This window comes from Tursiops truncatus, chromosome 1 (assembly GCF_011762595.2).
Source record: "Tursiops truncatus isolate mTurTru1 chromosome 1, mTurTru1.mat.Y, whole genome shotgun sequence".
In the NCBI taxonomy this organism is placed as follows: domain Eukaryota; kingdom Metazoa; phylum Chordata; class Mammalia; order Artiodactyla; family Delphinidae; genus Tursiops; species Tursiops truncatus.
Window position 1 is genome coordinate 99,190,207 of NC_047034.1, and position 72,089 is coordinate 99,262,295.

The window sequence follows — 72,089 nt, forward strand, 5'->3', positions numbered from 1 at the left end:
TTCTGTTTTTGTGCCCGTACCATATTGTCTTGATTACTGTAGCTTTGTAGTATAGTCTGAAGTCATGGAGTCTGATTCCTCTAGCTCTGTTTTTTCCCTCAAGACTGCTTTGGCTATTCGGGGTCTTTTGTGTCCTCATACAAATTTTAAGATATTTTGTTCTAGTTCTGTAAAAAATGTCATTGGTAATTTGATAGGGATTGCATTGAATCTGTAGATTGCTTTGGGTAGTATAGTCATTTTCACAATATGATTCTTCCAATCCAAGAACATGGTATATCTCTCCATCTGTTGGTATCATCTTTAATTTCTTTATCAGTGTCTTATAGTTTTCTGCATACAGGTCTTTTGTCTCCCTAGGTAAGTTTATTCCTAGGTATTTTATTCTTTTTGTTGCAGTGGTAAATGAGTGTTTCCTTAATTTCTCTTTCAGATTTTTCATCATTAGTGTAAAGGAATGCAAGAGATTTCTGTGCATTAATTTTGTATCCTGCAACTTCATCAGATTCATTGCTCAGTTCTAGTACTTTTCTGGTGGCATCTTTAGGATTCTCTATGTATAGTATCATGTCATCTGCAAACAGTGACAGTTTTACATCTTCTTTTCCAATTGGTATTCCTTTTATTTCTTTTTCTTCTCTGATTGCTGTGGCTAGGACTTCCAAAACTATGGTGAATAATAGTGCCAAGAGTGGACACCCTTGTCTTGTTCCTGATCTTAGAGGAAATGCTTTCAGTTTTTCACCATTGAGAATGATGTTTGCTGTGGGTTTGTCATATATGGCCTTCATTATGTTGAGGTAGGTTCCCTCTGTGCCCACTTTCTGAAGAGTTTTTGTGTTGAATTTTGTCAAAAGCTTTTTCTGCATCTATTGAGATGATCATATGGGTTTTATTCTTCAATTTGTTAATATGGTTTATCACATGGATTGATTTGCATATATTGAAGGATCCTTGCATCCCTGGGATAAATCCCACTTGATCATGTTGTATGATCCTTTTAATGTGTTGTTGGATTCTGTTTGCTAGTATTTTGTTGAGGATTTTTGCATCTATATTCATGAGGGATATTGGTCTGGAATTTTCTTTTTTTGTAGTATCTTTGTCTGGTTTTGGTTTCAGGGTGATGGTGGTCTCATAGAATGAGTTTTGGAGTTTTTCTTCCTCTGCAATTTTTTGGAAGAGTTTGAGAAGGATGGGTGTTAGCTCTTCTGTAAATGTTTGAAAGAATTCACCTGTGAAGTCACCTGGTCCTGGACTTTTGTTTGTTGGAATATTTTTAATCAATCACAGTTTCAATTTCAGTGCTTGTGATTGGTCTGTTCATATTTTCTATTTCTTCCTGGTTCAGTTTTGGAAGGTTATACCTTTCTAAGAATTTGTCCATTTCTTCCAGATTGTCCATTTTATTGGCATAGAAGTTGCTTGTAGTAGTCTCTTAAGATGCTATGTATTTCTTCAGTGTCTGTTGTAACTTCTCCTTTTTCATTCCTAATTTTATTGATTTGAGTCCTCTCCCTCTTTTTCTTGATCAGTCTGGCTAATGGCTTATCAATTTTGTTTATCTTCTCAAAGAACCAGCTTTTAGTTTTATTGATCTTTGCTATTGTTTTCTTTATTTCTATCTCATTTATTTCTCCTCTGTTCTTTATGATTTCTTTCCTTCTGCTAACTTTGGGTTTGGTTTGTTCTTTCTCTAGTTCCTTTAGGTGTAACGTTAGTTTGTTTATTTGAGATTTTTCTTGTTTCTTGAGGTAGGATTGTGTAGCTATAAACTTCCCTCTTAGAACTGCTTCTGCTGCATCCCATAGGTCTTGGATCATCGTGTTTTCTTTGTCATTTGTCTCTAGGTATTTTTTGATTTCTTCAGTGATCTCTTGGTTATTTAGTAACATATTTTCTAACCTCCATGTGTTTGTGATTTTATGTTTTTTTTCCCCTGTAATTGATTTCTAATCTCATAGCATTGTGGTCAGAAAAGATGCTTGATATGATTTCAATTTTCTTAAATTTACTGAGGCTTGATTTGTGACCCAAGATATGGTCTATCCTTGAGAATGTTCCATGCATACTTGAGAAGAAAGTATAATCTTCTGTTTTTGGATGGAATGTCCTATAAATATCAATTAAATCTATCTGGTCTTTTGTGGCATTTAAAGCTTGTATTTCTTTATTAAATTTCTGTTTGGATGATCTGTCCACTGGTGTAAGTGAGGTGTTAAAATCCCCCACTATTATTGTGTTACTGTCAATTTCCTCTTTTAGAGCTGTTAGCCTTATGTATTGAGGTGCTCCTATGTTGGGTGCATATATATTTATAATTGTTATATCTTCTTCTTGGATTGATTCCTTGATCATTATGTAGTGTCTGTCCTTGTCTCTTGTAACATTCTTTATTTTAAAGTCTATTTTATCTGATATGAGTATTGCTATTCCAACTTTCTTTTTTTTTTTTTTTTTTTGCGGTATGCGGGCCTCTCACTGTTGTGGCCTCTCCCGTTGCAGGGCACAGGCTCAGCGGCCATGGCTCATGGGCCCAGCCACTCCACCCCATGTGGGATCTTCCTGGACAGGGGCATGAACCTGTGTCTCCTGCAGTGACAGGCGGACTCTCAACCACTGCACCACCAGGGAAGCCCTCCAGCTTTCTTTTGATTTCCATTTGCATGGAATATCTTTTTCCATCCCCTTACTTTCAGTCTGTATGTGTCCCTAGGTCTGAAGTGGGTCTCTTGTAGGCAGCATATATATGGGTCTTGTTTTTGTATCCATTCAGCGAGCCTGTGCCTTTTGGTTGGAGCATTTAATCTTTTCACATTTAAGGTAATTATCAATATATATGTTCCTATTACCATTTTCTAATTGTTTTGGGTTTGTTTTTGTAGGTCCTTTTCTTCTATTGTGTTTCCCACTTAGAGAAGTTCATTTAGCCGATGTTGTAGAGCTGGTTTGGTGGTGCTGAATTCTCTTAGCTTTTGCTTGTCTGTAAAGTTTTTGATTTCTCCATTGAATCTGAATGAGATCATTGCCAGGTAGAGTAATCTTGGTTGTAGGTTCTTCCCTTTCATCACTTTAAGTATGTCATGCCACTCCCTTCTGGCTTGTAGAGTTTCTGCTGAGAAATCAGCTGTTAACCTTATGGGAGTTCCCTTGTATGTTATCTGTCATTTTTTCCTTGCTGTTTTCAGCAATTTTTCTTTGCCTTTAATTTTTGCCAATTTGATTACTATGTGTCTCAGTGTGGTTCTCCTTGGGTTTATACTGTATGGGCCTCTCTGTGCTTCCTGGACTTGGGTGGCTATTTCCTTTCCATGTTAGGGAAATTTTCAGCTATAGTCTCTTCAAATATTTTCTTGGGTCCTTTCTCTCTCTCTTCTCCTTCTGGGACCTCTATAATGTGAATGTTAGTGCATTTAATGTTGTCCCAGAGGTCTCTTAGGCTGTGTTAATTTCTTTTCATTCTTTTTCCTTTATTCTGTTCCATGGCAGTGAATTTCACCATTCTGTCTTCCAGGTCACCTATCTATTCTTCTGCCTCAGTTATTCTGCTATTGATTCCTTCTAGTGTATTTTTCATTTCAGTTATTGTATTGTTCATCTCTGTTTGTTTGTTCTTTAATTCTTGTAGATCTTTGTTAAACATTTCTTGCATCTTCTCAATCTTTGCCTCCATTTTTCTTCTGAGGACCTGGATCATCTTCACTATCATTATTCTGAATTCTCTTTCTGGAAGATTGCCTATCTCCATTTCATTTAGTTGTTTTTCTGGGGTTTTATCTTGTTCCTTCATCTGGTACATAGCCCTCTGCCTTTTCATCTTGTCTACCTTTCTGTGAATGTGGTTTTCGTTCCACAGGCGGCAGGATTGTAGTTCTTCTTGCTTCTGCTGTCTGCCCTCTCTGAAAAGCTTTCTTGATGACAAGTGTAAGGTGAGAACTCAAAGGTTGCTAAACATCTAGATGTATTCTTAACTCATACCACACAATAGTTAATGGAAAATACATAAATTTTAGGGAAATTAAGGAAATTCTGATAGATGTATTTTAACAGTTTGTAAGTCTGATCCAATTATTTTTAGACAAGGTATAAGTTGACTCAAGATTACTTGTAAAACTGAAATCTATATGAAAATAATCAGATAATATTAACCTAGAAAACTGACATGACTAAAAAAATGTTTCCATGTTGACCAAAGGATAAAGTAATAGTAATAATTATGAAAAAAATATATTTTGATAGACCATCAGAAAGTGACCTCTCCCAGGTTCAATAGAAATATTAATAACAATTGAGTCATTAAAACTGCTCAGCCAGAAATATGCATGTTAATGATAAAAGGACGTGAAAACAATCCAGATTTTAATCATAAAAATAAACTTCAGTTTTTATGCTCAATCAATTGAATCTTGTTTGCTGTCTTCAGCTTTAAATTTACTGTTTAAGTTGGAATAATTCAGTTTCCTTTTAAGTAGCCCCTTTGTGTTTTACAAATATGGAGCAGGTTTGTCTCATTTGAGGTCTGCATTTATTTTTAGTAGAAAATGTTGTGGTTCAATGTGAAAAGCAAATTTTGTATTCCAGGCTAAATTAATCATCATGAACTTTATGTTTCATAATATAGAATGAGGGCAATAACCTTTATTTTGTTCACAGATGTACTCCAAATGCCTAAAGTAGTTCCTGAAACATGATAGGCATATTTACTGTATAAGTGAAACTTCATCATTCCCATGACAACATAGTAGGTTTTCCCAAAACGAGAAAACAATTCATCCATTGAAAGGATTGTTTTTAATTTTATAATTGCCATTGCCTGAATGTTTGCATCCCCCCCAAATTCATACGTTGAAATCTTAATCCCAAAGGTCACGTTTTTGTAGGTGGGACCTTTGGGAGGCAGTTAGGTTATGAGGGTGGAGCCCTCATGATTGGGATTAGTGCCCTTATAAAAGATCCCCCACAAAACACCCTAGTCTCCTTCCACCAAGTGAGGATGCAAAGAGAAGTCTGCAGCCTGGAATAGGATCCTCATCTGACCATGTTGGCATGCTGATCTCAGACTTCCAGCCTCCAGAGCTTTGAGAAATAAAGTTCTGCTGTTTCTAGCAACCCAGTCTGTGGTATTTTGCTACAGCAGTCCAAATGGCCTAAGACATAAATTATGTACTTCTTCTAATTAAATTTGGTAATAGACTATGGTAGGATTTAGTTGTCTGTTAGTTTAATGATTTTATTTGGAAAGTAAAAATTGGCCATCATGTAAAATTGGGGAGGGGAATTCCATTGGTTTATTAAATCACAAAGTCTGACCATGTCAAAGAATGCAGTATGAGGTACTATGTTATCAGACAACATTGTTCTTGACATGTTTTGTTCTTTGCACAACACTTACTATTAGCTGTAAAATTTTTTGCTCACCTATAACTTCATGTGGTTTTAGGGTTTACTTTGTTGTTTGAAATGTCGTCTTGAATGAAACACCTTTCATTTCTACTGAAGGATTTATGATTTTTCCCTTAGCTTATATACTGTGTGAAAAAGAATGACTTGGCATGTTTGAGAGTTCCTGAGTTCTTAACAGTTTTCTTCACATTGTAGGTGTAGAATGAATATTTGTTTATTGAATGAATGAATGACTGAATCAATGGGATGGACTGAACAAAGTCAGGAAATAATGAGAAGATGGAGATTGGCTTGTTTGGTGCTTTTACAACAAATTTCCTTTTAAAAATAGTTTTAATGCCCCAGCAACCCTGTTAGAAATGGCATCATTTCCACATTATGCTTGTCAAAACTGAGGCACCTAAACATAACCCAAGAATATGAATAACTAAGTAAATAATCCACAAAGTGGTAAACTCTAAGGCTGGAATCCACATTTTCTTACTGGTCATCTAGTCAAACCTTGAGCCTTGGTATCCACCCAATACTGATGGACTTGAAGTAATGCAGGAAGCTGTGATAGGGATGTAAAGAAAATATAATCACTGTTGGTTCAGTAAAAAAACAATGAATTTAGAGGCAGAAATTTGCAACAACTAAAACAAACACAAAAAGAGGTCCTTGGTTCTGGAGGGAAGAGAGCTCTGAAGAGGAGAAAATTACTGCTGTTCAACTATGAGAAGGACAGAAATGGCCTTATCTGTCTGGACCTATGGCTTGATTTGTAAAATTCCCAAAGAAAGTATTATTTTCTGTATTTACCTCTATTTGCTAAAATTTGCCTTGGCAATTCAAAATAGACCAACACATGAATGCTGAGGAAAAATTTTATACCTTAAAAATTATTTGGAAAATAAAATAAAAATAAAATGTTTTAAATATTAGAAAGATATGGAGAATATTTGAATAATCACGTGTACCCACTACCCAGACTCAGCATGTGTTAACGTTTTACCACATTTGCTTCACTTCTCTTTTTAAAATAAAAAAAAAAATACCTATTTTAGTTGAAGACCCTTTAAGCCCTAACCTAATTTCATTTTTCCCTTCTTTCCCCAGTAAATTAAATGTTTATTATTTCCCTACTTGTAATGCATACAATGCATAGAGTTGTGTGTGTTAAAAATATTTCTATATATATATATATATATATATCTCTTCTGCAAGTGCCTTTTAAATTTAACATAATATTTTTGAGGTCAAAGTGTATTGACACGTGGATCTAGCCCATTTAATGAGCTGTGTAGTATTCCACTGTATGGAAATATCACAATTTATTCTCCTACTCCAAGGAATATTTTGGCTACTACAAAAAAATAGTGTTGCTAGAAATATTTTAGCATATCTCTTTGTGCATATGTGTGAGAGTTTTTTAGAGGTAGAATTGCTTGGTCAGAAGACAAGTGTAGCTTCAATCTTTGTCAATATAGTTAAATTGTTCCCTAATGTGGTTTTACTCTAAACAGGGGTTCCTGCTATTCTATATTCTTTCCAAAATTCAATGCTTTGAGAATTTAAAAATTCTGACAGTATTTCCAATGTGAAATGATTACTCATTGTGTTTAATTTGAATTTCCCTGAACACTGATCAATTGTCTCATGGTACGTTTATTAGCCATTTTATGTAAAGTTCCCTTCTTTATAGCTTAACATTTTTTTCCAGTTGGGTTTTCTTTGTCTTATTGATTTGGAGGAGTCCTTTTTATGATCTGGATCCTATCCTAAAAAATATTTTTATATGTTAATACTTGAAAGAAAAAACTTTACAAAAAAGTCAATATGCCAAAAAATTGACATCCATACTGTTTGGAGTTTTTTTTTTTTTTTTAAATCCACACTTGACAGTAAGACCACATGAGACCACCACTTTGATGATGGGATTTTTAAAATGACATTTACTAAAGGATGTCTTTGGATACAGAGAATAGCCTGTAAAATTTCAGATAATATTGATGTTACATTTGTAAGTTTAAATTTTGTGCACTCTTTGGTATGGATCTCCCTCACCTAACAGAAAGAAAACTTTGGTAAATAAAAAATGCCAGAGGGGAGGACATATCACCAAATCACCCACTGTGGCTGTGCAGGTGCTTTACTACTGAGTGATTTCAGATTTTGCAGATTATAAATTAGAAATAAGCATAAGTGGCTGTGATGGTTAATTTTATGTGTCAAATTGACTGGGCCATGGTTCCCAGATATTTGGTCAGATATTCTAGATGTGTTCTGTGAGGGTGGTTTCTGACAAGATTAACATTTAAATCAGTGGACTTTGAGTAAAGCAGTTTCCCCTCCATAATGTGGGTGGTGCTCATCTGACAGTTAAAAACCTTAATAGAACAATGACTGACTTCCCTTGAGCAAGAAGGAATTCTGCCAGCAGGTGACCTTAGGACTTGAACTACAGCACTGACTTTTCCCTGGGTCTGCGGACTGCCAGCCCACCCTGCAGTTATTGGACTTGCTGGCCTCCAAAATCACAGGCGTCAACTTCGTAAAATAAATCTCTCTCTCTCGCTCTATATACATCCTATTTTTTTCCTTTTCTCTAGAGAACCCTGATACAGTGCCCTTTAATACATCATTACTTGAGTAAACAGCTTTCCCATCATCAGAGTACATCATGTATTTCTTGTCTCAGCTGGCACATTGGTCTGAGACTATACTCATGTCTTCCACTTCTATTTGGAAATGAAGATCTTCCATAATTAAGTGTCTGTAATTATTACTGATTTGAGCTCATTAGAGTCATAAAGATGGAAGGCATCCTAAGAATTTATTAGGACATGATGGAGGCTTTACCCTGTATCCAGGCTGTGATATGAGTTAACACATGCTGGGACCTGAGGTAAGGCTGACAAACAGGTATCAGTTTTCAATGCTGATTTCTGATTGGTGGTGATGGCCACTAGGAGGACTGAACTGAGAAAAATTCACTGAGAAAAAGGCTGTGATCTAGTATTTATTTTAGGAGGCAGAGGAATACACATGCTCAGCATTTGTCATCTCTGGCTTGGGCCTTAGGCTAACGATGTAAAAGAAATTCTTCTGGTTCACATGTGAGATAGCCTTAACTGTCCAGGGCTAGGCATGCAAAAGTTCTAGTTAATATTAATCAGTCTGTCTTTGTCTGAATGTCCCTTCAGAATGTGTAATAACGATAAGATCCTGGTCAAATATTTTACCACTGTACCCCAACTATTAGAAGAGATAATCACCTAATTTATTTTATTATATCCCATTTATTGAATAATTATACATTACCATTACTATAACCTAGCAATATATTTGCTTTAAAATAATAGTACTGAGATTTTTTTGAATTTCTATATTTGCAATCTAATCTATGATAATTAGCAATATATTGCATTGTTTATTATTTAAGGTATTCATCAATTTATGTCTTCAGGAAGATTGTAGCTACTTGAGGATAAAACTGAGCCTTTTCCTTCTTTTGTTTCCTCTCTAATAAGAGTTCAATAAATAGTGGTTGGATTGAATTGCTTCTAAGGGACCATGGAGTCTCAGGTCTTGAAGACTCTGTATGTAGCTGCAGAAAAAAAAGGCCAGAGTGTTCTTGGCATCACCAAGAAGTGTATTAGAATGAAAATAGAAAGTATAATGTTACCCTTGAGGAAAAACATGTTCTGGTCACTACACTTCCAAAGCTATAACTGACCGGGAAAAGAGCCAGAGAGGGGCAGTTTGTGGTTGATAAAGGTGCTGGAATAGCTTCAACGAGAACAAACAAAAATGATCAGTATCATGGCTCCTTAGAAGCCTTTGCTACCAAAGAAACATCTATAACAGGGTATAAAGAAAGAAGATTCTGTTAAATAGAATATGAGGGATCCAAGGGGGTAGCCTCTATTAAACTGGATTCCTGAAAGATCCTCGGGTCTGGCTGGCAAAGGATTCCTGGGTCTAGTTGGCTCATGTAGCTTTATCCACAGATATAGTCACCAGTGATCCTGAATGAATGAGGAGATCACTTCTGCCTTTAAAGACTCAGGCTTACAGTAACAGACTCTGGTTTCGTAAGATGGAAAAGACTTAGGTTGTCTTCAAATAATCAAGTCTATTTTGCTTTCCATCTTTGTTAGAGAAACCAGATGACTTTAAAGTTTTCAGCCCAGATTCTTTTAATCTACCCAGCTTGCTAAACCAGGCTGAATTCTGAAATGTACTTGCGCCTAGACTCAATGTCTCCTTGTCTGTTATTCCTACCGTAAGCATTTCCTGGGTCGTCACACCCATGTCAATGTTGATGTCATTTTTGATCCCAGGAAGTCATCCATGTCTTTCCTACGACATTGCTTTGCTTTGATCTGCTTTGTTCCATCGGTATCTTTGGTCACTCAATGCTGTCTTTACATTCAAGATAGAGGAATTAGCACTCTTTTCCTTGCAATGAGAAAGGGAGAGTACATTATGGATAAGTCTATAAAATTGGGATTCATTCAGCAAGTTTCTAAAGTTTGAGAACTAGGGCAGTAAAAATTATGCCCCTTTCATAGCAGGTGGCAGGCCCAAGGAATATTATTATCCCAGAGTTTATAGAGCAGAAATATGGAGATCCCCCCAAAGAGTGAAGAAAGGATTAAGTTAAGAAAGTTAAGAAAGGATTGCTCCATTAATTCACTGAAAGAAATTTATCAATACATAGTGTTTATAACATTAGAAAATGATACTGAGGGACAACCATGCTTGTTCACTAAATGCAACTGTTAACATTAGGCTGAATAAACAATTGCTTTAAATGAGACATTTTTGTTGTTGTTTTTATGTTCATTACATTGTTGAAGCAGTGTGTTTTTTAGGTCCTTTTAATGTTTTCATCAGCCCATTCCAAAAGAAAAGTTATTAGCTCTGCATCTTCATAGCTTCCCCATAATAATAATGATTCATATTTATTGCATATGTATCGTGAGCTGAGTGCTTGATGCAGATTCTTCTCATTTAATCCTAATAATCCTATGTGGTTGATAATATTATATGCATTGTGCAGCCTGGAAACAGGCTTGCAGAGGCTAAGGAACCTGCAAAAAGTTCCCAGGGCAGAAAATGGCACTCCAGGATGTGAACTCTGCCCATCTGATTGCCTGTACATTTAGCCACTTAGTGATACTATCCCTATGGCCTGCAGGTCCCCCTTCCTGACATGTGCCTGTTGTGGATGTTGGCGTCCATCTACTCTCCAGGCCTTACTTCAGGCCTGGTGTTGTCAATATCTAAACCCATCTCCTGGTGGGATTATTCCTACTGGAACCGGAAGCCCAGAAATTAAAGTTAATAAATCTCTTCCTCATGCCCAGGAACTTAGTAGATGGAATGAGAAAGAGGCCGAAGCAGATTTCAAGTGATTGAAATGACAAAAGGTGAAATGTGAACGAAGTGAATGAATTACAAAAGCATGTATGAATAGTATTACACAAGTGAAGCAAATTCGATATCAATTCAATTTCTGACCACGTGCAGAGGGAAAACAAGGGCAAGGGAGCAGAAGAGTCAAGGGTAATGAACAGCTTTATTACTTTTTTTCATTGTGCGACTACATATGGGTTTCTGCTGCTATTTATTCACGTGCAGAGGTTAAAGTTTGTCTAAAGTGCCAATCATAACGTCATGGAAGGCTAAGTGCCACCCTGCAGTGGAGAATGCAGTTTGATGTCAGATTATTAAAAACAATCCCAGCTTCTTTCCAGTATTGTCACATGCTGAGTTTACTTTAGAAATTAAGAATAAAGCCTTTTTAACAACTAGGCTGGGTCCTGGTGGGTGAGTCAATTGCTCCTGTCTATAGGGGAGTCTCTTCTGGGTTATGTAAGGGGAAATGGTGCTCAGATTCATACTAAGCTATCTCTTCTGTACAAGGTGTAAAATATTCATCTTTGAGCAATGTAGAGAGACTTAGCAATCTAAGCAAATAGTACACCAGTCTCCTGAAAGATAATGACATTTAAACTTAGACTGGCCTGGGTTTGAGGTTTGGTACACCATTTTCAAGGTGGGTCTATAGGCCACTTGTGTAGCTTCCTGAACTATAAGCTTCCTGACTCTAAGATGGAGATAATCACTGCCTTGGAGGATTAAAAATAATAGAATATCTGGAAATGGATTGGTGCTGTACACAGTAGGCCCTCTGTGAATGATAGTAAATATAATTACGTAAAGTGCACAGTTCTGTGCCAAGCACATAGAGTAGCTTAGTACATGTTGGTTGACTAAGTTCAAACATGCTAATAGCGGCCATTGCATCTGTGTCATTGGTGCTGAGGAAGTGAGGGTAAGTCATGACCCAGCTGTTCAGGAGATTCTTGCTGAATAAGGCCAACTTTCATCAGTTCTTAAGTCATAATGTATAGTAGTTATTTATTTGAAGTATTTCTAGAGCCAGACTTGGTGGCAAGTGCCCCATCAATCTTTCAGGTGAGGGGCTGAATCAAGAACACTGTGAATGGGTAACATGGACAGTGTATTAGAAATATCGACAATTATACATTTTACTTATTCAACATGTAAGACTATTCTTCCCTTACACATGTACCTATATACACACATAGCCACAGTAGTCTGTCTTGTATATTTCTTCAAATATATGAACTTCTCTATCTTTTTTTCATTTTCTTACTTTCGATAGTGACAGGGACATGGAGAAATTGTTCTCTACTACTAGAAAATCATCAGTGCCAGGGTAATATTAAATCATCTTTGTTTCACTGGGAACACTGAATACTGTCATGTACTGGGGAATGCGTGTCCTTGGGGCAGCCACTGCACAGCCCCTATTGATTGTCACCATGAGGAAATTTGAGCCAATACTGTGAGAGCTTCTCATTTCTCAGAAAAACTGGAAATTGGGGTTTTGTGTGAGACTTACGATATTTCAAGATTGGCACAAATATTATTAAGATGGATGAAAAAGTACCTGTTTGCCACGTGAGTGTGACCCAGTGGTTTGTGTGATCTCTCCTCTAGGTCTGGCTTCTCTGAGATACCCCAGGACTTCATCAGCTGAGATTGATTCTCCAGCCCCCAGGTTGGAATCTGAGGGACTCTGTTGGAATCTGTATTCTGAGCTCAGTGGGCAGAGGACAGACTAGATATTGGGGCTGAGAACTAGAAACTAGGCACCGTCCCAAGGGGGTGGCAATGGGTCTGTGCAAACTGAGCAGCAGGGGGGGGGGGCAAAAGTTCCAGAGGGAGTCATTCAGGGCCTGTCAGGAGTTTCTAGCATATGGGAGAGGAGGCGTGTGGGAGCAGACAGTGCGCAGAGAGCCTTGCAGTGGGAGAAGGGAGTAGACGTCTGTCTCTAAGACCGGTTCACATTTGCTAGTTCACTTGTGGACCAGAACCGCAAGGTGGGGACTTGTTTCACATGTGGAATACATGTGGTTATAGGATGGATATGGCATGATGTACAGCCTCTTGGGTACCTGAATGAAGGCTCTCTCCTCACTCAACAATAAGAGCAGGCTGAGCCCTAAAGCCTAAAACAGGGATGAACCTGCAAGTTTGGGAAGGCCCTAGAACTAACTCTGCCTAGAGTTCAGCTGTGAACAAGGGATCAGGAAGGCCAATATGTCAAGCATTCAGGATGACTCAGGAGGCCACTGGTCCATCTCTTCAGAGAGAAATGAATATATTCACGTTGAGAAGATCCAGATCTGTGTCCACAATCCACCTTAGTGATGGGGAGAGCCCAGGGGAAGGGCCTGAAGGAACCATCCCAGGGCTGCTCCTGAGGAAGAGTCCTCTCTGAAAATGACTCAAAAGTCCTTGGGCCTTTGACAAGCAATAGACGTTCCAACCTCTTTGTAGTCGACCCCTACCTAGCATCATACCAGCATGTAGTGTGTCTGGTGAACTGGTAGCATGGACCTGCCAGATACCTCTTTGTAAGAGGGACCAATGAGCTTTTTGAGAAAGAACTCATTCCAAATGGAGAGGCGCTGGACAAACCTAGGTTGTCTCAGTAAAAGAATCTGAATGTCAGCAGGGACAGGAGGATACAATATAGCTAACGCCACTGGGAATTTATCACATCGATTAGTACTGGCCCAGGTCTCACTGGAATCATGTAGGAGTCCCATGGAAAGCCAAGGTATTAAAAAAATAAAACAACCCTTAACAATGGTTTCACCAAATATTCTGGCCACAAATAACACTGTTGAGAATGTCCCAGAGGAGGAAAATGCTAGCAAGGAAACTAGCTCCCATCTTGTGATGGACACTGGCGAAGCTTTTCCACATTGAAGCCCTAACCCGTTGGCAGCAGTGCCTGGTGGCAGACCCAGTGTCTTGGGGTGAAGGTGGGCAGAGCACCAAAAGACACCATTGGCAGTATAGCTGAGTGGAGTTTTCCTGAGCACATGGCTGAGGCATACTCTGCAGACACCCAGAAATATTCAGGAGGCAAGAAGGACTTGGAGCAAAATCTGAGGTCTTGCTTGAGTAAGGAACATAAACTATGTCTATGAACACGACCCCCTCCCTGTGTGCTTACAATTTGCTCAGGCTTAGTACAAACGTGTGTTCCATTTTTAAGTCAGAACGTGAATCGCCTGTGCTTTTCCTCTATTAGTTAAGCATAGTCAGTAGATCCTGTTACCTGTGAAAAGACCTCAGCGGTTCTGACAGCGTTAGGCATCATCTCAAAATGTAGTGTCCTGAGGTTCTTTGACCATAGAATACTATTTCCAAGAAGCCACTCTGGATTCTGACAGTCTTTATTACCTGAGAAATAATCGATTTTATTTAAAGACATGGATAGATAGATGCATGTAGGTGCATGTACACAAGGGCACACACACACAAACAGATACAGTAAAACAGAGAAGTAGTACGTAGAAAGAGAAGTAAGTATATAGAACTGCTCATCATGAAAGTCATTGTTTGAAACACCAGTTCACATTTATCTCCCTAATGGTCTTTATTTGAAAAGGGACTTGGCAGACCAGAGGTGGAAAGGAAAAGGTGCAGAAAGTGAAACAATTGTTTCTGGTTCCACTTTTAAGACTCTGCCTGAAATTAAGTGGCTTGTTAAAAGGTTCATGTCAGGAAAATGTGCTAGCTTTATAAGAAAACACGAAAACACTGCATACGTAGTATATTATTTCTTTCTCTGCAAATCTTTTCTGGGATATAATTTAGATCAAGAAAACAGCCAAAGAAGTGATGGTAAGCATTGTTAGGTAATTATATTGTAAATCATTACGCCATATATAGGATCTCTTTGGCAGACACTTGCCATCCCATGGTTTTCATTGCAAGTGGCTTACATCGGTACTGACATCTTCCAGATGTTGGTAGCTTTGATTTTTTTCCCCCGTGTTGCAAACGAGTTGGCATGGAAACGACTCTTTGCTGGCAACGTGACATATGATTCAAGGCAAAATGCATTTTAACACAGATGAATAGTTCAGGAATCTGCCTTTAACAAAAGTAATTTTGAGAGCTGTTTTGAATTTGTTGGTGTTTTGTGACAACTTTTTCAACGAAGATGGGAGAAATCAAAGCTTTCTGTGTTATGCAACGTAGCCATTGCTAAAATGTGATTTGGCTCTCTCATTGAATAAAATCTTCAAGTTTAGAAATGGACTTTACGTGTAAGGAACCTAAACAAAAAACCTTGCTGACTGGAAATTACCCACTCATTTTAAAGAACGAACCCTCTAAAACAAACCAAATATGGGGCTCGTAGTCTGCTCATCTGGACCAAGAAGTAGTGCTGTGATTATTTCAGATGGTCTGGATTTTTTCCCTTAAGTAGATGTGGCAAGATGGAGAAGAAAAACAGATCCTCCTCACTTTGCCTTGCTAGCTACCACTGTTCACCCACTCTGTAATCTCTCCATCAGAAAGGCCAGGGGTACAGAATGTTCTTCCAGATACCCGGATGGAGCTGCTTCTGCTTTCCCCAGATATCGGAGACTGTAAGTGCTTGTTCTTTTCTCCTTCGGGCACAGGGAAACACTGCACCTTTCCCCTCCTTGCAGGAAAGTGGGCTGTGTGACTGATTAGGGGCAGGGGCTGAGAGAGGAAATGATGGATGCCACGTCTAAGCTCAGGTGATTAATTGTCTGTGCAAGACGCTTCTGCGTCCTCTTGCTCTGTTTTGGTGATGGAAGGCCACATGTTCCAGATGGTACAGCTGCAAACCACGGAGCCTCTGTTAGCCTGGGTTCCAGAGACTATGTTGAACAGAATCTTCAAAGACTACCCATAAGGGACATGTAGCTGAGTATGAGAAAGAAACTTTTTTGTGTGTTTGTTAAGGCACTAAGATTTTGAAATTGCTCATTACCGTAGCGTAAGTTGGAGGCTATTCAAGTTATGATATATTTTAGAGACACTAGATTGTAACTTCCAGGGGCAGGAGCCATGCCAAATGCATCTTTGCAGCCCCAGGGTCTTGGTCAGGGCTCAGTGCATAGTTGAAGAAAGGAATGACTAAAATACAAACACAATGGTTATGTTTATTTTTTTTTCTATTGCAATACAATTTGAGTCACTTTGTTGAGCCTTTTCTAAATGCCAAGTACTACTTTCTAGGCTAAGGAGATGCCTCAGACACTGCCTCTTCTCCCTCAAACTTACCATTTTATCTCATTTACATATTTTAAATAAAGACTTCTTCTAGGGAACTTGTTTCTTTAATAACACAGCAAATTTCTACTGAATATACCTGGCCTCATTTACAAAGTCAGTTGACCCTAAACAATTATAATAATGTAGTCATTATTTATGTCTGATATATTAGCATTTAATACTCTTTAAAATTTAATACTCTATGTGTGATATATTAGCATTTAATACTCTTTAAGATAGTCTCAATAAGCCATATTACATATGACCATGTAGTTCATATACTGTATATAATCTCTGATCCTTAAAAGAGCCATGGGAGGAAAGGATTTAGTTGTAATTTAGTTGTAACCCCAAGATCGGGAGTCAGAATATATGAATTAGAACATCCGTCGTGGCATTTCTTAGCCATATCACCCCAGACAAATAATTTCAGCTTTCTGAAACTCAGGTTTATCATTTGGAGTTATTAATACAATTGTTCTGAGGATTAAATGAATTTATGTATTAAAAGGGGTTTAGAAAACTATTTCATTCATAGTAAGTGCTCAATGAATTTTGGCTATTACTATATTACTTCACAAATGAAGAGATGATGATCAGAAAAGTTAACTATCTTCCCAAAGATCACACAGCCAGAGACAACCTCAGTTCAGAATGACACCAAAGTCCTTGTCACTACAATGCCTCTCTCTCTCTCTCTCTCTCTCTCTCTCTCTCTCTATCTCTCTCTCTCGGCAGACTGGCTCCAAACAGGTGGTGTATTCAAAGTGGGGCCTGATTAGACACAAACTAATGATGTGCACTTTTCTGCTTCCTCTATTTTCTCATATGCAGAAATAAAATGACCCAAATGTTTATTAGACTATTATCAGCATTTAAACATTTTCTGTAGGCAGGGATCAGTAAGCACAGAGGCAGTATATGTAGTAGAAAGACTTTGGTATCTGATGCTGAATCTCAGTTTCCCCATCTGTAAGATGGTAACAATACCTCAGGCAGGATTGTTGTAAGGATTAGGACTAATGCTTGCATACAGCAGGTGCTGTATAAGCGACAGCCAGCACCATCATTACTGTCATCAGCGCCAGTTAGTCTAGAACTGTCCTCAGTTCACTCATAGGGAAAAGTGGGGCTTTCCACGTGCCTGAGGCCACAGCTCAGTGAGCTACTGCTTAGCCTGTTTATTTATGAAAGTTCTTTATCCCACTTAGTGGCTGAATTGTGGCCTTAGGGCAACTACAGTGCTGCTTCTCAGAGTTAATTTCAGAGCAATGCAGCAAACTGATGGAGCAGGCGGCTCAGGCCACCAGCTGTACAGAGTGATTCCTTCTGCCATTTGACTGTGATCTCAGCACCCAGAATTCACATAAGGAGAGAGAGTGTGAGGGCGCTGGTCTTCTGCTCTGTGCTTGAGAGATGTGTTTTCTGCCACAGAAGGGGAAATTGTCATGAGCGATTGGAGTCCACATAGCTAAGGCAAAACAGAAAATGATTTCTTATTAGTAGTAGTTGTTCCATTAATAATAATAATAGCCACAAAGTAACAAAACAGTCTCTGTCTCTGAAATATAGGCGGGAAATAATTGGCCTAGAAAGACATTATCAGTTGGAATGTTCCATATTTGCTTGATTTACCATCTTCAAGCAGTTCAAACAGCTTTGCCCAATAAACTTAAATGCCTAAAATGTCCTGCTTGTGCACTGAAGCATTTTTATATACTTGTTTCCATAACTTGGAACACTCTTGCTATAGAAATAAGAAATCAGAATAGACCCAATTTATTTTACTGATATTTGAAAGTAATTTTTCCCTTAATGAATGCGTCTGTTTGGATGATAAATTATCCATTAGACAATGTTCAAGTGTTTTTATGCTCTCCGTTTTGATTACGGAGCTTTTAATGTAGTGTTGCATCCACTCTTTGAATTTTCTCTGCAATTCAGTCATCCACCAAAGAGAATAGACTGGAGAAAATGCCAGACTGACTTTTCTTCCTTAAGTATTTTAATCTATTAAATAAATGACCTAATAGATGGCATCAAGATGTATTTCTCTGCTTTGTGCTGACCTTAATGAGAGTTAATCAGTTTTGTAATGCTAATTAGGTGTCAGCATTAGTGTCTTGTGCAGAAATGGAGATAATGGCTCCAGCGTACAGCACACTCCACGTCCAAGACTGGACTCTGTTTCTTATGCCCAAAACAATCACAGGAATTTCTGAATTCGTTCCACTTTTCAAAGGGGTGGTGTGTTGTATACTTCCTTTTAGACTCATGAGGGAGTATGTTCAATGTAATGTGAGCAGGGGACACACACAATGTGGGGAATTAGTTACACAGTTGCTGTTTCTGTCATACTGTTAATGGGAATTATGCATCTAAATTTCTCTGTAGCAGTAGTTAACAGTGGGCTACACTAGGAGGATACACTAGGAGGATGTAAAAATGCATGAGAGAATTTAAATAATGAATAATTTGGTATTTTAGTTCGGTCGAATTTTAAACTACCTTTGGAAATGAACACATCTTTATCTTACATAAACACCCTATATATTTAGGCTCCCTGTCAAAATTGGTATATATATTTTATTTCAATGTGGACTTGGGTTTCGGTGCTAGGAAACAGTATTTGACAGTGATATCCAGTTTCGTTGGATCTTCTTGGAGAAAACTACTTAACGATATTAAGTTGTTTTGACAAGTAGCTTTGCATTTCCAGAATGTTTATTCCATGTTATCACTTAGCACTCTGACCTACTAGAGGATTAATCTTCATGACACTAACTTGCATAAAGACCCCCCCAAGAAAACCCCACAAAGAACTTTCCCTTGCATCCTGTACTGTACATTACTGAAATTCAACATGCTTCTTGAACAGAAATAAATACAGATCATGTGTGTATATTGCAGCTTTTTCTTTTTTCTTTTTTGTGGTACGCGGGCCTCTCACTATTGTGGCCTCTCCCGTTGCGGAGCACAGGCTCCGGATGCGCAGGCTCAGCGGCCATGGCTCACGGGCCCAGCCGCTCCGCGGCATGTGGGATCTTCCTGCACCGGGGCACGAACCCGTGTCCCCTGCATCGGCAGGCGGACTCTCAACCACTGCACCACCAGGGAAGCCCCAGCTTTTTCATTTTTAAGTCATTGATTTATATACTGTATAAAGCTACAGGATCCTCTGTCCCTCTTCCCTTCGATAAATCACATCCTGGTGAACTTTAAAATTAAAAAAAAAAAAAAAAGAAATAAAACATGAAATGGAGCTTCTCAAGTAGAAGTGGGAATGGAGAAACAGGAGAATCCCTTAGATATTTCCTTAAGGCCACCAGCTACCATATAGGGTCCCTGGGGGCAGATTCACGTAATCTTAGGGCTTCCAGGAGGAGAGTTCAAATATTACAATTTAAAACAATCATATGTTGGAATAACATTTTAACAATTTCCCCATAATAAAAGAGAGAACAACCAGTAAAACTGACATCTTGGATATACTAATGTTAACAATAAATAATTAATTCAATCCTTCCCTTATAGCCAAGAACACTCATTTCCCAATCAAGTTATTGGTGGGAATATACTCTACAATGTGATGGACAGTAAAAAACACTCTTTCCTCAATAGGTTGGCCAAGAAAAGTCTTGAGCGTTGAGGGTCAAGGGCACTTGTTCTGTTCCACTGCTGCCATTGCCCATGTGCACCAATTAGAGTAGCATAGCCCTAAGAGCAACTCACTAAACTTACTCCTAAAAGGGCAGAGATCTCATCTTGATCTTCCTTGCAGCCTGGTACCAAGCACAGCAACTTGCTGAACAAAAAAATGAATTTTCTGAGGTCTAATCTCTGGCTTATAACTTTCCTTTATCATGTTTCTACAGTTTTTCTATTGGACTATGAATATTCCTCATTTTCTATTTTCTTTTAGGTGATCTTCATTGGTACTGTGACATGTATAGCTTTTTTGTTTCCATTTAATGTTGACATGTGTTGAAATTCCAGGAGTGGGATTTAATAGGATGAAGTGGAAATAAGTTTCCGCGATTTTTATTTTTATGGTTCTTAAAAAATAATTCATTCAGTCAGTGGGAACTCCTTTTGATGTACTACAGCTGGAGCAGGTGTCTTCAGAGTGGTTCTTGAACAGAAGTCCAGAATAAAAAATCTGCAAGATAAGTAGCATTTTCCTCATGTGCAAGGCACGCTGCCTCTGTGACACAATGAGGTCTTACTCAAGGTGCCTGTCCTCCAGGTGTTTATAATCTCTTTAGGCAGACAAAACAGATGTATAAATTACAACAAACACTCCAGATAACATGTAAGATATTCCAAATTAATGATGCAGAAAGTAAGTTAGAGGAATTTAAGTATAATGATGCCATTTCACTTGGTACCCGAAGCCTCATGTTCACTGAGGAACTTAGGCAACTGTGCCTGCCAAAGTTTCTAAGCAAAGAGAAACTGAATTCTACTTTGGAGTAGAGCCCTCAGGAAGAAAATATACTTTTTTTTGCCCACTGCTAAATCTCTGGCACTTAGTACGTTGCCTGGTACACAGTAGATGCTCCTTAAATATTTGTTCAGTGAAAGAATAAATGAATAAAATGCTATGGTACGGAAATCTGTTATCTGTTCTTGCAACCCCTAGGTGGGACTTAGTAAATTTCAAACAATACCTGCTTTGACAGACAGCTAGGAAGTGTTAGGTCATATTCAATAAGGATCGACTAGCAACGATAATCCAATGATAAAGAATGAAGTGTCTTAATGTCAAATGGTGGGAAGAGTTTATTCAGGAATGTAAGTTACTACAAAAATTATAAACTACATTCAGTATTTGTGCTTTTGGAGTGCAGATTCTGATGCAATCTGGTTTTGAAGCAGAGGAAAGGTTACGGCAGTTCATAAAAGCCTCCTCCAATCTTAATTCAGTCTTTACAAAACTCTCTGGACTTGGCAGAAACATAGAGAGGAGAATTATTCTCATGTGTGCACCGTGTGGCTTGTGGGATTTTAGTTCCCCACCCAGGGATCGAACACGGGCCCTCCACGGTGAGAATGCGGAGTCCTAACCACTGGACTGCCAGGGAATTTCCTCTCACGTGTGTTTTAACTTAAGAGTAAATATATTTCATTTGGGAGGTGGCCTTAATGAGAAATAAAGAATCAGGAAGACAAGAAGAATGAAGGATGAGTGTTTGTGTGGGAGCCTGAGATGAGTACCTGGCTGTTTTCTGATCCGCTATTACATGTGGCAAATCCACAAATGTGTGCATTATGTTAAGAATTACTGTTTTCAGGCTTACAGTTTATCAACTGCCATTATGAGGAGCTCTTACCATTCCAAAAGTATATTCAAACCACAGTAGTTAGCCTTAGAGGCAAATGAGTAAACTGATGAATTAGTGTACGTGAACACCTATAATTAGTAAACAGCACACCATATATGTATTTAAGCACATTTCTGTTTCCATAACTGGATCATTTGTGCCTTGAAGTCAGTAAATTTTGCATTTATTTATTCAACAAATATTTACTGAGTGTCTACCATGGGACAAGTAAGCACTGGGGCTAAATGCTGCATAAGTCAGATGTGACCCCCAGCCTCATGGCGCATTCAGCCTAGAGTGAAGCTTAGCAAAGGGGCTCTTGCATAAAGTGGTTCACCATGTTAAGCGGTGTACTATGGGGAGCATGGGTTACTTTAGCGACACGCTGAAGGAGCATCTAATCTGTACTTAGAGCTGGGGAACCTACCAAGAAAAAGGTAGTGTATGTAAACGGAGGCTGGAAAGATGAGAAGGAGCTGGCCAGGCTGATACGTCCTTAACGAATCCTTATAGCACCCAGCATGGCATTATACATTGACTAGAGGCCAAGTGATTTTATTTTCTTTAAGTTTTTTTTATTTTTGAGAGCTTGCCGTAGATCCAGCTTTGCACTAGGCATTGGAAGAGATTCAAGGGAGTGTAAGACTTCATCTCTATAATCAAGGATTCTACAAATTAGTTGAGGAGAAAAAAGTACATACATTGTTCTCTAATTGTTTTATACACAAGAGAATATAATCAATAGCTGCTTGTATAGTAGGAATAGTGAGTACTGTGCCACATCAGGAAAATGAGAGATTGAAATACAGGTGAAGTGAAAAAGTGGATATGGGAGAAAACGTAGGGGAAAAGAGACTTGAGCTGAACTATGGGAGAGGTAGAATTGGTGGTGTAGGATTTGGTGTTGGCAGTGAATCTGGCCATGGAGGGAAATGGTCAGGGAGTAGACTGAAGGTTCAGTTTAGCAGAAGATATATATTGAGCTGGTTTGGACTGAATTTTATAGACCATGGAGCCTGGTTATAGGTTCCTGAGTTGGAGAATGGCAAAGATGTCTTAATAAGTTGCCAACAAGGCAAATCATCTTTTCTCCTCAACCTACAGCCTTATCTCAATACCTTCTTCCTCTTGATGGGCATTTTGATTGGTTGACATTTTACACAACAGTGGACTTTCAGGGGGCCTCTGATACAAAAGTAAGCTGTTAATTCCCCTCTAATAGCAAAAAGAGAGAGAGACCTTAAAATATGAAAGCTGGCTGTCCTTCCCATGCAGGGGAGAGAGGGAGCTAGAAGCTCTGCCCTGTTAAAGTTGCTCTGACGTCCTCTCCAAGTCCCCGCGTGCCCTGCCTCTACCACCTTTCTCGTCCTTCTAGTCTTCTTTAGCAGTGAGTCCAAGTCACATATTCATACCCCAACAGATTGTCCCATCTCATCATCACTGTCACTAAAAATGATATATACATTTTTGACGGAATGAGGATCAGGCCAGAGGAAGGAGCCCAAAGATTCTGGTTAATAAGTACTGAGAAGCCAAAGTAAGTGAGAGGGGCAAGATTTATAATAAATCCCTATTTATAATAAATTAGATGCTTTAGATTTTAAAATAAAGATGGTCTTCATTGAATTTGAATGACCGCAGTTGTCTAAGGAAACAGGTCACATCAACGTGCTATTCCCTTTAATCTGCCACAGGGTTTTACCATACGCAGCATCCTCTGCCTAGAATGTTTTCGGAACACTCACCCAGCCCTGTCTTTTGCCTGGCCTTCTCCTATTCAAGCTTCACATTTCAGCTTAAATATAGCTTCCCCAGAGAGACCTTCCATGACACCTTTAGATTCCTTTCATTATTCTCTTCTGTGCAATGGATCTTTCAGATCAAAATGTGTATTTTACATTCAATGTCTCTGTCTTCTGCTGGACTGTTAACTCCAGGCAGACAGAGAACATTTCTGTTTTGTCCACCACTGTATCTTTGGAGCCAATACCATGGCTGGCACAGCAGATGCCCCAACCAAGTGTTATTGAATGTGTACATCCAGGCAGCTGCCGCCCATAAGGGTGGTGAATTGGGGGAGAGAAATAATTGTACATTGCCATAGCTTGTGAGCCAGCCAGTCAACGGGCAATGATTAAAAGAATTTTCTGCAGTCATCAGAAAGCATGGGTTTGTATTGAATCAGCATTCTGAATCCTGAGAGCAGGGCTCAAGAAAGCTGGCTGGACCATATTTCAGGGTTGTTTTCTTCCCAGCATGAATCCCAAGATAGGATCCTCATTTCCTAGATTCTAACCATTTTAATGTTTCTACAAGGTCTTGTCTTTTTCTCTACTAATACCGTTAACATACGACAAGTTGGAAAATACTCTGAATTAAGCATTTCAAATTTGGAAAATTCCCAAATTACCAACCAATCAGTACATCAAGGAGGATTTTATTACCAATTAATGTGTCTTTGCTTTTATAGAGTGGGAAAAGTGATCCTGACAGGGGTTTCTGCCATAGATCAAGTCAAGATATCAGCGCTATTAACTTGCTTGTGTGGAGCCCTAGGATTTGTGTTTAGAGGATTCCTCCTCACATTGTTGTCATGGCTTCTCGTTTTCAGCAGACATTACACACCACTCATCACTCATTCTCCGTGTCAGAACCTTATCAGCATCCTGAGCTGTGGCTGCCTCTAGTGGATGGAGAGTTTCCCAGCTTACCTCAAAGAACATCAATCATTCTTCATTCTTAGTGTTCAAACTTGCTCGTCAGTTAGTAACAACACTTCCTGCAGCCTCGAAAATTATTTCTGAATAAACACAGGGCTGAGAACAGCTGAAATGATTGACAGCTCATAACTCCTCCAGTGCTTTATGTTTCAAAACCAGGGTGTATGCAGATGTCTCCTCATTACCAGCGTTTGGATGTCACTTAGTGTAGCTGCTACTGAGAGAGAAACTGCATGGGTTAGATTGTCAAGCATCTTAATGGGACTTTTGTGCCTGTAGCAGACATTTTAGAGAGCTCTGAACCAGCGTTGAGATTTGAGTAGGAGAAGAGCTATCACTTGCCGATCAGGAAGCTCATACAATTGTGATGTGGGGAAAATTTGTTTTCAGCAATTCTTTCCCTTTCTTTGCATTTTCTTTACAGATACCCATAACCAAAGCAAGAGTCCCCACTGAGACATGTATAAGCACTCTGAAATAAACAGATGTCCTTCTCCCACCAAGGATTAATCATGGCCACCAGACTCCAATCCCCAGTTTTGGACTTAGAGCTACTTGAGCAGATATGGAAGTGGGAATGTGTGGGGATGAGGGTAGGAAGTTAGGAAGAGAGAGGGTAATGGATTAATTAAGTAAGCTAATTCCTGATAATGGGTAAGATTGGTCATGGGTTTTCTTTCCAGGCATCTGATGACTTAATACGGTGAAACTGCCTTTCCTGGAGGGGCATTAAGAATTTTGTGGCTGGCAAGGGGGAGAATGGGTGGGAGAGGGATGGATTGGGAGTTTCAGATTAGTAGATGCAGACTATTATATATAGAATGGATAAACAACAAGGTCCTACTGTATAGCACAAGAAAATATATTCAATATCCTGTGATAAACCATAATGGAAAAGAATATGAAAAGGAATGTATATATATGTATAACTGAATCACTTTGCTGTACAGCAGAAATTATACAACATTGTAAATCAATTATACTTGAAAAAAATTTAAAACAGAATTTTGTGGCTGGTTTGAAGGGGATATGTATTTTTTAATTTTTTAAATTGAAGTATAGTTGCTGTACAGTATTATATAAGTTACAGATGTACAATAGAGTGATTCATAATTTTTAAAGCTTATACTCCATTTATAGCTCTTATAAAATATTGGCAATATTCTTCATGTTTTACAATATATCCTTGTAACTTATTTTCTACCCAGTAATTTGAAGGGGATATTTTTAGGACAGGATGGGCTTTGAGGGTCCTTCAGTCATTCGATGGAGGTGTCAGTCTTCTCTGCCTATGAAGGCCAACCACCGTATTTGCATAATTTGGAAAGAAAATGATGACTGCCAACTGCTTTTAACTGATCCTATGTTGGATTTCATCAGATTCTGCCACTGCCTAAGGAGTATATTCAGGATTCACTTGGGCAGTGACAGCAAGCCAATTGGCATGGAAGAATTATCATAGAGTTCAACAATGCATAACTAACAGTCAAGCTCATGGCTCAAGTTCTGGGAGATTTCATCCATTATCAGTTATCCTCCACACTAGGAGAAAGCTTGGGGCCTAATAACCACATGTATGGTATGATTTTCAGGGCAGTGGAATCAGTAAGCCTACCAGGCTCACATACAACAGCGCCCACTAGATTTTTAACTCTTGGAGAACAGGGACTATGCTCTACTTACCATTGCATTGCAAGAGAATAACACAGTACTGGGTCTAGAGTAAGGAAATGGTAAACAGTGATTGAACGAACAACAAGACTTTTTCACTGTCTTTGATTCTCATCATCTCACCTTCCTCCTTTTTATCATTTGCAACATTTTTGTTCTACCCCTACTCCCAGTGCATGCATTCACATTAACTGCCAGCAGAATTTGCTTGGCACAGAGTTTCAGATTTAGCAGATATGCATGAATGAATGAAATCCAAAGATTCTCTTTACTGACAGCACAGTGAATTGAGTAGGTGCCTTCTTATGGCTACTTGGGACAGGAGCAAGGATAACGACAAAATAGGAACAAGGAAGAGAGAACAGAGTGCTCATGGAAAATTCCAGGACCATCACTTATAGGGTCTTGCACTTTGAGTAGTGGGGTGCACCCCGAAGGTCAAAATGCTATGGGTGTTAAAGTTTTAGTGTTTGCATCTGAATAAGATGGTTCTACAGTTCTTACATCAAAAAAGGTGATTTGTTCATTTATTTCAAAGTATTAAAATCTTTATAAATGCTAGGCACCATCTTAGGCACTAATGATATGAAATGAATAAAACAAGATTCGCGCCCACGTGCTGCTCATCATCTTGGGGAGCCATATAGGCAGTGCATTCACAAAACAATGGCCCAGGGGAAAAAGGCGTTGCTGTAACATCATTTATTTTTTGACTTCATAATCTTGTGGGGCAAACACTGAGACAAGACCAAGCCTCCTTACTCAATCAGACCATCGTTTTGGGTGGTGTGGCTGTGGAATCTTCTCCTAGTTGTATGGTCAAGATCACGAGTCTTCGAAGGTTGTATGTGAATTGAGAAAGTGGACCCGTCCTATTAGTGAGTAGATAGCAATTGGAGCAAATCTGCTTTTCCAAAATCGAGAGTGAAAACTTCCCCAAACTTAATTTGGGTCAGTTTGGGTAAGTTCATGAGATTAGATAAATCACAGAATGGAAGACTCAGCAAGAAATCGTAGGGACAAACAACAAAAGAAGACATCCAGTAGGGACAAATACAAAGAATATATAAAATGAAATGAAAGGAAACAAACCCCTAGACATAAAAAGTGAGCCTCACCGCTAACACTTGACATATCTGACAGGACCATATCAACAAGCTGTGCTGTATTTTCTTTTGGCTGTTCCTGGTCTATTTTTCTCTCTAGACATGTTTCTTTAAAAAGAAAATCCAGATTTCCAGGGTTGGGCAGAGCATTGGGAAGAAATGACAGGAGGCAGGCCCTGTCAAGGAAAGACGTTCTCTCTGGAAGGGAGTGAGAGGCCAGAAGGGAAGGCTGGCTGCTGTAAGCAGGCTTCCTCGTCGCCCCTCCATGTGTCTTTTCCCTCCCACTCCTGTGGGCACTTTCTTTCTTGGCTCTGTGAGGATTTAGGAAAGTCACGACAAAAATCCTGTCATGTGCTGGAAAAGGAGAAAAAGTTTTAGATCTCTGCCTTTTCACAAATGGAGAGTTTCTTGGAAACCGATGTGCAATTTGAGAGCTGCTGTGTCTTGTTAAAGCTACTTTAACATTCTCTCCAAGTCCCGACACACCCTGCCTCCACCACCTTAACAAACAAAAATACCCGCCCCCCCCAAACACACACACACACACACACACACACACACACACACACACACGAAATCTGACTTAGTTGGCAGCCAGCATCATCTATCCCAGGGCTACCTCTAAGGACTGTTGATTTATCTTGGACTGACTTGAGACATTTCCCCTCTGATCTTCCACTGGCAACGTTTCTCTCCAATGTTTCCTCACTGCCTCCCTCGGCTCTCATTAATTAACCGCTCCTCCCTCTGTGACTAAACGTGAGCCCTTGTGTTTGGCTGTAGCGAGGATTATGACATTTTGCAAACACACACGCACCGCTAGGGAAAATATCTTGAGTAACACACGGGCAAAGGAAGTGAACTCAGAAAACCCATTTTTAAAAACCTGTTGAAGGAAGTAACCTAAAAAGAAAAGAGGGGGAAATAGACTGATGGCTTGGTGACATTTACTTATTCCCGACGCGATATTGGAAAAGGCAGATACAGAGACTGGCACTTGTTATTTAATTGAGGTTCAGGTATTTCAAAGCTCGCTTATCTCCTCAGCCCGTCTGGTGTTTCCATGGTGTTCCTTTTCCGCTTCTATTAGTCTGGAACGTGGGTAGCAAGTTGATGAACATTTTTAATGAGTAAATCCTTTTCTACACCAAATTTTATAGATAATTAAGTCTGATTTATAGGGCAGGTTTCAGCGACAGTGAAAGAAGGAGAGAAGAAATGCAAAGAGGAGGGGGCCCAATTATTGGAGCTCTGAGTGGGCTCTGCTTTGTTTGTGAACCTTCTCAGCGGGCACTTTGCAGGGCTTGCAGTGAGTTTTCTGATGCAGAATGAGACTCCATAAGACTCCATCATGGTTTTTGGTTTAGTTTGTTTGGTTTTGGTTTTTAGGCAAAGGACTTCTCTAGTCCAAGAAACAGAACCTGGGCTTTATTCACTGCTCGTCACTTTTACTCTGAGTTATGCTCAACGAAAAAACACACATAAAAAGCCTTAGAGTGCACCACTAAAGAATTTGCCCTTTCAACATATATTTGTTAAGCATCTTCTATGTAGCAAACACCATTCTAGATGCTGGAGATACAGCAATCAGCAGTGCCGGCAGTTCAGACTCATTGTGATGTGAAATGGACTCAGTGAAGAAAATGTACACAAAAGGCAGTGTAATGCTGATAAGGAAACTGAGACCAGAGAGGGAAAGCTGATTGGTCAGCATCACACAGCTGGAGCTGGGTCTAGAGTTCAGGTCTTCCGACTTCCAGGCCAGACTCTTCTTAATGCACTGTTCCTCTTGGTCGTTTGTGGAATATGTTAAATGCAACAAACCCAGCAATAGCTTATGTGTTGAACTGGCTCACATGCCACTAGGTAACTGTATCAACTGACCTTGAAACACTATGTCAAGTAGTTGTTTGATTAAGTCCAGTCTCATTTTGAATGGCCATATATATTTCTAACAGCTCTTCTATCCCTTTATCTGTCTGTGTTCATTAATGGATTGAAAAATTTGGGGTTGGTTTGAGTTATGGGTCCTGAAATATTTTTGGTACTGCTGAAGTTTAATCACATATAAGATTTTATCAATCACCGTTCCCTATCTTAACTCCCCTCTGAAGGAATGTGTTCAAATAGGTTTTTAAAACCCAAGATCATGCTCATCATCAATCATCATCATCATCATCAAGAGATTACTGAGTGATACATGTGTTAGATACCTTATATAAAAATTTTAAAAATAATTAGTCCTCTGAAATGAGGCTTAAATGGCACACTGCCAAACTCTGCTCTAGTGCCTAACTTAGATGTCAAGAAGCATATACGTCTATGGGTAGCCTGCTTGCATCTTATTTTTCCTTCGAATTTTTTTCTGATTAGAATAGTAATATAAAGTTGTATCTAATTTGCACATAACAAAATATATCGTATAGAAAATGAAAGCTCTATCCCCAGAGGGAACTATTAACAGCATGATACATACTGTTCTAAATTTTTTTTTTTTTTTTTTTTTTTTTTTGTGGTACGTGGGCCTCTCACTGTTGCAGTCTCTCCCGTTGCGGAGCACAGGCTCCGGACATGCAGGCTCAGCGGCCATGGCTCACGGGCCCAGCTGCTCCGCGGCATGTGGGATCTTCCCGGACTGGGGCACAAACCCGTGTCCCCTGCATTGGCAGGCAGACTTTCAACCACTGTGCCACCAGGGAAGCCCTGTTCTAAATTTTTTATATGTATACTGACATGGGAACACACGTATATGCTGCAATATTTCAGTCACTTAGTCTTGTATTTTGGTTGTCTGTGCAAGTCCAAACATATAAATCCACGTCTATATTTTTGAACAGCTATATAGTACTTGCTGTAAGGCTGAACAATATTTTATTTAACCAATCTATACTTAATTAATATTTAGGTTATTAACAGTTGCTCCCTATCAAAGTGAGTGCTACAAAGTTCATTTTTGTATATATTTATTTGTGAACTGTATTCATTAACCCAGAATTCCCTGTTTTGCTTTTAGATCTCAAAGTCAAAGCATATGGTCTGATAGACACACACACATAATGTATTATATTAACATAATTAATATATTATAGTATATATAATTTAGTAATAATATAATTATATATTTATATTTTAAAATAATATATTACTATATTTATTATTAATATATTAATACATATTCTATGTATGTATGCATATATTTTTCCCATAGTCAAAGAACTGTCCCATTTGAATTTGAAGGTAGTTAGCAAACCCAAAGAAATTCCCAAATTATCTACTCATCTTCCTCAACAAATTATGCAATTGTAAACTAAATAAATCCACATTCTGTATCATTGGCTGGGCTATGTTATTTAAAGCTGGGTAAGTGAGGTAGTGGTTCTTAGCAAAACTAATTTAAAATTTAAATTTTAAAACTAATTTAATTTAAAAGAAATTCTTCATAAATCAAGCTGCTATTACTCTCAGTCAATTAAACCAGTCTCCCTCAAAGAAAAACCTAAGGACCCAAATTCCGTTATTAGAAGGATGTTTATTAAAATGTCTGTGGTTTATTGATTTATTTAGTCTGCTCCTTTAAGAATATGGTGATTGCAGAGCTGAGACTGATACCAAATGCTTGGAAATCCCCATCATAATTGTATTTAGAGACAATAAAAGTAGTGTGTCAATATGAAAGAGTTAATTAAAAACCTTTCTTGGAGGATGTTTCTCATTCTAACCAGACATGTCCGTTACTTCCATCTGTCGTCCTGTTAGCCCTCATTAAGGATTCATTTTTTATACAATTTTTTACATACATTTATTTATTGATTTATATTTATTTTTGGCTGCATTGGGTCTCTGTTGCTGCACGCGGGCTTTCTCTAGTTGCCGCGAGCAGGGCTACTCTTCGTTGCGGTGCGCACGTTTCTCATTGCAATGGCTTCTCTTTGTTGCAGAGCATGCGTTTTAGCCGTGCGGCCTTCAGTAGTTGTGGCTCTCGGGCTCTAGAGCGCAGTCTCGGTAGTTGTGGCTCACGGGATTCGTTGCTGCGCGGCATGTGGGATCTTCCAGGACCAGGGCTCGAACCAGTGACCCCTGCATTGACAGGCAGATTCTTAACCACTGCGCCACCAGAGAAGTCCCAAGGATTAATTTTTAAGTTTCTTGGAGAAGAAAGCTGGGGATAAAACTTTAGCGGATTGTTCCTTATATCCTTCTTGCTGCTGGTATCTTATCACTGTTATGCTAGATTTTGCCTGGGTTTTGGCTTCCTCTTTTCTTTGATTCCTTGGCCTGGAACAATGGGGCTTTGATGTTTTCTCTTTGCTCTTTGCTGTGATGCAAGTCTGAACTTCAGCACAGCCTTCTCTGTGCCCCAACTCTGAACCCTTTCCTGGCTCCACTTTGTTGAACACAGACTTCAAAGCATAAAACAGTCTGCAGGAAACCTTACAGATAGTTGATATAAGACCCTTATTTAAGAGATGAGGAGGGCTTCCCTGGTGGCGCAGTGGTTGGGAGTCCACCTGCCGATGCAGGGGACGCGGGTTCGTGCCCTGGTCCAGGAGGATCCCACATGCCGCAGAGCGGCTGGGCCCATAAGCCATGGCCGCTGAGCCAGCATGTCCGGAGCCTGTGCTCCGCAACGAGAGAGGCCACGACAGTGAGAGGCCCACATAACGCAAAAAAAAAAAAAAAAAAAAAAAAAAAAAAAAAAAAGAGATGAGGAAACTAAGCCCAGAGAGGTTAAGTGACTTGTCTAGATAGAATCTTACACAAACAAGGATTAGAACCAGAATTCATACCACCTGATTCTCATTTTTGTGTCATTTCAACAGTACATCTGTCAACCTCTCAGGGTTTCATGCCCTCCTCATAGACTTGGCCCCAAATTTTGACCATCACACCGAGAATTATTGCTGCCTATATTATCTGACCAGAAATTAGTGATTACTCCTTATTGTGGGTTGAAGTGGACATACGCAATAGGTTTTCAAGGCATCTATTTTAGTGTCAGCACTGGTCCTGTGAGTAAAACACTTCTGATCTTCTGGCTGATGACCTCTATTTCTTTGGAGCTCTAATGCTCTCATGGGAAGATAAGCCCTGGGCATTATTTTCTGTTTTAATATCTGTGTAAATGCTCGGCACCCTTAATTTGGCTAATCAGGAAACATTGTATATTTTTATAGTAGTGGGTCTCAAATTAACATTTTTAATGGTAGAGTTACACGCTTTCTCTTTATGATCAAAGTGTGAATGCACATTAGCATGTATGGGGTGGTGATAGCATGGAGTTTATGGTCAAATGGGTAACAGTTCGAAACCAGCTCTCACCACTTGCTAGCTGCATGACCTCCAACTACTGAACATGAGTAAATAAAGCTCAGTTTTTTCATCAGTTATGATTCCTGCTCTGAAAGGTTGCTATGGGAGTTAAATGAGATATGTGTTAATTCAGGACCTAACATGGAGCCTTGCCCATTTGGAGTCCCCCATAAATTCCACTTTGCTTTCTTTCCCACCTTCCTCTTTCCACTTTTGCCACTCAAAAGCCCCTGCTCAAGAGAAGAAGTGGAAGAGAGTTGAAAAAGTCTAAAGATATCAATTTTAGTTTTTTTCTTTTTTTGAAAACGAGAAGTTTTGCTGAAGGTGCCGCATTATAAATGGACTTCTCAAAAGCCACTTGTATCAGTAGTCTGATCATTTATTCCTTGATGAGAAATATTTTGGTCTATTAGCAAGAAGGAAGATTAACTGCACATTAATCAAAACCTTCATAATGAGTAGAAGTGTGCGTACATCACAGAAACTGCCAGAGAGGTGCCACTGTCACGACTGGTAAAGTGTGTTTTGTGTCTTTTTTTTTTTTTTTTTTTGCGGTACGTGGGCCTCTCATTGTTGTGGCCTCTCCCGCTGCGGAGCACAGGCTCCGGACGCGCAGGCTCAGCGGCCATGGCTCACGGGCGCAGCCGCTCCGCGGCATGTGGGATCTTCCCGGACCGGGGCACGAACCCGTGTCGCCTGCATCGGCAGGCAGACTCTCAACCACTGTGCCACCAGGGAAGCCCTGTTTTGTGTCTTTGACTGCAGTCTCAGATGACTGAAGAGGAGCCTGACTACTCAGTTAACTGGGAAAGCTGAAAATGTTCTTAAAAATCCATATGTGATGATTTTTTGAAGAGAAGTTTGATTTTATTTTACTTATATTCTCCCTCCCCCAACCCAGGCAATTAATTTCTTACTGGTCCTCTGCCTGGAAACAGTAGGAGAAAATGAGTTTCTAGAAGTATATTTCTAAATTAGCAATCATCTCGGTGATGTGCCACACTTAGCCAATGTAGTTTATTTTGTAGTTATTGTCTGTTTTCTAAAAATATCTAGAGAAGGCTATGTGTATCTTGGTAATTCCCTGGAAGCTGAACCAGAGCATGATAAAGGCTGTCAGAGTGCCATTTGGGGTTCTTAACCATTGTTTCTGGCGTGAGGCAAGGGGTAGGTCTTATCAAAAGAAAATTATTCTGTCTCCAACTGGAAATTCTCCTCTGGATAACGTGAGTATTTAATCCAAAACTTCGGGTAAAAAGTCTAGTTAGATTCAGGGTATCAGCACCAAAAAAAATTACTATCTTTGAAAGCTGTGAAGGGAAGCCCCACTGAAAGCTCAGTAGTCACAAAAATAAAGAAGGCTTCACAGGGTGTAAATTCACTGTCAGAGGTGGAGAGCTGTTATTTAGCTATTTACTAGTATGCCATTATATCAGCATATAATGGGACAGAGTAATTCAGGAAACAGTGATGCAGAGCTGGAGAGTCTGTGTGTGTGTGTGTGTACGCACGTGTGTTTAATAAGGTCCACTAAGCTCTCAACCACCCATAGACAGAATTGTCTTCCTTATTTTTGCCTTTTCCCCAAGGCATGCACTGCTACACTGCATGTATAGCATGTAAAGCTACAGTAGCTTTAGAGATGCAGTAGTGTATCAGGAAAAGGGAAGTATAAGTTGTGAGTCTCCAAGGAGAGTTGTATTGGGTTTATGACCCATTTGGAAATGTAACCACAATTTCATTTCATCCTAGAGACCCCCATGGAGCAGTAACAGGGGAGAGTAGGATGATTCGCCTAATTTCTTTGATGTAAATTTAAAATTTCTCCTGACAGTTTATGTTGGAAGACTGGGGCTTGAATGCATCATCCTGAAGAATTTTTGCCATTGCCCAAAAATGTGGGGCTAGAGAGAGCAGATGCTTGAAAATGCCGTTGACATTTCCAAGTTTTTATAGCCCTGGTACATAGCCCAGTAACTCTAGCATGCTTCACACATGGAGAAGGATCATTTGTCATTTTGATGCCAAAATGATACTCACAAATCTAAATGAAATGGATTACTTCTTTCTGTCTCCTGCTTGGACAAAGTAGAGGCATTTCAGGCATTTATTGGTCACCTTGTGCACGCTTGAATGGTAGTATGGTATCAGTATTTGCTCTGTGGCAGTGGAAACGAGGGTCTCCAAAACTGATCATGATGGCAGAAAGTGCAAGTTTCTGCCGTGCTCAATTAGGGCATGATTTATTTGGCAGAAATGACTTTACAGAGAAACATACAAATAAGAGTCATTAGAAGTGCATTTAATTCTGAAAAAATTCACATTCAAATAGCTGGTACACACTTATACACACCATTCTTTGTATTTAAATAAAAGCATTTACCTGCGTAACTCAGCAACTTGCCAGCACTGAAAATCTGGACAATTTCCCAGACAGTAGATATTTGGCATTTTGAGTTGTAGACATTACAATGTCTACAACTCTATGACAGTCTCCCTGCTCTCAGGGAATTATTCCTTTATGTAAAACTCAACCCTTGAATATTACCAAAGAATATACTGAGGTCAAGATTACTATATTTTGCTACTGGATAAATGACAGTGGCCAGGGACCTGGTTAGAATCAAGTTTCTACTTCTCTGGAAACCTAAAGATAATGGCAAGATCAATCAGTCTCCAAACAATTATCGAGTGTCCACAGTGACCACAAGGCATTCTGGAAGTCCGTTGCTTTCTCTGGCCTGCATGCCTAAAGGGTTCCGTAAATTTAACTTACCTGTCAAATGCATGTGAGATGATCCTGCCAGGGCAAATTTTGTTTGCTTCCAATGCCTATACAGAAGTTGTTGTCCTATACCTTGGATTTATGGATTTGTAGAGCAGGTGGCCCTGGGACACATCCCATGGGCAGGTAGGCAGGTCTCCACTGGGAGGCTGGAGTCTGTGCCAGACAAACTCTTCTAAGTGCTGAGGATTTTCAGGTGATCCTGTGGTCCCAGAAGATGCCCGTGCTGCCACTATAACCCCTTTCATAACCGTCCACCCCCTGCTTCGCCAGGTAACCGTCCGATGGGCTCATTTGCCTTGAACTGGAGAGCTGAGCTGCTTGGCTCCCACCTGGAAGTTGGATTCCATTTTCAACCCTTGGGCAGGTGGAACTAAGGGGAAGGCAGTGATTCAGTTGTTCATCAGGCTTGTTGACTTTCCACCCTAGCTATCACCTTCCTTGTGAATAAAATCCTACCTTGAATCTCAATTCCAATAACTGAGATAAATCTTTTGGTACCCCTATGTTTACCGTCTGCCTCTGCCTAGAATCCTATATCCTCCACCGCTACGATCCTGTCCTGCCACGGGAGTCATTTTATGGACCTGTACTTTAGTGTTTGTGGTTGGCTCCTTTTACCTGTTGCCAGATTTCCCCAACATCAACTCTGCCTGCTGCCAACCTGGCTCCTGGTGCTGCATTTGCCTTCTTTGCCAGGACACCTGTTGCTCACCCTTGACGCTCCCTTGATGCACATTTGCCATCTGCCTGGACTTTCTCTTGTCTATATCCTGCCGTTGGGGATGTGTCCTGCCCTCTGTGTCTGTAACTATGCTTAGAACATAGTTTGATAACAATGAATATGCAAAACTTTCAAAAACCAAGATAGAAGTTTAATTTGTCCTATTCTCTAGCAAGCCCTGGCTATGGAATATATTGCTTATGAGACATTGTAACACCGAAAATATTTGTATAAAAAATTCAAGCTTGGGCTTCCCTGGTGACGCAGTGGTTGAGAGTCCGCCTGCAGATGCAGGAGACACGGGTTCGTGCCCCGGTCTGGGAAGATCCCACATGCCGCGGAGCGGCTGGGCCCGTGAGCCATGGCCGCTGAGCCTGCGCGTCCGGAGCCTGTGCTCTGCAACGGGAGAGGCCAAAACAGTGAGAGGCCCGCGTACCAAAAAAAAAAAAAAAAAAAAAAGTTCAAGCTTGAGAGATAATTGCCCCAAATAAATGAATCAGCATTGATTTCCAAATAGTGAGTGTGGATTAAAGTTCTGGAAACGGGAAGTAAATGTCATCAAATATAAATGATTTTAATATTTCTAAGGATGTGTGCTGATGGACTTTACCAGAGCCAGATGGTGGCTGTCTTTCAACATGCCAAGGGGTGTTTTTTAAGTGACAGGAAACCTTGAAAGGGAGATGTGATTGCTCCTAATGGGGGGACAGGGGAGAGGGATGGAATACCTATCTGGTCAGGTGTTGGGGGGGTGCGAGGCAGAGGCTTTCAGTGAACCTGTGTGTTGACAGAAAGAAGGGAGAAAGAGGCTTAAAGGAGTAGAGAGGAATTGAGGCGGGTTAAGGGCCTAAAAAACAACAGTTTGAAAAGGATTAGGAGGAAGGAAAGGAGAGACAAAATAGAAAGGAAATAAGATTAGGTGGTGACAGGGAGGACAGGAGGGTGGGGTGCAGGAAGGGGAGAGAGACAACAGAAACCAGGAAGAGCTGATTATATTGGAATTCAGTTTAGGGAGAGTGAATCACAGATGAGCCTTCACAGTTAAAAGAAATACTCAATGGGCTGAACCAGGAGGGTCTCCTGTTAAGTACATGAAGCAGCCATCACTGACAAAGGCTCTCCCAAAGTCAAAATGGTCTGGGCCCAGACAGGAAAAGATGTCTGTATTCCTAGATCTTGGGATCAGGAGAAGGGGCCTTGACAAGTGCCTGGCAGAGATACCAGGGAAGACTTAGAGGAAAGTCAAGGCTATGTCTTAGGAGGGGCTAATGGATGAGAGAGAGAAACAGTAAGAGCACACACCAGGGACAGATTGTTGGATTCAAACCCATGCCAAATGGAAGCCCTTGTTTGTAAGTGGCCCTCGATATTTATTGACTTGTGCCTTAAGAGTCCTTCCTGCAGTAGGATCCTTGCATCAGCTCTTTTTGAATTGTGTCAGATGGCAGCAGAGCTAAGCAGAGGGGTTACGAGGGTGAGCTTTAGTCTCAGGGCTTTTGTTTGAATCCTGGCTCTACCATTTATGGGCTACATAAGCTTGGACAAGTTATTTAATCCCTACATACTTTAGTTTCTTCATCTGTGGAATAGCAAAAATAATAGAATTTACTTCTCTGAATTTCTGTAAGGATTAAATGAGATAATGTTCATAGTAATATTAAAGGTCTCTGTTAACATAAGAAAGGCAGCCTGTCCAGAAAGGAGAATGTGTTTCCTTGCTTTTAGTCGCCTCTGGATGTATCAGCAGATAACTGAAGAGAGACCAATAATAACTAATGGGATTAATAACTAGGTAGGGTGACAGATGGTGACTAGACTTACTGTGGTGATCATTTTGCAGTGTACACAAATATGATTATGTTGTACACCTGAAACGAAATAATGCTATATGTCAATTAAACGTCAAAAAACACCAATCTAACAAAAAACAACACTAACAAGGAATGTAACTGGAGGAGCCTTATGTCTGCATTCTCCCCTTAGCTTGGGAGCGGGGTGTATGTGGCAGCCTGTTTCATGACAGGACGCAAAAGGATCACTCCCTTCCCTATGAGGGAGCCAACAGTTCAGCTAAGGCTTTGAGGTTGTATTATTTTGATTTTTTTGGACACCCAAGCAGCAGAATTGGTCAAGGTCTTCACATACTATTTCACCACTTATTAGACTTGTTGAATACAACAAATTATGAAAGTTTAAAGTACAATTCGCATTTAATACCACATCCAGAAAACACATTCCACTTGAAAATAAACTAGAATGTTCATGAGTTGAATTCTGCAAAGGTAATTTAACATCAGTGAGAAATGAAATAATAGATGATGCTGAAAGACATGTGAGGCTGCCATACACCTGAGGTGCTGAAGCAATTGACTAATGGGAGATGGGCCATTTGAGATATTCAGCCTTGGATATATTTTAGAGTTATGGATCTATTTATAAGATTGTCATATATCATTCAGCTTGTTCCCTTCACAATTCTAGAGCCTTTTGCAGAGGATGAAGCCAAAGAATTGTTGGGCACCAACAATTCAGCATTTTGACCAACTGCTATACCTGTCCAAAATAGTTAGGTCAGCTTCTGCCAGATGAGAAAATTGCTTCCTGCGTATGGACTAGGCACTATTGGGAAGGGTTGCTAATCTTTTTAAGTCTTGAATATGTGACCTCATTTCTTTGCCTAATGTAGTCAAAATATGTTTCTTTCAAAGGATCTGTTTGTAATTGTCTCAAGAACCTCTTTTTGGATTATATACTTAAACAATAAAAAAATTTCCTTAGAGCATAAAGAATCTTAAAGTGAATGGTTTTAGGATGGACCCATGGAGAGTACCTCAGAATATCTGTTCACAAATTCCTGTAGCCAGGCTGTTCTAATGGTTGTAAATGCCTTGGGTGCAGCTTTTTGTGGTAGAATCTAGTTTCTTAACAAAGAGGCTTCTAATGCCCCTTTCAAAGTTGATGGAAGATTTCTCTCTCAAGGAGCTATGCAGCATATTCAGCCTGTAGCTTCTGGGAATACCATCTGTGTGATGATTACAATCTTGAGAAGTGCATGGTGGCCTCCACATGCTGGCAAAAAGCCTCATGTTGATATCTTTACCGACTGACACAGCAGAGCTAGTATTGACTGCCATCTGGCCCTCTTGGGCCATTTTCTAATTCTGTGCAAAATGCTGCAGTACCCTCAGATATCTTCCCATGAACCCCCTGAAACTTCCCATGAATTCCCAGGCTTGTTTGTCATGATTGCAAGGTAAACTCTCCAATGCCAGATGAAGTGACTGCTATGCCCTTTTCTGAAATTTATTTTGAAGTTTTCTGAATATTTTTTAAAGATGGTGCCACCTTTTATATTCTGAACATCAGTGATAGTATGAATCTAAGTATAGGTTCAAGAGCATACATTCTGGTAATAGTAGGATTCACAGACTTTTGTAATATGGACAGAAATACATTGGCTTCTCTTACTTTCAGACTCTCTAACAACTTGAGGACACACATGGAACTTTCTCCTCTAACTGCCCTCACAGTTCCACCTAAGAAGTTGAAATGACCAAAAAATAAAATACAATAAACAAATTAAAAAACAGGGGAAATCTGCATCAAAATGGGAAATTTGGGAGTATTACCATTTCCCTGACTGCCACTTTGACTGAATTAACTCTAATATAGGTGGAAAAAAATCGAAAAAAGTCATTGCAGCTTGGTATACGTTCTCTTCCCTAACATAGCAGTAAAGTGTTAAAGTATCTGGAAAAGAGTAAAGTACCTGGTAGAGTCCAATTGACACCTATTAAATGCAGTGGGCCGTGGGACAGATGGAAGCATTCTCCTTAGAATTTCTTTTTCTTTGAAGGCTGATACATTGAGTTGTGTCTGCCCTGGGAGGTTGTGAGGTTTATGCAAATGGACACACTGTAGACAATACAGTAGTAAAGCAGAATTCTATCTGAATACCAGTGGTTATTTTCCCTGACCAGGGGGTAGCACCAGAAAGGAGGCCTGGACAGTGACACAAGGTAAACAGTGTGGAGAGCAGGGCAACAGAAAGCTAAGGATAGCTGTGGCCACTCCCCTCAACATATGGTTGGAGACCATGGCATGAACTTCCCAGGGCTTGGACTCTTTTTCCCCATTCCTCATTTGGTTGGATCTTGTACATCTATCTGCCCTCTAGCATGAGGACTGGAAAAAGGTTTCTCATCATGAAGATAAAATAGAGGTTGGGAGGTAATACACTCTCTGCTCCTAAGCAAATATGAGGTCAGGAGATCCAAATTTTCATTCGAAGATAAATAATAACAAGGAACAGCAAAAAAGATTTTTCAACATAAAAGAACAAGGAAACTAGGGTACTTTAGAGTAGAGAAACATCATTTTAAAACAATTTTTTGAAACAATACAGAAGTAAATTTATAACATCTACTTTGTGCACCCCATCAAATTCCTGAATACATGGACTTTAGGAAGAGATGAAAGATGAAATGAGAGACACAAAAGAGAGAGGATAAGAACTGTCTTATGTACACAAATAACAAGATGAGGAAATAATATAATAGGTCTGTAATAGGAGAGTCAAAACATGCACTAGAAACAGGCAAAATCAACACTGAAGAAAATCAAGTCATATATGGAAGGAAATTGAGGAGAGTTTACAAAACTAAGAAGAGATGGAAAAAAAGAGCAAACTTGTGAAATTCAGTGAGGAAATCCAATACATAGATATTTTATGTTCCTGAAAAAGAGAAAAACAAGACAAAAAGAAGCAACAATCATGTTATTTCTTGATTGCAAAATAGAAGTAGCTACTTGAGATTTCAGAAGGAAACTAGTGGATTCAAAGACCTTACCATGTGCTCAGCAAAACTAATTAGAAGAGAACAGCTAGATACATTATTGGGAAATTTATGAACTTCAAAGATTCACAAATAATTTTCATAATCATCCTGATGGATACTTAGAAAGGAATAAAAGTCAAGGGGTCCCTGAATTTTCTTTGATAATTCTAAAAGCCAGAATAATGATAACGGTGATGATGCCGAGTGACAAAAATAATAACAAAGACTTCCTGAGCATTTTAATGCATCAGGTATTTTTCAACATGCTTTTACATGGTAAGTAAGTGAAACCTTACAACTGATTTAAGACTTAAGTGTTTATGTTCTCTTCATTTTATAGAATGTTTTTAATATACCTAAAGAAAAAAATAGAAAATTTAAAAATAACAATAGAATACAGAGGCTAGAACAATGAATCATAAAAGTTACAAAATATAAACTTGGTGGCTTAATTAAGACTAGCCAGGTTAATTATGATAATAAATATAATTAAGTTAAATTCCCCTATTTAAAAAAATGACTCACATTGAGTAAACGAATTAAATAGAACCAAAAATCAAACCCAATTCTATGCTGTCTACAAAAGCAACCATTCCCTCTACCTCAAATAACTCAGAGCAATTAAAAGTCACAGGATAGGCAAAAATATTTAAAGCAAATGAAAAAAAATGGAAGTAAAGAGAGAAACACTATTATTAAAGTAGATTTTAGTGCAAAAGAGCTTTAAATGGAGTAAAGAGGCTAATTTCAAATTGAAAAAGTTATCAATGCCTTAAAGCTGACAGAAATATCCCTCTATATTTCAAAGATTAACAGCAAAAACAAATAAGGTTGTAAAAGATTTAAATGGTTTCAAAACAGATTTAACACATTTAACTATTACCCTGTTTCCTAAATCAGAGATAATATATTTTATTCATTTAAGCAATAAATATTTTTAAAAATTTCAAAGTATATTAGATTAAAAATCTCTGTAAATAAATGCAATGGAGCAAAAAGTGTGCAGGATTCATTGTTTGATCACAGTACAAGAAAATATATTTAAAAACTCCCTTATTCCAGCTGTTTGGGAATTAAACAACCACGAGAATTTTCCTAAATAATTGTTGGATTAAAGCAGGATTCAAAAACTGCAGTTTCAATGATAAGAAGCTACGGAAAGTCAGAACAGCACATATCAAAACATGAGAGATCCAGTCAAAACTGTAATCACAGGCAAAATCAATATGCTTTAATGATTTATTTAAAACATGTATTAGACTAGCAATCAGATTAAAAAATGAAATGAGAAATTTGATCCTTAAATGATAAATAAGCATTTGATAGTATTCAAACTAGTTATTATGCAATCTGTTCATAAATTAATAATAGTAGAATAATCTTTTAATATGGTAGGGCATAACTATCATAGTTAATGGAAAATTCATGAACCATTCCCATTAAATACAGCAAAGATGTCTGATACCATTGCCATTATTCAACATTCTTCAAGAAGTTCTAGCCAATGCAACATATAAAGAAAAAGAATTCAGATAAATAAGTATTATAAGAGATTTACATAATGTGTGAATTTTCTATTTGGGAAATCCAATAAAATCAACATAAAAACAAATAAAAAATAGAATTCAATAAAAAAGTGAAATGCAAATAAAGTATAGAAAAATTAACTATATATATACATATTATCAATAATCACAGTGCAATATAAATGAAGCACTAGTCACTTTAGAAATACAAAATCTACATAAGTTCTTGAATAAATTTAACAAGAAAGAAACTCATTAAACTTATTTTAAAATTTGTATGAAAGAATCATTATAAAACTATAGTTATAAAATCTGTTGCCAAAAAAATTAGACAAATAGAATAGTCTAGAGATCTCAGAAGCAGACTCATGTTTATGTGGAAAATTAATATACAATAGAGGGAGCCCAAGGTATTAATAGAAAAGAGACAGATTGTTTAGTAGATAGTATTGGGAAAAATGTCTTACTATATAAAGAAAAATAAAATATGATGTATAGAGAAGGATTTCAGATGGGTAAAATATCTAAATGTGAAGGTAAAACCATAAAGCTAATAGAAAATAACACAGAAGAATATCTTAGTATCCTAATTGTGGAAAAATACAACAACACTCCAGAATCATGGGGTGGAAAACTGCTGAACCTGACTGCATCACACTAAAGATTTTTATTCAATGTTGGATACCATTGGGACCAATATCTAGAATATACATGAGCTGCATATGAACAAATAAGAAGCAGATATGAACCCCAATAGAAAAATGATCCAGGAATATATGTAGAGGCAGTTCATCAAAGAGAGAACCTAAGGGACTAAAACACTTACAAAGAGATGCTCAAAATCATTAGTAATTAGATGAATGTAAAGTAAAATAACAATGACATATCCCTGAAGATCTGTCAGATAGATAAAATATTAGCTGATACTGCTAAGTGTTGGTAGGTGGAGGGAATGTAGGAATGCTCAGGAACTGCTGGTTAGAATATAGAATAACACAGACAACCTGTAGCAAACTGGCAATACCTAACCAAATTAAATAGAGGCATGCCATATGACAAGTGATTCCTCTCCTTATAAAACCATAATTGGAAATGAATGAAGACATTCCTCGAAGCATTGTTTGTGGTGACAGGTAGTTGGAGGCAATCCAGTAAGTCTTTGCTGGAGGAATGGATATATAAATATTGTGATTGCATGCTATGGAAATCCATACCAGTTAGGATTAATGAACAACATGTAGATGTATACTTAGAGCAACATGGCTAAAATTTAAAAACCTTGGGTGGAATAAAAAAAGGCAAGAAACAATAGAATCTACAACACACAATGGCATGTGTAAATTAGCAATTCATGTACACAAACAAATACACATTAAACAGAAACCCAGAGGAAGACTTGAAACAATATAAAAACCAATGAAAATTGTTCCATTTGAGGCAAGGGAGGAAATAAGAATGGGGAATAGAAGTCAAAGGGAATAAATAAATAAATAAATAAATAAATAAATAAATAAATAAATGGAGTCTTGAAAGGTAGTGTAAAAGAATAAAAAGAAGGAAGGGAAGGAAGGAAGAAAATAAAATAGTAAATTTAATACATAGTAGGATGTTTTTCAAGGACTAAAAGGAAGACTTTACTAAAAGAAAATGCATGCCATATTCTCGGATTTGAAAGTTCAGAATTATAACTATGTCAATTTTCAGAAAATTTAGTCATAAATGTCATTCAATCCCATTAAGAATTTGTGGGACATTGCTTTTGTAACTAAATGAGGTGATTAGGTGCTGGATGCCTTCCATTTTATCCCCCTGACTCTTTTCCACCCTGCTCTGTATCCTGTAAGTCTGATCTAGAAAGAGTGCATCACAGGCCTCTCTTACCTTCTGGTTTTGGGTTGAGTTTGCCTGGCAATAGATAAAGGGCAAGAGGTAGGTTATTGGTGGGGAGTAGTATTTATTCTAACCCATGCCTCCTTGATCCAGAGCACTGGGATTTGGATAAGCCCTCTAATGTCAAGTAGATCTTGACACAGCTCTCTCTGCACCTTCAGACCTAAGGGTGATAATGATTTTTGGCTGTAACTAGCCCCAAGATGAGGCACCATTTATAGTTGCATAATAACAACCACAAAAATTTTCAGAAAGATTAACAAGGAGTGACTTGTACTATCAGATAAATTTAAGTTGTATCCAAAACTACAGTAATTAAAACAAAGTGATTGTCATACAAGGATTGGCCAACTATGAGAAAGCCCTGATATACAACCCTATATATTTGTGTTTTTACTTGTGCATGTATATATATGAATAAAGGTAAGATTTCAATAGTTTGGGGAAATTTATTTTATAACTAAAAAATTAAATTCCTATAGAGAAATTTAAAAAGAAAGAAAGAGGGCTTCCCTAGTGGCGCAGTGGTTGAGAGTCCACCTGCCGATACAGGGGACACGGGTTCGTGCCCCGGTCCGGGAGGATCCCACATGCCGTGGAGTGGCTGGGCCCATGAGCCATGGCCACTGAGCCTGTGCGTCCAGAGCTTGTGCTCTGCAACGGGAGAGGCCACAACAGTGAGAGGCCCGCATACTGCAAAAGAAAAAAAAAAAGAAAGAAAGAAAGAAAAGAAATTGATTAAAAATTAATTTGAAATCTGGTTGAGAAGGATATACTTAAGCATAAAAATATAGATAGAAACTATAAAGACAAAGAGTGATTGATTTGATTATACAAATTATATAAAAATAAAGTGTTAATATGTTAAATTATAGAAATAAAATTAAAAGGCAAATGTCAAATAAAAATACATTTGTGAGCTGTTAAAAATATAACAGGCTGCTCGGACAAGCACAGAGGTTTGAGGAATGACCAAGAGCTAGGGCAGGGCTGAATGAAAAGTTTCACATCCTACATGAGATCACTCTTTCAAGACTAGGAGAGCTGATTGTTTCAGCTACTATATAGAAACTAAAATGAGTCAAGTGAAATGAAGAAACAGGAATATGTTCCAAATGAAAGAACAATATAAAATCTCAGAAACAACCTTAATAAAATGGAGATAAGTAATTTACCTGATAAAGACTTCAAAGTAATGGTCATAAAGATGCTCATTGAACTGGGGAGAAGAATAGATGAACACAGTGAGAACTTCAACAAAGAGATGGAGAATATAAGAAAGTACCAAATATAAGTCACAGAGCTGAAGAATACAATAACTGAACTGAAAAGCACATTAGATGGGTTCAATAATAGACTAGATGAAGTAGGAAAAAGGATCAATCAACTCCAAGACAAGGCAGTGGAACTCAACCATCAGAGCAGCAAAAAGGAAAAAGAATGAAAAAAATATGAAGGTAGCTTAAGGGGTTTATGGGGCAACATTAAATGACTAACATTTACATTATAGGGCTCCCAGAAGGAGAAGAGAGAGAGAAAGGGGCAGAAATCTTATTTGAAGAAATAATGGCTGAAAACTTTTCTAAGTTGTAGGAAGAAACAGACATCCAGATCCAGGAAGCCCAGAGAGTTCCAGATAAGATAAGCCCAAAGAGATCCACGCCAAAACACATTACAATTAAAATGTCAAAAGGTAAAAACAGGAGAGAATATTAAAAGCAGCAAGAAAAGCCAACTTCCAAACATTCCAGTCAAGAATACTCTATATGACAAAGTTATCATTCAGAATTGAAGGAGAGATAAAAGAGTTTTCCAGACAAGCAAAAGCTAAAGGAGTTCAGCACCACTAAACTGGTCTTACGAGAAATGTTAAAGTGATTTTATTTTTAAGCTGAAAAGGGAACTAATTAGTAAAAAGAACAAATATGAAAGAATAAATCTGACTAGAAAAGTAAATATATAGTAAACATAGTAGATGAATTTCTTGTAAAGCTAGTATGAAGGTGGAAAGGCAAAAGTAGTAAAAATAACTGTGACTACAATAATTAGTTAAGGGATATCCAAATGTAAAATGTGACATCAAAACATAAAATGTGGGTGGGAGGGGAGAGTAAAAATTTTGAGCTTTAGAATGGGATCAAACTTAAATTGTTATCAACTTAAAATAGACTGTTAGAGATATAAGTTGTTATATGTAAGCCTCAGGGTAACAAAAAAGCAAAAGCTTATAGGAAATACACAAAAGATAAAGATAAAAGGATATAAGCATACCACAAAAGAAAGTCATCAAACCACAAAGGAACAGAGCAAGAGAAGAAAAAAAGGAACAAAGAGAAGCTGTAGAAGTAGCTAGAAAATATTTAACAAAATGGCAATAAGCACATACCTATCAATAATTATTTAAAATGTAAATGGACTAAATTCTCCAATTAAAAACATAGAGTGGTTGAGTGGATTAAAAAAATATGCATCTATATGCTTCAGAAAGAGACACACTTTAGATGTAAAGACACACACAGACTGAAAGTGAAGGGATGGATAAAGATATCCTATGCAAATGGAAACCAAAAGAAAACTGGGGTAGCTATACTTATATTAGACAATGTAGACTTTAAAACAAAGACTGTGATAAGAGACAAAGGAGGCTGTCACATAATGTTAAATGGGTCAACCAACAACAAGCTCTAACATTTATAAATATTTATACACCCAACATAGGTGCACCTAAATACATAAAGCAAATATTAATATACTTAAAGGGATAAATAGACAGTAAAACAATAATAGTAGGGGAGTTTAGTACTTTAAGTCCACTTACATCAATGGATAGACCATCCAGGACAAAAGTCAATAAGGAAACATTAGTCTTAATAAACAACATGTAAGACCAGATGAACTTAACAGATATTTACAGGACATTCCAACTAAAAGCAACAAAACACACATTTTTCTCAAGTGATAGGGAACATTTTCCAATATAGATCATATGTTAGGCCGCAAAATAAGTATTAGTAAATTTAAGAGGATTGAAATCAATGTAAGCATCTTTTCCAACCCCAAAGGTATGAAACTAGAAATTAATTACATGAAAAAAACTGTAAACTTCACAAGTATATGAAGATTAAACAACATGCTACTGAATAACCAATGAGTCAAAGAAGAAATCAAAAAATATCTTGAGACAAAGAAAAATGGAAATGTAACATACTAAAATGTATGAGATGCAGCAAAAGAAGTTCTAAGAGGGAAGTTCATAGCAATAAATGTCTAACTCAAGAAACAAGAAAAGTCTCAAACAACCTAAATTTACACCTCAAGGAGCTGGATAAAGATGAATAAACAAAGCCCAAAGTTAGTAGAAGGAGGGAAATAACAAAGGTTAGAGCAGGAATAGCTGAAATAGAGACTCAAAAGACAGTAGAAAAGATCAATGAAATTAAGAGCTGGTTCTTTAAAAAGATAAACAAAATTGGCAACCCTTTAGCTAGGATCACAGAAAAAAAAAAGAGATGACTAAAGCAAGTAAAGTAAGAAATGAAAGAGGAGATGTTACAACTAATACCACAGAATTACGAAGGATCATAAGAGACTACCATGACCAATTATATGTCAAAAAATTGGACAAGTTAAAAGAAATGGATAAATTCCTAGAAACATATAACCTGCCAAGACTGAATCATGATGAAATAAAAAATCTGAACAGACTGATTACTAGCAAGGAGATTAAATTAGTAACCAAAAACTTTCCAACAACCAAAAGTCCAGGACCGAATGGCTTAATTAGTAAATTCTACCAAACATTCAAAAACTTAATACCAATCCTTCTCAAACTCCTCCAAAAAACAGAAGAGGAAGGAATACTTGCAGATTAATTTTATGAAGCCAGCATTACCCTTATACCAAAACCAGATGAGGGTGCCACAAGAAAAGAAAATTACAGGCCAATATCCCTGATGAACATAGTTGCAAAAATCCTCAACAAAATATTAGCAAACTAAATTCAACAATACATTAAAGGATCATATACCATGATCAGTGGAACTGGTCTGTTCCAGCGGTGCAAGGATAGCTCAACATCTGCAAATCAATCAATGTGATACACCACACTAACAAAATGAAGGATAAAAACCATGCAATCATCTCAATAGATGCAGAAAAAGTACTTGACAAAATTCAGTATCCATTTATGATAAAAACTCACAACAAGGTGAATTCACAAAGAACATACTTCAACATAATAAAGGTCACATATAACAATCCCACAGCTAACATCAAACTCAAATGTGAAAATCTGAAAGCTTTTCCTCCAAGATCAGGAACAAGACAAGGATGCCCATTCTTGCCACTTTTATTCAACATAGCATTGGAAATCCTAGCCGAACAATTAGATAAGAAAAAGCAATAAAAAGAATCCAAGTTGGAAAGGAAGAAGTTAAATAGTCTCTATTGGCAGATGGCATAATATCATATATATAAAGCCCTAAGACTCCTCCAAAAGCTGTTAAAATTAGTAAATGAATTCAGTAAAATTTCAAGATGCAAAATCAATATACAAAAATCTAAGTTTCTATACACTAATACCAAAGTAACAGAAACAGAAATTAAGAAAAAAATCCCACTTACAATTGCATCAAAAAGAATAACATATCTAGTAATAAATTTAACCAAGGAGGTGAAAGGCCTGTACACTGAAAACTATAAGACACTGATGAAATAAATAGAAGAAGATAAAAATAAATGGAAAGATACTCTATGCTCATGGGAAAAATTAATATTGTGAAAATGTCCATACTACAAAAAGCAGTCTATAGATTCAATGCAATCCCTATCAAAATTCCAATGACATTTACTGCAGAAATGGAGCAAGCAATCCTAAAGTTTGTATGGAACCACAAGACACTGAATAGGGCTTCCCTGGTGGTGCAGTGGATGAGAGTCCGCCTGCTGATGCAGGGGACACAGGTTTGTGCCTCGGTCCGGGAAGATCTCACATGCCGCAGAGCGGCTAGGCCCATGAGCCATGGCCACTGAGCCTGCGTGTCCGGAGCCTGTGCTCTGCAACAGGACAGGCCACAACAGTGAGAGGCCCGCGTACTGCAAAAAAAAAAAAAAAAAAAAGACACAGAATAGTCAAAGAAATCTTGAGAGAGAACAAAGTTGGCAGCATCACAGTCCCTGATTTTGAACTTTATTACAAAGCTATGGTAATTAAAACAGTATGGTATTGGCATAAATACAGACTCATAAATCAATGGAATGGAACAGAGACCTCAGAAATAAACTCATATATATGTAGTCAATTAATTTACGATGAAGGAACCAAGGATATACAATGGGGAAAGGAGAATCTCTTCAACAAATGGCACTGGGAAAATTGGACAGCCACATGCAAAAAAAAAAAACAACAAAAAAACTAGATCACCGTCTTACATCTTACACAAAAATTAACTCAAAACATATTAAAAAATTGAAAGTAAGGCTGGAAATCATAAAACTCCTAGAAGAGAACATAGGTGGTAAACACCTTGACATAGGTTTTGGCAATGATTTTATGAATCTGACACCAAAAGCAAAAACAATGAAAGCAAAAATAAACACATGGAACTATATTAAACTAAAAGACTTCTGCACAGTAAAAGAAACCATCAACAAAATGAAAAGTCACACCTACTGAATGGGAGGAAATAATTAAATATTAAAATAATAATTAAAAAATAATTAAAAATTATTTCCTCCCATTCAGTAGGTTGCCTTTTCATTTTGTTGATGGTTTCTTTTGCTGTGCAGAATAAAGTTGTACATATACAACTCAATAGTTAAAAAAAAAAAAGAAATCCCATTAAAAAATGGGCAGAAATCTGAATGGACATTTCTCTAAAGACTTGCAGATGGCCAACATGTACATAAAAAGATGCTAAACAATACCAATCATAGAGAAATGGAAATGAAAACCACAATGAGATATCACCTGGCACCTGTTAGAATGGTTATTATCAAAAAGACCAGAAATAACAAGTGTTGATGAGGACGTGGAGAAAAGGGAACACTTGTGCACTGTTGGTAGGAATGTAAATTGGTACAACCACTATGAAAAACAGTATGGAGATTTCTTTAAAAATTAAAAATAAAACTACCATACAATCCAGCAATATATATATATATATATATATATATATATATATGCGCATACACACACATATATACATACACACACACACACACACACACACACACACACACACATATATATAATGGAATATTATTCAACCATAAAAAAGAATGAAATCTTACCTCAAGGACTTTATGCTAAATGAAATAAGTCAGACAGAGAAAGACAAATACCTCATGATCTCTTTTGTATGAAGAATCTGAAAAAAACAAGCAAAAAAGCAAGAACAACAACAAAAGAGCTCATAGATACAGAGAACAGATTGTTGGTTGCAAGAAGTGAGAGGTGGGGGGTGGGAAAAAATGGGTAAATTGTTTCTGTTATTTTATTTAGTTTCAATAAATTGAATACAAAATTATATTTGCAATATATGACAGGTAAGTAATTAATTAAAAAAAAATCTCAGCTTTCTCAAAGTAATTTAGAGCATGAACAACTCAATAGAAATGAAGAAATTTACACAGGAAAATTGCAAATGCCCAATCAACTTATGACAATAATTTAACTACACCTGTACTAAAATGAATATAAATTAAGATGATATAATACTTATTAATTTGATTAAAATATGAAACCTTGTGTTGGCAGGTTTTGAAAAAAAGAAATATAAATTATTAAAACTTTTTTGGATGCAATGCACATACATATATTTAAACTTTAATTCTCTCTTTTTTTTCTATGAAAGTAATCAGAAACAAAGGCAAAATATATATAAAAGGAAGTTTATTATGACATTACTTGTGATGTTTAAAAATTGAAAATAATCTAAATATCCTAAATTGGTAATTAATTAAAGTAGGGCATATCTATGTGATTGCACACTATAAAGGCTTATAAATTCTTTTCACATTATATTTAATGAAATGCAGGAAATTCTTACCTTTTTTTGGTTAAAGGAAAGATAATTTCACAGGGTTTTGATGTGGTAAGTATGAGCTCAATTAAATCTAAAGGGGCTGTGTATTCTCAGAAAAAGAACAGAAAATAAGAATGTCAAAGTATTAAAAATTGTTATCTGTGTGATATTACTGTAAACATAGTCTCAAACTTCATCTTTAAGTATTTCTTCTATTTTCCTAGAATATATAATTAATACAAATGAAAACATTTTACATTCAGAAGAAAAGTTTAAGTTTAAAAAGGGCTATTCTTTAAAGTATTTTACCTATAACATGACAAACTCCTGTTGGCTAGACAGTGGGCCATTACAAATATCAGTTTTGAGTTAGTGAAGAAGATTTGCTGGAGGGCTTCACAGAATGTACCATGAGATTCATAGTCATTATGAATATTTGCTTTAGTAAATATGTCATCAAATAAGTTCTTTAAATTTCAGGGATGGGCCAAATTGTATCTTTGCCATAAAAGATAATGCTTTCATTAGGCTGATTATTTTATTGGAGATTTTAAACATCTGAATGATAATAACGAGAAGTTTCGCATTTGAAACTTTCTATACAGATTATGAAGGGGTTCAGAATGAGCCTCCCAAAGTGTGCCACTTTGGCATGTGGACTATGTTAAGCAGAAGGCAATCAAGATCCAGCAGACTCAAGAAAAACTTTTACTTCTCCTTTAAATATCTAAAAGAATTAAGATAGAGGGTGTGGTCCGAAAGAAAGCTATTACTAAGAGATAAATTTTTATCTAAATGACCTCTTTGAATGGCAGGACAAACATCTAATTACCAAACATTTGCTTTTCTTATTGTCCTGTGAATCACCCTCTTCCCCTTTGAAGCCCCAGGTCCCCATCCCAATTCTTAGTTCAAGACAGCATTTAAGCCTCCACTGCCCTGCTTGTCCTTGGGTCTCATTATCTGTGTGGAGCCTCTGTTAGTACCTAATTTTTTCTCCAGTTAATCTGTTTTAAGTCAATTTAATTATTAGACCAGCTAAAGAATCCAGAGGGGTAGAGAAAAAATACATTTTCCCCAACAATTACAAAGTGCTGTATTTTGTAAACAACCACTATTAAAAGATAAACTGAAGCATACTAAACATTTTAAGAATTTATTTGAGCAAGAATTGATTCAGATCAGGTGGCACCAAACTGGAAGTGGTTAGGGGCACTCCAGCCCTTAGAAACTAGGGGAAGACTTAAATAGAAAAAGTGCAGAAACAAATAGAGGAAATTATTTAATTGGCTATAGCTTAAAGCCTCGTTACCAGTTTGTGATTGGTTGTGTTTAGTTTTCAATTTTGTAACCTTGAGGGCTGTACAAGCTTAGATTTTGGTTTGCTTAGGTAGGCTGCCCTGACGTTAGAGCCACCTCAGTCTCCTGGCTTCCTTGTTTAATTAAACACCAGTAATGCAGCTACTATTATTCCCATTATGTAGGTCAGAAAACACTTTCTGTTTTCTGACCAGCCAGATCATTAATTGAAATTGATGATAAGAAATGGATATTTGAATCCTATCACTCATTGTTCTTCTACTTCATGATACTGCCTTAAATATAGTCAGAAAGAAAGGACCACCCTTGGGGATCAAACGCCCAGCTGTATTGTGTACTCTACCAGATTAGAGCCCAAAGCAAGGCCCTTTACCTACCCCCTTAGTTTTCAGTCTTCCTCTTATTCTCTCACTCTCTTCCTTCCCACCTTTTAACACAGCCATGCCCATTTGTTTATGGCTACTTTTGCATGACCAAGGCAGAGTTGAATAGTTGTGACAGAGGCCATATGGCCAGCAAAGTCTAAACTATTGACAAACTGACCTTTTACGGAAAAAGTTTGCTGATGCCTAGTATATAGGAAAGGATTACCAAAACAGAAACGAGCGGGTTTTCAGAAAGAGTTTTTAATTGCTTTAAGTCACCTTGATTTTATTTTTTGCAGAAATAAAAATTTCAAAGACATTGGACCTCCCTGGTATATGTAACAGAAGTGTTCTTTAAAAGAGCTATTTTGGACTTCCCTGGTAGTGCAGTGGTTAAAAATCCGCCTGCCAATGCTGGGAACACGGGTTCGAGCCCTGGCCCAGAAAGATCCCACGTGCCGCGGAGCAACAAAACCCGTGCTCCGCAACTACCGAGCCTGCGCTCTAGAGCCCGCGAGCCACAACCACTGAAGCCCGCGCACCTAGAGCGAGTGCTCCACAAGAAACGCCACCAAGATGAGAAGCCCGCGCACAGCAACAAAGAGTAGCCACTGCTGGCCACAACTAGAGAAAGCCTGCTCGCAGCAATGAACACCCAATGCAGCCAAAAATAAATTTATTTATTAAAAATAAATAAATAAATAAAAGAGCTATTTTCTTTTTTTTTGTGGTACGCGGGCCTCTTACTGTTGTAGCCTCTCCCGTTGCAGAGCACAGGCTCCGGACCCGCAAGCTCAGCGGCCATGGCTCAGGTCCCAGCTGCTCCGCGGCATGTGGGATCTTCCCAGACCGGGGAAGGAACCCGCGTCCCCTGCATCGGCAGGCGGACTCTCAACCGCTATGCCACCAGGGAAGCCCAAGAGCTATATTCTTAAAAAACAGAGACATAATCGTGAGCTATCCTCTATGAGGTTGTGCTGACAGAGCAACAATGATTTATTCCTTTCCCAGTGGACCTTAGAAGCTATTTGAGCAGGTAATATATGCCCAAACCCAGTGAAAACCATTGACAAGTCTAGAGCAGACAGATCTGGAACTTGGGCAGGTACGTGGCAATGAAGAGCAGTCAACAAACATGAACTTGGTTATGGAGAATCCCTGGATGAGACACCAATGGAAGGTGGAAATCAGGATGTTTGCACCAGAAGCAACTTAAGGAACTCCTGGATAGGACATTACACTTAGCAATTTTTTGTTACCTATAGGCTATAACCCACCCTTCTACAATGTGAGACATGGCTGTCAGAAAAAGTTGTGAAGGCCTTTTTTGTTAGGGTACACTTGAGGAATAAGCAGGCCATTTTGCCTCACTATGAGAGAAAACAATAATAACTCTACAGGGACACAGTGTTATTCACACCTGTTAGTTTAATAAGGCAACAGGCCCAAAATGGAGTCTCTTACGCTAAGCACCACATCACCAGACATAGATTAATTGCCGTTTCAGCTCTCCCAAAAATAGAACCTTAAAACAGTCAATCATCAATCAGGAATCACCTAATTAGCAACAGTTAGGTAATCTACCTGAGATCCTTGTCTTCCCCTAAAGGAAAATGACCTTGCAATAACCAACCCACTTGTTTGTCTACTGTAACTACCTTGTTCCCACACCCTTCTGTCTATAATAGTCTTTCATTTTGTACAGCTCCTCAGAACTCCTTTCTATTCATTAAACTGGATGCTGCCCAATTCATGACTCATTGAATAAAGCCAGTAAGATATTTAAAATGTACTCAGTTGAATTTTGTTTTTTAACAACCCTAAACACTCCCAGTGTCTGGATGGTTTCAAACCAGATATAAAGATTCTTCGTGTAGCATCTGAAAAAGAGGACTAAAAACCATGGATGAGTATGTTCCAACATGAGAGGGGAGAAGAGTGGTGGGAGTTTGCTTTAGAGAGGAGGGAACAGGAAGGGGACTTTTGGGGATCCAGGTAAAGTGGGAGAATTTCTGCAATGCAGGATTATGCTGAGCTAAGGAGGAGAGACAAAATTACAGTCCAGAGAGAAGGGAGGGAGACCAAGAAGGACTAGTAAGGTGGAAAAAGGGTAAAAATGTGAAAGTTAGAGGGTAAAGAGAATGGAGTGAGGAGTGAGTAACAGACAAGATGGTATCACCACATATGACAGATCACTCCCACCATTTTTAAAGACCTGATTTGCCCGGGTTATAATGGGACATGATGTGTTATAATACACAGTGCCTCCTTTCAAGGAACTGGCAACCTGGGATTGGGGGCGATGGGAGAGAAAACATGTACACATAAAATTAACTAATAGTCCAAGGCAGTAAAAGGAATATAATCTACAGAATCATAGCAGGTCATTTAACCCACGCAGATGTGAACTGTAAAACATATTTCTTTTTCATTCCTGAGTTCCTTTTTAAAAAACATCTCAGATCAGTGATTCAGTTAAAAAATGGTACCCAGGGCAGTAGTTTCCACTAAGGTTATCCTGAGGGTCAAATCCAAGTGGCATAGATAATAAAAAAACCATGTATATATTTGCATTTAAAGTAGTATGATTTACATGTTTTTGCATATCCACACGTATTATGCATACAATTATGTTGACTGTAAGATCTACCCTTACACACAATATTAAACTTTAAGTTAGTAGGCTGGAGGGAGTCAGTTCTTACTTTTTCTTGTCCTCTTTCTTATTCATCCTCTGTCATTGATCTAGCCATCTTGTGGGAGAGGACAGGAGAGGTGCAAAGTGACTGGGTGGGTGAGGGGTTAGTGCTGATAGGGATTTCAACCACACCCTAGGTGGGAGAGCACCAGACCCAAGTGATTAGTGTGCCATGTTCTCACAAAATCATTCAAGACTATATGTTTGGTGTCAGAGAGAGGCTCTGTCAACACCCGTAAAATAACATTCTAAATATTATTAATAAAATTAATGATTATTCACATCTATCTTCTCTCTCTGGCACGTCTGACAGACATAATCCCTGAGACACAAAGATTAATACAAACGGTTACCATTTATTGAAAGCTTACTATGTACCTGGTATTATGCTACTTTATATGTACCTTTTCTTTCTATTTTTTCAAACAATTAATTACCTTATTAAGTAGCTACTGCTATCTCCACAGTTGAAAAAAATGAGACTTAGAGAGGTTAAATGACTTGCCCAAAGTCACACAACCAGTAAACGTTAATTCTGGGATTCATCGATTGATTCATTTAATACATACAGAGTGCCTCACGTGTGGGAGATACTGGCGAGATGCAATCTGTTGAACTCCAGAGTCATGCTAAGTACTATACATAATTAGGGTAATTATTTCCTGCCTTAAAACTGCTTATTCTTTGAGTGTCTCTCTGGCAAACAGTAGAGCCATTCACCCACTCAATGAAGCCATAACTACAGAGAGCCATCTTAGATTATACCTACTCCACCAATTCTCATATCCAAACAATTATCCAGACCTGTCCATTCTAGCTGCTAAGTATCTCACTTATTCTTCCAAGCCCTTCTCCAAATCTGCATTGCCTCCAAGGCATCTTTTGCTCATATTACCTTATAGCTTTGTCCCTGTTCTCCATGCCTCTAGAAAATGAGAGTAGCCAGAGATGGAAGGGATGACATATTAGGCATCTTTGTTTCCCAGTGCTTAACACTGAGGCCAGAACAATAAGGATGTAATGTTTGTTGAAGAAAATCTTGAATAAGCTTCTTACAAGTGAAAATTTGAAAACTAACCTGTCCATGAGATGAGGACTTATACTCTGAGAAAGTTTTCCTGGGCACAGACCATACATATTGACATATCCACATATGGTATTTGTAGATCTGGACATTTTCAAATGAGCTGCCATTGGTCAGGAATAGATCTGTACTATAAAGAGCCAATAGATACAGCTTACTCTGTCATATAAGGTAATAATTCTACATGAAGGTAGGGGAGTAATTGTCATGATCAAAGTGATTCTAGAAATCAGGCTGAGAGAGAGGCTCCAGACTGAGAAAGAAATTCAGATCTTAGAAACCAGTAAACCAACTGTTGATGGTTTCTGTCAATGAGTTCTTATCATCCTGTCAGCTACTTCCTCCTCCGCTTCCCAATACAAAATGTACCAGCCGTGGTGACTTCAAGTCATTTTAATAAACATTTATTGCAGACTGTGCCTCAGGGGTTTAAAAAAAATAACTAATACATAAGCAGTGGGGATCAGAAATTACTCAGTAATGCATAAACAGAATCTCTGCCTTCAAGGAGATAAATGAACACATCAGTCCTTTAATGCTTATAATGTGATTTCACATAAACTATCTCTTATAACCTCATTTTCATAACCACTGTCTCCATTTTACTGATGAGGAAACTAAAGCTCAAAAGTAAATAAATTACTCAGGATCACACTACCGATGAGGGTTAAAATCCAGGACTTCTGATGCCAAATCTTTGCTCTCACATCATGCTGCCAAGTTGCTGTGGAAATTCATTAATTAAGTTATTCAGTAACTCATTAATTAAGAAAATACTTATTGGACACCTACACTGTTCTCAACACTTGGAATATGTCACTGAACAAAACGGACAAAGTGTCTGCTCTCGAGGCGCTTATGTTCTTGGCTTTCCCTTAATGAGTTGCAAATCTCCCTTTGGATGGCAAGGCTCTGTCTGCTGCACAGGAGGCTTTCAGATTCTTTCTCCATAAGGACAGTAGCTTACTCTGTAGAACAACTGCCCTCAGGCACTCATCACTGAGCGTGGCTTCTTGGACTGCAAGACTTTGGGTTAGCTAGTTTTCATAACATGCCATCAATTTGGCTTCTGCGCGTATCAGTTACCACAAAGTTATTTAAGAGCACAAGACTGTTCGCCTTTAATTAATTTAAATATAAACACACAGTGTTAGGAAAATTAAGTAGACAAAAACATTTTCATGCATCATAGGCATTTTGCACACGTATATAGTGTAACCTGTTAATTAAACTTTCCTTCACAAACCATTTATCTTTTCAAAGCCTTGCCTAATAACTTGATGCTTCTCCTTACATTTTTAACTGCTCCTGATTCGTTTTTCCACACTGTTTCCAGAGGGATGGCTATGTCCCAGATGAAAAGAAATATTAGAATAATGTGGTGCAAACAGCATGTAGTTTTGTTTTATAGTCTCATTTAGGCCATGCGGGATTGTTAGAATACTCTTAGGACTTAGATAAAATGATGCAATGAATTCTTGCCAAATCAGTGCTCTTTAATTTGAAGGAATTAAAAGATCTGTAACAGAACATTTCCAAAATTGGATACATACCCCATGTATGTATCAAATAGGATCACCAGTCATGCAACTGGTGAGATAATAGAAAATATATATATTGTTCTTTGTCTCTGGTTCCTAGCACAGGGTTCCTAAAACCCATGTAAATTCCTAAGTGATAAAAGCACTAGCAGCATCTTTTGTTCTAATGAGGGGGCTCTGGGTGGGCTCCTGGATGGGGGCTGTCACCACAAAGATCAAGCCATGGCTAGAAGCTTGGAACTTTCAGCTCCTTCCACCCACCACATTCTCTACAGAGGGGCTAGAAATGGAGTTAATAATTGATTATGCTTATGTGAAGTGGTCTCCATAAAATCCCAACAATATGGGGCTTGGGGAGCTTGGGTGGGTGAATACACCCATGAACCAAGAAGGTGACCCTACTCCCCAGGGACAGAAGCTCCTGTGCTCAAGCCCCTCCCAGACCTCGCCCTATCTGGCTGTTCTTCTGTATCCTTTATCATATCCTTTAATAACTGGGAAACGTAAGTGTTTCCTTGAGTTCTGCGAGTCACATCAGCAAGTAATTGAATCTAAGGGGAGGAGGTCGTGGGAAACTACAAGTTGGACAGAAGTTGTGGATAACCCCGGGGCCACTACTCGTGATTGACGTCTGAAGTGGGGGCAGTCTCATGAGACTGTGGGAAATGATGCTGTCTCCAGGTATGTAGTGTCAGAATTGACTTAAATTGTAGGACATCCTGCTGTGTCAGAGAAAAGCTTGGGCCGGGGGGGAAACCTCCCACACATTTGGAAGAAGTGTCAGAAGTGAAGTGTTCAGGAGGAGAACTGTAGGTTTTTCCAACACACACCCCTAAACTGAATCCAGGGAATCACTGTCACCGTGTCCTTTCCCCTCACTCCCAGCACCGTCGGTGACAAACGTCAGCTCAGTTCTGGTCATAGCCATCTAATTGTGCTTGCCATCTCTCCATTCCAATTAGACTTTCTTCTTCTATTTCAACCATTACAATAGAGTTCAAGTTCATCTCTTTGCCTCAAGATCCACCCACAGTAAATTGGTATGTATTAAGGAGTCCACCCTAAGCTCCAGCCATACCAAGTTATTTGCAGTTTCTTATGGGTCCTGTTCTTCAGGGTCTCCATGGCTTTGCATATCCTGCTTTCGCTTTCTATAAATCTCCTTTCTTTTAGTCTTCTTAAAATTCTACCTTTGTTTTTCATACTCTGATCAGATGTCACTTCTCTTTCAAGTGAAGCATTTCCCCTCCTCCTCACAACTGCCTTCCTCTCTTCACTTGGTTTAGGTAGAATTGGCTTCACTCCTTTGTACCCACTGTACCCAGTGCAGCACCTAATGCTTAACCAATCATCATTCTCTGCATTCCTGTCTCTCTCTCTCCTACACTGTTTGCTGCTTTAAGAGTAGGCATGAGGCAGGTATTTCTCCAGCCCCTAACAGAGTGACAATCAATGAACACAGGGAATCCTACCAGATGAATAAGCAGACGTCTTCAGTAGGGAGAAGATATCTGTGTGCTCACATGTAGTGTAGTTCTGAAGTAGCACACCTTAAAAGAGGTTGCAGGATGCTGAAAAGTGGTGAGGTGGGCAGTAGGCGCTAAAATTTTTTGCTTCTTCTTTCCCTTTATATCACTCTCCTTCCTTCCCAAACAAGTATAAAATTTCTGTCCAAATGACTTTTGCCAAATAAGTGTTGCAGTGCTTTCAGCACTGGAAGTGCCTCTGCTACTCCTGGTTGTTTTCTTGCAACTAGTTACACTGGTACCAGCTGGAGGGAAATGTCTTGGTCACAGTGTCCAAGCCATAAGCCATATGCTGTGGCTGCAATCTACATGGGGTTTCTTGAACAATCTCTCTTGTATACTTTCAAGAATAAATTTCCCGACTTAAATTATTTTTTATGTATGTGCTATTTATACTCTTATGCATTACATAAAAAGTCAGAGGACTTGAACTTGAGCGTATTACTGATGTATAGGCTAAGTCCACCTTTGTCGTGTCATGTATGCTGGCCTAAGGCGCGTAGTAAAGTTTTGAAACATAAAATATAAATCTGATCAAAACAAGTGAATTTAATAATTCTTAATAGGCAAAATACACTTGTTCATCCAGCAGAGCCCCTGAAAACTCCAATGTTTGGCAATAACATTGAAATTGATTTGTATTAATTCATTAATGGAAAGAATCTAGGGATAATTTTACTATCCAAATTTACTGCTAAACCAGGCTCAAACATCTGCTTTTAATGGTTTCTTTAATATCTGCTTGAGATTTCTAAATAGCCGACAAAAGCAGTTGCCAATGGGTTTAAGAAAAAAATGTAAGAAAAATCAGACTTACAACGGAAAGATTCTGTTGTTTTTACATTAGAGCAGTCTTCCTTGGGAGCATAATTTGAGAGTCATGAAAATTAATCACCCTTCTGGAGCAAACATTTAAATATAAAACAATTTGATGTACCATTACAACTACCTAAGAAAAAGTAAGATTATGTTGTGCCTACCTTGGTTCTTCTGGTTTTCTCTGCCAGGTTGCTCTTTAGCACCAATCTCTCCGATGAATGTCTTCACTGTTGCCCTTCCTTCATCAACTCATCCTAGTACACTGTGACTATGGCAGCTCTTATATTCTATTAGAGAATCATGTGTTTGTAAATTGTTCCCCAGCTAGACTATGAGCTCAGAGTGGGCAGGACTCGCATGTGTACATTTGCACCTAGCACAGGATCTGAACTAGATCTGAGCTAGATCTGGTATATTAAAGATTAAAATCCTTATTATTAACTACAGAAGGTCTGTGGTCTCTGTTTATGGACTTAGTCGACGTTCACTCTTATTATAGCCTTTATCACAGAATTTAACACAGATTGATTTACTTCAGTGTTAGAGAACTACCTTCTCCACAGCTACTCTCTTGCCTGGGAAGTGGTCACTTTCCACTTGCTGGCCTCTGAAATTTCTCTGCCCCTCAAACTCTTGGACTGCTGCCTTTATTTTCTGTGAGGTAAGCACAGGCAGGTGTTGCTTCATAGTTAGGCAGGCGGACTCTTGTATCAGGTAGGTTTGCATCCCAGTTCTGCCACTTCCTAACTGTGTGAGCTCGGTGATCTACTAAATCTTTGTGTTTCCATTGGCCAGAAACTTAGAGATGTTAGTTTTGCTCTCCTGTTTGCTTGAGTTTTCTCATCTTCAAAACAAGATGGGGCTTCCTTGGTGGTGCAGTGGTTGAGAGTCTGCCTGCCGATGCAGGGGACGCGGGTTCGTGCCCCGGTCCGGGAAGATCCCACATGCCGCGGAGCGGCTGGGCCCGTGAGCCATGGCCGCTGAGCCTGCGCGTCCGGAGCTTGTGCTCCGCAACGGGAGAGGCCACAACAGTGAGAGGCCCGCGTACCACACACACACAAAAAAAAAAAAAACACACAAAAAAACAAAAAACAAAAACAAAAAAACAAGATAATGATAGGATTTACCTTATAGGACTGTTGGAAACATCAAATGATAGGATGTGTAAGTTTCTTAGAACAGAACCTGACCTATGGCAAGTTCTTCATGAATGTTAGTTATTGTTGTTATTCCATACTTAAATGGTAGATGGGGTTTTATAAGCCAGTTCTTGCTGGTAGGAAGAACATCTTTCAAATTAAGGTGTAAACTGAAAACAGTTCTCCAATTAAATAAATTCTCTGAAACTTCCTAAAATGCTGTTAAAGATACCTCTGACTACTGCAGCTTAAGGATTTCCTGTTTTATCATTTCATATCATTTCATCATATTATATAGGCCCTTCCTACTTTAATTATGTTCCCTGGACCAGCAGCACCAATATCACCTGGGGGCTTGTTAGACATGCAGAATTTCAGGACGCACAGAAATCCTACTAAATTAGCATCTGAATTTTCATAAAAATCCTATATGATTTTTATGCATATTAAAGCTTGAGAAACACTAATATAGACTATGGTGTAGTCTCCTCATTTAAAAAATGAGAATAGGGCTTCCCTGGTGGCGCAGTGGTTGAGAGTCCGCCTGCCGATACAGGGGACACGGGTTCGTGCCCCGGTCTGGGGAGATCCCGCATGCCGCGGAGCGGCTGGGCCCGTGAGCCATGGCCGCTGAGCCTGCGCGTCCGGAGGCTGTGCTCCGCAACGGGAGAGGCCGCAACAGTGAGAGGCCCGCATGACGCAAAAAAAAACCCAAAAGACAAAAAAAAAAAAATGAGAATAATCAAAGTACCTATCTCACAGGTTTGTCGTGAGATTAAATGCTTTAATGTACGTAAAGTATGTTGAACAGTACCAGACACATATAGCAAAAGCTAAATACACCTTCATATATATATGGAGTGTTGAGAAAAAAAGTATGGAAGTTATTGTTCTCTTTTGATTGGCCACAAAAAACACATGCCAAATCTTGTGTTCAGTTTTAGGTGTCATAATTTATATAAACATTGAAAAACCATAATGTATTCAAAAGAGAGTGATCAAGTGTTGAGGAAAAGGAAACTTTGTTATTAGAAGAGTGGTTAGAGAAACTGGGAATATTTATGCTACAGAAGAACACACCTGTGGGAGATGATAAATGCCTTCACATTTTGGAAAATTCAGATTTATCTTTGTGACTCCAGATGGTAAAATAAGAACATATGCATAGAAGTAATAGAGAGAGATCTGATTCAAATTAAGGAGCAGATCTAATTTCCTTATAGTCAGATCTGTTCAAAGTGGAATGGGGTTTCTTGCCAGGAGCTGAGTTCTCTGCACTGTAATGTCCAAATAGAGCCTGATGTTCATTTTTCTGGGATAGCAAAAGGGATTCATACAATAGGTGGTTTCTGAAGTGACTTCCACTCTGACATGCATGATTTTATGAACAATATCACTGAAGGGGTACTTAGCCTTCATTAAAATTCTAGAAACTTCAAGCTCTTTGGTGTTTAGGAAATTCACAGCAAATGACATTGACAATCTGTTATCTAGCTTATTTCTTATACATTCTTTCTCTCTTTCTAAGTATTTCCTTGTCCCTCTTTTCCACATTTCAAAAGAAAGAAGAAAGGGACAGTAAATTTAGGCCTTTCTACAACCAGTACCTAAACAATCCTCTGCTAAGTTGGATCTCTCGAACAAAGAGATGATAATCTACCTAACTCTTAAAAGGGAATAAAGCTACCTCATCTCCCTTCCGTTTTCTACGTATTTTCTTCTTGAAATTATGGTACCCTGAATAGGACTTCCTTTGCCAGAGGCATGGAAGGTTTATATGCAAGGCTTATATATTTCTACAGTAAAAATTTAGTAGGAGTATTCTAAGAAGATCCTGGACCTACTTGGAACAGTCTCTTTTAAAGCCAATGTAAACAAATGTTAGAACTGGAAGTTCCCTGATCAACTAAGCAAGAGGTTCAAAGCCCATCAAGGCCCATTACATCACCGTATTATTGTATCATTGCTTCCACCAAAAGGAGTAAACACTAGAAGAATTCCAGGCACCAAGGCAAAGCCAGTAGGGATAATACAAACTGGACTAGCTCAACTGATAAGATCAAACTCCTTAATCTAACCTACACTAGGGTGAAGAAATACGACAGAATGATTGTCTAGTTTTTCACAAGCAACAATTGGTCTTGCAAACCTGATAGAGCAAAGGGCAACATAGGACATGAAGAAAACGGACTGACAATCCACTGTGTGCCAGATACTTCCATGCACACTTTCTCATTTAAGTCTCACACTTAGGCTGGGAGGAAGGTTGAGGTCTTCGCATTTTCTAAATGAAGTAACCCAAGGCTTAGAGAAGTTGAGTTACTTACTCAGAGTCACACAGCTAATTAATGGCTGAGCTGATTCTTATATATTTTGATTTTCAATGTAGTTTCTTTCTAATTATACCCAAACTGCTGGAACTTACAGAGTTTATCCCTGAGATTCGTCAACAAACAGAAAGGTAGAATCTCTTCTAAAGAAGTGATCACTGTCAATTATTTCAATAACTTGATAGACAGTGTTCCAGGTAGATAATGGCGAACACCAAATTTTTGAGTGGGAAAGAGGCAGCTTTTTAGATGCATGTGTCTTAGAGCACTTTCAATGTTTCTAGTCAGACTTACCCTCACAGACTTACCTCTACTCTTTGAAGAAGTAATACAGCAAGAGAAAGTGATTTGAAGCCTACTTTTTGCTAAGGAAACCAGCTAACCAACATCCGTGTACTCCCTGGGTGGGGCAACATAGGTGGAGCTGGGGTTCAAGGTTCAGAGGCTGCGATGTTGGAAGAATTACCATTTCATGTCAGCTTGAAGGTGAAGAATTGGGGTTGGCTCTGATAGAAGTGTCAATAGTTAAAGCTATAATCACAACCTCAGGAGAGATCAACACCTACTGTACAAGAGGATTTAAAAATCCAAGAAATAAAGCTAAATAGAGCTGCTATACTGAATGGTGGCATAAAACCATGGTTTACTGTCAACATGGAACATCATTGCATAATATGCTGCCTCAGACAGTGTGAAGCCCAGCCTGCTTTGAAGTGATTGACCAAGTTATATGATTTGCAGGTGTTTCTACGTACCATTTCACTGGTCAGTAACTTATTCAAGAGGTGGCAAAGGCTTGAACCCAGATTGGCAATTATGCTACTGATTTTGAGTTTGGAAAGAAGCGAGGGAGGGGGTCATAACATGGTCTGGAATCCACAGGTGGCTTGCAGTTTGTCTATAGAAAGAGAATTGAAGGAAATACTCAGAAAGCATCTTAAATCACATTTGTGTAATCATATTTAACAGGCAGGTGGCTCATTGTTAGAGTTTACTTAAAGTATGACTCTGTGTGCATGCATATGTGTGTGTATTTCCTCAGAAAAACACAGGCATTATTGAAAATGATGGCATGTAGTCACTCTGGGCTCTAGCTGGCGTGAAAGAACTAACAACGCCTTAGCTGTTGCCTTCTTCATTGCCTCAAAAGAGGAAGAAATGAGCTTCTGTTGTTAAAGCCACTCCCATTGTCACAATTTTTTTCTGTCTCTTCCTTTCTCTCTCCTTTTTTCCTGCCGCCCGTTATATAAAGCTGTGTTTTAATTTTAAAAAAGCAAAATAAAATAGCTAGTTTAAGACAAAATATTAAATATGAGAGTGATTTGGAACTCTGAGTTTGTTTTTTAAAATTAAATAGAGAGTCAGAATGTGGTTATTGTAAGTAGGCGAAGCTTTAGCTCTCCCTACAGGCTTTTGTTACAGTAGCTGGCTAAAAGCGAGAGAAGATCAGAAGCTGAAAATCATCCCGAAGTGTTCATCGAAGAGAGTGATTTCCTTTGTCCAAGATGAACTCACAAGCTGTTACCTGTGTCAGCAGTGAGATCGTGCAAATTCCTGCTGCCAATGACACTTTATCACATTCTTGAGGCTACTGAGTCTTTTTTTCCTTTTTTTTAGTGGTTCTCAGCTCTTTATTGAAAAAAAGAGATGGAGAATAATAATAAAAATAACAACCACAATAATAACGGGACCACCCCAGAAAAGGCAGGCAGAAAGGCCGATGCTGCCTTCCAGTTTGCCACAGATTCTCTGGAGCATGGCTTTGGGGACCAAGGATTACACTGGAGCTGCTGATTGCGGGTTGGGCTCAATATCGACTCCAGATGGAATCACTGTGGAATAATTATCTATTAGCATAAGCCCTGGTTAAAAAACAAATGGGCAGCAAAGCCTCTTAATACTGAAAAATAAAAACCAGTTTACAAACATACTTTGGGCCACACCCCAAACCCAAAGGGGAAATAATCCTAGATATTCTTCAATGTTACACCGAGGTGCACTGAATCAGCCATCATTGGCATCATCAGTTATCGATAATTATTATTGTAACAACTATTCATTATTTGCTGTTAGCTACACATCCTGCTGAGTTATTTTATTTAGTCCTCACAATAATACAAACATGTAGGTGTGCTTATTCCTTCTCATGGATAAGCAAACCAATTCAGAAGTTAAGCCACTTGGCCAAAGTCACCCAGCTAACCCGCTGGAGGCAGGGCTCAAACTCAGGACTCTCTGACTACTGAACCAAGACCATTAACAGCTCTGCTCTACTGGATTGCCTTTGTTAACCACTACGCTATACTGCCCTGGTTTTTTTTTTAAAGGCAATACTTCTAGATATGACCTAACAGCAACAATCAATTCAGCAAACATTATTACTTTTTAACAAGCACACTTAGTATTTATGGAGTGCTAGGGATGGGCGAAGTATTTAACAGACACATAAAAATTGCTAGGAGGAATCTGGCAATGAGAAATGTATGAAGTAGGACCATAGAATATGAACGAGTCAGATAAAGAAAGAAGTCTAAAGAAGGTGAAGTGAAGTAAGCTACTGAATCACACAGGCTGTCCTGGCTAACAGCCCCACTGAGTAGGGGAAGGAGAACAAAAGATGTCATTATGACAGGAGTCTACGTGAGGATAGACTGAAATGATGACTAACAGGGAAGAGACAAAGAAGGATTTTGTTCAGCTTTTTAAGAGTTAAAAATTAGGGAGAGGACCCAACATTCCAACATTCCAACATTTATTCATCCCAAACATTCCCAGAGTACCAGGGATAAAAATAGTAAATGTTTCATGCCTCCTGGTGCTAAAGACTGAGGAAGGAAAACAGACCTAGAAGCAATAAAATGTCACAAGCACTATGATAGAATTTGTGCAAGATACAGTGAAGCTGAGAGGAAAGAGTAGTTAAAATTCTAGAGAAGAGAATGCCAATTGAGGTTTCATAAAAGAGGAAACAATTTAATAGAATCTTGAAAGATATGGAAACTTTTGCCAAGTGAACTGGGATAGTGAGAGGGGAAAAGAAAAATATTTAGGGGAGGATCCAAGATGTGCGAAGTCATGAAGACGTGGGTCCTTGGGGAATCTGTGAGTAGTTCTGAATGGCTGGAGGAAGGATTAGGATTCAAGGGAGAAGTAAGCAGGGTCAAGGTCATGGGGCTTCATATGGGGAGCTACAACTTTGGACTCTATCCTGCTAGTGCTGAGTAGTCACTGAAGAATACTGTGAAAGGTATTAATTTTTTAGAAATCACCCTTGTAGCAGCATGGCAGGTGAGTAGGGGGCTAAAGCTGAAGGTGGGGAGACAAGGCAGGGGCTGGAGAATGAATGGTTGCAATGGGGTGATAAACCAGTGCATAAACGCAAGAGACAGCAAATAGGATCTACACCTGATTAGATGCTGCGAGTGACTATACAGTATTTTGAAACGAAGCAATGGATTTTGGAACTGTACATGAAAGAACGACTCTGCTACTTCCATATGGAAAAATAACAACTGACTAATTTTACACATATACTATTTTTCAACTTCCGCACTGTTCAGTGGTTAATACAGTTCTTGGCTTAAAATATCCCTATTTCTTCAAATCTATCCTGTCATAAAATCAGAATTTTAATGCTTACACAGACTTTAGCAATTCTCTAGTTCCAAGTGCCCTCCATCCCCCCACTGCCCCATCAGATAGATACATAATTGAAAGGCAACATAAGTTAGGAGTGGGGCCGTGAATAGAGCCAGATGACATCTAGGCCATTGCATTCAGGGCTCCTTGAATAAGTACAAGTTAGTACAAGTACAAGTTAATACAAGTACAAGGTATAGTTCTGCTTGAGTTCAATTCCAGGAAAGATTATGTCTATTCAGATAATTTTTATCTTTCCCTTTTACCTTAGCTGCCAGAAAATGTACATCCAAATTTATTATTCAAGTATTATAATTTACTCAAGTGACTGAAAGCATCTCCTCTTCCTTCTATGAGTATGAGAAGAACTTTGTTCTGTTTTAGCCCTAAACATCATATCTTCCAGTGCATTTTAAACTGCCCTTATGTCTACTTTTTTGATATTGATGAGAGTACAAACTATAAATAAACAGATTTATCAACAAGTAGTTTCCTTCCAAGCAGGAATATAACTCTATATTTCCTATCGATGGCCAATGTTGGAATTATCATGAGATTTTTATAAGCTTGGAATATAAAAATTTCAGGGGACATTTCCATGAGCAGTAGAAAATGTTTATTTAGGATGAACAATTAGAAGCATCCCTGGAATTGTGGCTATAAAAGCTCTCCCAATGCTGTGTCTGTCTTTGTTTGAAACATCACCAGGCGGGCCTCTTCATACTAATGGCACTTGCTACAAACTTTGTTATCCCAGCTTCCGTAGTCTCCCGCAGAGCCTTTACTTGAAGATTACCTTGATAATTCAGTCATGTTTCCTTCTCTCCACCTCCAGTTCAAATATTTTTACTTGGATTAAATTAAGAAATCAGAGAAAAGTGTGAGATAGCATATAAATCTAGTCTTTAACTTATACAAACTTAAAAAGATCTAGCGATACAAGTACAGAAAAAGCATAGGAATTCTAGCTAGAATAAAGGCAAAGGGAAAGCAGTCTTACCAAGGTGGGATAAATATGTGACTTAGCTACTGGAGGCAGATGGGAACTTTTCTTGCAATATATTAGTTGTATGGCTAAATTCTAGAATTAAGATTGGAAAACTTTTTCTTTTGTTGGCGGGTGGAGCAGGTGGGTGAGAAGTAAGCTCTATTGCAGGTTCAGCAAGGTGTACTTTAGGAGGGACTGGCTATTCCAGTGGGTGTCATCAAAAAGGTGTATGAAGAGACAGGCCTGTGACACCCTGAGAAAATACAGAATGAATGAACAGCTTTACAAATGATATCATATTGTGAGTGTTTTTTTTGTTTTGTTTTGTTTTTTCTTTGCGGTACATGGACCTCTCACTGCTGTGGCCTCTCCCACTGTGGAGCACAAGCTCCGGACGCGCAGGCTCAGCGGCTATGGCTCACGGGACCAGCCACTCCGCGGCATGTGGGATCTTCCCGGACTGGGGCACGAATCCGTGTGCCCTGCATCGGCAGACGGACTCTCAACCACTGCGCCACCAGGGAAGCCCCTGGTGAGTGTTTTTTATGTACCAACAGTCAGGACATGGGGTCTAACAAGTCTGGACATATTCATGGTGGCAATGGAAAGGAATATTTGAAATTAGAATTAATTCAGAGATATAAGATCACTGTAACCATAATAAATATTAGGTGATTTTTGAGGTACAATGAATAATTGAAAATTGTGTTCACTGTCTGTCATGTTTACTGATTGACTGGTAGCCTGAACTTCATATTGAGTGGAAAGTATATCTTTGTACCTTTAGTGCTTTTTTCAACATTTTTTGATTACGAACAATAGCACGAAATGCTTTTAATTTTAACCACCCATTAAAAACACACACACACACACACATGAATAAAAGTGAAACAAAAGTTTCAGGAAAATATACTCTTACAAAATGTAATATATTTGGATTTTTTTAGATTCTATGCTTGTACATTCTATTATTCTTATTAGAATCCTGGTGTGACTTTCTAAACAGATTCCAAGACCCACTAATAGGCTGCAGCAAGCAGTTTGAAAATCACTGCTTAAAATGACTGCTGTAAAATCCATCAACTCGACCTAAACCAGAGATTCCATCAATCTAAAAGGTAGAAAACTGAACAGATGTAGGATGACTCCACTGGATCGTTTGAAAGCAGAAGTGAAGAAGTGTTTGATTTTGAGAAACCGCAGGATAAATTTTTAGTGGGAGATTTATTAGCTTTGTGGTCCAGGAACCATCATTCTTCGAGTCCGTATTTTACTTGGTGGTAGAAAACCCAGAGAGAGGAGAAATACAATGTTACTTTTCTAATAAAATATTGAATCCCTATTAATATGAGTTTCTATTGCAATTATAGTCTGTTGTGAGCTTGCACTGCAGGGACAGAGTCTAATTCTCTCTTGTGCAGCGCCAGGCATCCCGTTGGCAGCCAGGTTACGTTTATTATTGGTAATAACAATAATAATACTAATAATGATAACTTGATGGTTAGAATAACATGCAAAGCTAGGATTATGAGAACTCTTTTTCTATAGTTTCCATTTTTACTCCCCATGGTTTATACTTCTTCCAATCTTGAAAATATGCTCCCTATTCCCCTTCTGATTGAGTCTATTTGGCAAATGTTAATGTTTTTGTGTGTTTTTTTCCTTATAGACCTCAAAATTAAATGGCTTTCCATTTGTCTCCTTGTTTGTCTTACCGGACTCACTGATGAGGTCAACATAGCTGGAGCAGGGAGACCCAGTTGTTAACTATTGCTTCAGAAGCCACAGAGAGAGCACAGACAATTGTAGACCATCATTTTGTAGATATATTTTGTGTATACATGTATGTTTCTATAACAAAAGCACACTTGATCTTAATTTTCCCAAATTCTCAGTGATGAATTTATTTTTAAAATTAAGAAATAGGGAAGTTCATTTTTTTAAACCAGTGTGTGCTTTCTTACCAGACTCTGTCAAATTTTATAATTTCAAATTGAGACTCTAACTCCACAGTGATATAAACATCAGGGAGAACGACAGAAGTAACTACCTACCAGCTGGAGGGTAGGGATGCCCAAGGATGAAGGTGACAACAGGAAAGGGAAGAGAAACCATGGTAATAAGGTAGGAGAGGGTGGTGGGAAGCAGAAGACAGAAGGAGGTGGATTCCGATGTAGCCACAGCAATGGGGAGATGATCCAAGTCCAATCCAGGGAGAAGGCAGGGAACAGAAGAATAGGCCATGGTAATGGGGTGGGGAATTACACATAGGGAGCAAAGAAAGGAGAAACAGGAGCAATGGGGCTTTCTGGTCGTGCCAGTCCTGAGAGGAATTTCAAGCTGACACCATCTTTCATAACCAGAGCACTGAATTAACAAATATTTACTTGTTTTAATTCAAATTTATTTCCTCTTACATGAATCATATGTATAATAGAATTTCCATTTCCTTACTTAAGTAAATATGTTGTGCTTTAAGAAATTTCGCACATTCTAGCAGCAAGCTCAATGTTGCCATTCACTGCCAAACAGTACCGTACAGCCAAAGTTATTCTTAATTATTTTATTAACTATGGCTTCACCTCTTAGTTGGTATCACATTCAATTGAGATTTGGGCTGTGTAGTGGAAGGAACACACTTCTTATTATATTTGTATAGGCTGGGAGTTAATGATTCAAGCCACTGCATGAGTTGGAGGCAGTTAGGATGACCTGGTTCCCACCTTGGCTTGATCACTGGTTAGTTACAGGACTTTTAACAGTTCCCTTATGTGTACAATGGAAGTAACAATACCTGCTGTAGTGGGTCATTTTGGGGATTAAAATGCAATGGTGAATGAGAAGCACTTAGTACAACTTAGCACCTTTTAAGGGGCTGGCAAAATGGTATCTGTTATTATATATTCCTTAGAAGATTGTGTGTGTGGGTTCATATTTAGACAGAAAAATACAGGTAGGAGATGACGATTACATTTTACATCAGATAGCATTGTAGACACGTGTGCATCATGACATCTGTCTCAGGTATCCAGTAAGGAGGGCTGAGGGGGATACAGGTAGAGAGGAGTAAGCAGTCACCGATCACAGGCAACATCTATATCCTCCGCTTTCTTAGACAGGCTGGATATGAAAAGCAGAGTTAAACACCGTGACATCTACTGCTCTTTATGTTAAATAAACCAAGGCCTCCCATAAATTAAAATGATTTTCTTATGCAGCTTGACATAAGGTTATCCGATTGGCCAGAGAGGTACAACTGAGACTCTGTTATAAGGGGAAAGTGCAGGTTGGCTATGTTTAAAGCTGCAAGTACCACATCAAAGAAATAAAAGGCCCTCTCGGTTTAGTCAATGCATTTGCTTAGGCCCTAATAAACTAAGAATGGAAAAAGGTTAATTGACAAAATGATACTTGTCTAATGCTGTCTTGAGCGTTGAACGCAGGCAGACGTGTGAGACCGGGATCTTGCTGTGCTGACAAGGATGATTATTGCAACTGACTCTTCTCACCCTCAAGGGTGCTTAGCTTCTAGAAGGTTTTCACCCCGGAATCTCACTGGTGTGCTGGAGCCAATCCAAGGAGGGCTGTAAAATCAGAAAGCCAAAGGACAGCACAGTTTACACTTTATTTAAGTGTGTTGAGGTGAGGCCACAGATTGGCGCTGGTCCATTAAATGTGGTGGTGGAACT

General features: G+C 38.5%; 1 long non-coding RNA gene across 1 annotated transcript; it reads left to right on the forward strand.

Moving 5' to 3' along the window:
* The first annotated feature begins 12,455 nt into the window (after positions 1 to 12,455).
* On the forward strand, positions 12,456 to 52,949 carry LOC141279758 (uncharacterized). Its single transcript, XR_012334571.1, has 3 exons — positions 12,456 to 12,481; positions 15,303 to 15,377; positions 52,936 to 52,949. It is a non-coding gene; the product is annotated as an uncharacterized lncRNA (long non-coding RNA).
* The last annotated feature ends 19,140 nt before the right edge of the window (positions 52,950 to 72,089 follow it).